Source organism: Phocoena sinus, chromosome 3, assembly GCF_008692025.1.
Source record: "Phocoena sinus isolate mPhoSin1 chromosome 3, mPhoSin1.pri, whole genome shotgun sequence".
NCBI lineage: Eukaryota > Metazoa > Chordata > Mammalia > Artiodactyla > Phocoenidae > Phocoena > Phocoena sinus.
The window spans coordinates 139,743,879-139,815,967 of record NC_045765.1 but is presented as its reverse complement, the minus strand read 5'-3'; the positions used below and the strand labels follow the sequence as shown (position 1 = coordinate 139,815,967).

Sequence of the window (72,089 nt, the reverse complement as noted above, 5' to 3'; positions counted from 1 at the left end):
GAATGTTAAAAAGGAAAGAGCACCAAGGCTTAACTTTATAATAGCCTATCCAAGTGCCCGACTGAAGTGTAGTTTGCCTAAAAGTGTTCATTGTATCACTATTTTCTGTGGGGTTGGTGAGTTTGGGGCTGATCCTGCTGTCTCTTCCCAACCCCTTTGCTCTTTCTTCCCTGTTTTTTTCTCCTGGGCTCTAAGTCCTTACTGAATCACTTGCTGTCAGTGAAGTTGCCTGTGTTGCAGTTTTACTTTGTCTTCAGTGTTTTCCTTCGTATCCAGTTCTGGAGTATCTGCACATTTCCTGGCCAGTGCACAGACTCCTATGTGGTGCCTACTGGGACTGCTGAGGAGGGTCTACATGTTGTCCCCCTCGTCAGATTCTTTGGCCAGCCCTTCTTTCGTGGCCTGGGCCTGCACACACTTCAGAGTTGTAGTTGAGAGCCTGAAGGAGACAGTTGGCACCACAAAAGTAGGTCAGTACCATGCAAGGAATTGTGAATCCCCAAGTCCTTAATAAATATCATCAAGCTGTCTGTATTCTGTATTTTCACTTATTATGTCTTGGGGCTCTATATTGATATGTGTGGATCTGGTCACTTGTAAACACTGTATTCTACAGAATAAATATAGCACATTGTGTTTCTTTTTAAAAAAAATGTTCCCTACAATGCTCGCTCACCCCTGGATGAATGGAGGTTGTGTCACTGGTTCTAAAACAAAACAGCACCTTGGAAATCAGGATGCATGTCGCAATGGGTAGTGCGTTGCAGTTGTTGGCCAGACAGTAGTTGTGATGCAGTTGCTATTGCCTGTGTATACAGTGCGTGTACATGCATGGATTTAGGTATGGCTCTTTGAGCTGTGGGCATTTTAGTAAAGTTACATGTACTATTGGAACTACATGTGCTGAGCCTAACTGCTATTTAAAATGTCTTTAAAAAGGTTGATTTGGGGGCTCCCCTGGTGGCGCAGTGGTTGAGAGTCCGCCTGCCGATGCAGGGGACACGGGTTCGTGCCCTGGTCCGGGAAGATCCCACATGCCGTGGAGCGGCTGGGCCCGTGAGCCATGGCCGCTGAGCCTGCGCGTCCGGAGCCTGTGCTCCGCTATGCGAGAGGCCACAACAGTGAGAGGCCCGTGTACCGCAAAAAAAAAAAGGTTGATTTGACATCGGAACAAAAAGTTAATGCAAAAAAAACAGGAAAGCAGAGCAGTGTGATAAAGGATAACTATACCTACTAATCCTCAAAGAGCTTTTTGGATCAATATAAAATGCAAATTTAATAGTATAAGAAAGCACTGATTCATGACTTAATTGGGACTCTTTTTTTTTTCCTTTCTCAATGTTACACGAAATAATGTTGCTTCCTTCAATTGGAGAAGTCTTAGATTTGAGGAAATGTGGTATTTATTTTTATTTTATATTCTTTCCTTGGTGGCCTTGAAAATCACAGAATTCCATCTTTCCTTGAAAGGTCTCAATGAAAGAAAACAGAGGAAGTGGATTGGGCCCTCTAGGGAAGAGGACATAACTGCTTATTCATTGTATGACCGTTCTGGGCAACTATGCCGGGTACCCAGGGAAGAAGAGCTGCGAGGCTCAAGGATGGAGGCGTCTTGTTTCTTCACGGGTAGTTGAGGCCATGCCAGCCCCTTCTGGAGTCGGGTCAGGACTGCTCTGGAAGTCCCTCTCCGCCTGGCTGTTGACCTGCAGGGGTCTGCGATCTGCTGCCGCTCCCCTTGCTGCATCACCCGCTGGCGGCGGTTTAGGGTCGACGTGGGCGTCTTCTGGCCCAGTGTGCAGCTGACCAGCTTCAGGAAACGGGCGAACAGCTTTGGGTGCAGGCCTGCGACAGGGGTGCCTGTCGACACCCCTTCATGAATTGCACAGGCCACCTGAGGGGAGAAAGGACCCTGTGGTCAGACAGGGCTGATCTTCCAGTTTGTTTTCTCTACAAAGGATTGCTTTCCAGGTTGACCACATTTGTGGTGAAAGCACATAGAAAAGGGAGGGTTTATTTGTCTGGAAAGTTGTTAACTCCTGCTGTGTTTCTCTCTCAGGGCTGCCATGTGGGGCGACTCCAAACTCCAGGGGGCACCAGTATTGGGGTCTTTCAATAACAAGTGGTTATCTCGAAGACTAATTTGGAAATACAGAGACACAGATTTTCTTTGGGCTGATGAGAAATTTCCTTCTGAAGGTGATCAGCTGCAGACAAAATCACTGCCATATTTGTCCAATATAAACTGGAATTGATTTAAAACCGGGGTATGAGAGGGGAAGAAGTGCGATTAATGCTACATCACCCAGTGCCAGGTGGGATGGAGTGGGGCAGCATCCCGGGCGGGTGGCAGGTTGTCCAACTCACGGAGATCGCCTCTGTCCCCGCGAGGTCATCTTCTAACTCATTCTCCAGTTTGTCTATTAAGGCTCGCAAGAGTTTACCACTGGAGGCTGGGTTCTCAGCCAGAGCCTTCCACAGTGTCTTTGTGTCCCTAGGGAAGCACGGCAGGAAGCCGATAAGGCTCTACTCCTTGGGATGTGAGCTTTTTCATCTGATCCACTCTAAAACCACATTATGACTAATCACAGTTGCAAGGACGGATGGACATGCCAACATGCCTGGGGATAATAAGGATGTTTTATTTAACAATCTAGCATTCTGGCCTTGGGTTGCTGAGGTTTGTTAATGTCCATCAAGACAGAAACCTCTCATATAGATTCGTTTTAGGCAAGCAGAAAGGGAAGAAATACTCACTTTCTAATACTTACTCCTATTAAATAAACACACACACACACACACACACACACACACACACACACACACTCCTAAAACTCTCATCATCCAATGAGGACATATATTTGAAAAATACTTGGAAAACCATTACCTGTGATTCAAACACCATTTTTGAAATTATTCAGGTGAGGTGTTTTCAACTTTTGTTTGCTGTCTTTCTCTCAAACCACAGATTCTTCCCCAATACCTTACAGAGTGGCCTTCCCTAGGAAAAGGGACCAACTCAGTTAGAATCTCCCTGTCAAAGGGCAGAGGCTTCTGTAAAAGGTTGGCAACAACTGTATCCATGCGAAAGCTGGCTATTTGGGAGATGGCTTCTAGCATAAACTGAAAACTTTCCTCCTTTTGTCTGAGGACCGGCATGTGATGGTAAATTATGCCCAAGATCTCCAACGGCTAAAAAGAAAAAGCCAAATCAAACGCTGAGTTGCCATTTTTCCTCTACATGGATGGCTTAGGTCACGTACGGTCAGCATATTGTAGGCAGTGGTTGATGAATTAGAAATAAAGAAAGAACAAAGGTGATAAAAGGAAGATAACTTGATAGGAAAGATGAAGCCAGGTGCTAAAGAGCATTGAGGGCCACCTTTCTGAGTTTGGGTGTTAATCTGTGCACAGTAGGGAATGATATTACACACCTGGCTTTTGACATGGGTAAGGGCATGTCTCCATGCTAAAGAACGTTGGCTTCTAGTGGAAATTTTTCCCGCCTACTTTGGATAGACACTTTTAGGTAAATACAGTATTTTCTTAGAATTATAATTCCTTAATCATAAATATCCTGCAAACATGAATACCACACGGTCCCACTTCAATCATTCTTGGAGAGGATTTAGGTCCCTATTGTAAGCCTTTACTTAGTGTGTGAGCAACTTCCCCTTTTATGCTAAACACACAAATACATGGACGTTCCAAAGTTATTAACCTTTGATTCTCTCATGACTGGCACATAGTATGTACTCAATGAATGATTTTGAAAAAAGCTGATTGGACAGTAATTAGCACAGAGGTCACTTCTAAAAGTCCTGCTTTGGAAAAATTTTAAATTTAGGGTGGATGATTCTGGGCTATGGGGACCGTAAGTTCCTCCTCCTGTTCCCCTTGGAAAGCCTTTATTGAGTTAAAGAGTCTTTTTCTCCTCAATCTCTGAATTGCTGGTGTTCTGTTTCTGACTTTAAGAGAGAGAATAGAGTATCTCCATTTGGAGCTCTTAACCAGGCTTCCTGAATTTAAATCCTGTTCTCTCTGCTTAACTTTCCAGTTGGGAGGAGGGACTGAGACTTTTCTTTTAGTCAATTCCCCAATGACAGCCTTCTTTACCAGAAAATACCTAAGGGGTGTTCAAGAGCAGCTCTCAGAGTGGCAGTGGGATTAGAAAATTCTCTTGGCCCTCAGTGGCCATCTTAAAGGCATTCGTTCACAAGGTCCCGCTCATCCTTGCAGACCTCACAACCCAGTTTTCCATGATCCACATGCCTCTGACCAGAGAGTGGCAGTCTGTAAAGTTCTTATCATCACAGACTAGAGAAGCAATTGAGTCAGGCTAGACAGGCACTCAGTGTGAGCCTGGCTCTTCACACGCAACCTGGGTCTCCGTTGAGGCCTCTTGAGGCCGTGCGCACTCCCGCCTGTGGCCCATCAGAGGACCAACTGAGAAGTGGCGACCTACTTCTGGTATTGGCATTTCAGAAGTGTTAGAATTCTGCTCAGTTGTCAGATTGGCTCTTGGTTCACCTGATCTTCTAAAGCAGCTCCCTGCTCCTTCAGGGCGGCGATCATGCAGATGCCACATGCCTTTGTACACGTGGGGTTGAGGCTCTCCAGACCATCCAGGGTTTCCTCCAGGAACATGAGCATCTCTTCACTTGGGATGAGTCTACTGACGATCTGAGAATGAACCAGGAAGACTCCTGTCATCAGCCACCTCACTTCATATCTGGACACCTGTTCTTGGTTTTAGGATGTTAGAAACCACTGGGCTTTCCACAAAGTTAGCATGTGACTGGGGCCATAGAAACCAGAGAGAATACTAAAATAAGACACAGACACGACCTTTCAACTTCAAGTAAACTTTCCTTGAAGTTGTCTCTTGATCATTTCATTATTTATTAAATTTCAGGCCTGCCAAGGCAATTTGCTCTCCAAACCTGAAGTTACATCATACCCCATAAAGGAAAAATAATGCATAATGTTTGTATGCCATTTTATATGTTGTAAAGTACTTTCACATACATTTCATGAATCATAGAAATAAGTCTTGTGTCTGCTAAAGAATAGCTAGGCTTGAAAATTCAGGAAATCGATCACTGTGTACTAAGTGCTGTGCTAAATACTCGGTGCCTCACAGTATCCATACAGAGGGTGAGTTATTATTATTATTTTTAACATCTTTATTGGAGTATAATTGCTTTACAGTGCTTAGTTTCTGCTGTATAACATAGTGAATCAGCAGCTGTACATATACATATATCCTCATATCTCCTTCCTCTCGCGTCTCCCTCCCACCCTCCCTATCCCACCCCTCTAGGTGGTCACAAAGCACCGAGCTGATCTCCCTGTGCTATGCGGCTGCTTCCACTACCTATTTTACATTTGGTAGTGTATATATGTCCATGCCACTCTCTTACTTCATCCCAGCTTACCCTTCCCCCTCCCCGTGTCCTTAAGTCCATTCTCTACGTCTGCATCTTTATTCCTGTCCTGCCCCTAGGTTCTTCAGAACCATTTTTTCTTTTTTAGATTCCATATATATGTGTTAGCACATGATATTTGTTTTTCTCTTTCTGACGTACTTCACACAGAGGGTGAATTATTATGAACGCTGTCTTTTGCTTTTGCATGTTTCAATATCAAGAGTAGTCAATAAAAAGTGAAGAAAAGAAAAACTTTGCAATTTTGGTCTCTAAACAAGAACTATACACAATGTTTGGTTGTATATGTCTCTCCGTGTGTATGAATGAAAAGGCAGGCAGGGGAGGTGAAAAGTTAGAAGTTTGAATAAAGTCCAGGAGCATTATCTGGGGCTTTAGCCAAGCAAGATGGTCATGATTATGAGTTTGTGGGTATGAAAACATTCCTATTCACAACCGACTTCCTCCAGTATTAAATGGCCCGATGATGTTTGGTAGAACCATCTTTGAGAGGAAATGAGTTCCTTTTCATGAGTAGTTGCATATCCCAGCCGGTTTCTGAGTTACCGTGGCTCCAAGATCAAGGCCTAGACTCGTGCCTCTGTTCTGTGTAACACGAAATGCTTGCCTGGGTCCAAGCTCAACAGTTATGGTTTTTTTTTTTTTTTTTTCATATTGGGATGGATATTGGTTTAGGAAGAAAGGAAGAAAGGGGATTCATGTTTTTGAGCACCTCTCATGCATCAGACACTTTCTTAGGCATTTGACATATGTTCCCTCCCTGTCCCCCACGGGCTTGTCTCCTATGTCCTCATCACCTTCTCATCCCCGCTGCTGCCTCCTTAGTCCAGCCCACCTAATCTCATATGTAGATTCTTACAGTTTCCCTCAAACTAACCTCACTAGTTTCACTCTTGCCAGCCTATAGTCTAGTCTCAACATGGCAGCCCGATGACCCTTCAGAAAATATAAGTCCAATCACATTCCTCCTCGCAGAACCACCACTAGCTCATAAGGAGCTTTTGCAAATTAGGAAAAGTGCCCTGTTCTCAAGAGAGTTCTCTGTTATTGTCACAGTGACTGAGTTTGTTGGACCCTTTACTGCCCTCTGTGGATAACTGCTGTAATACACATATAAACCTATAATGTCCACGTTAGGAATGATGCTGCCTCACACAAGGGTGCCCTTGTACATTTCACAACTGCCACTGTGTACCCAGTGGTCTTGACTCTTCTGTTCAAAACCCTCTGCTGGCTTTTGATTCCAATTGGAATAAAAGCCAAGATCCTTAACGAGTCCTGGAAGGCACTTCAATCAGCTCTGGGCTGTCTCTTGGATCTCATGACCCACTTCTTTCTCCACCTCAGGGCCTTTGCACATGCTGTTTGCACTCTGCCTGGAATGTTCTTTTCTAGATGTCTTCATGGTTCTCCCTTTCAGAGAGGTCTTCCTAGGGGATCACCCCTCCCGTACTCTTTATTCCCTTCCTTGATTTTATTTTTCTCAGTTGTCACTACCTGACATCATATTTATCTGGCTGCTCCATCTACTAGGATGCAAGCTCAATGAGGGCAGGCGTTTCTATCCTTAGAGCCTAGGAAAAAGTGTGGCATGTGGTAGGTGCACAGGGCATATTAGGCGAATGAATAAATGAATGACTTGATCGACCAGTCCTCACAACAGCTCTGAGAGGAAGGTTATGCATTTTTTTTTTTTAAGATGAGACTGATCACCCAGTGCACACACTTCAAGCAGTGCACACAGAGTGCGTCTGATCGACCCCAAAGTCCTGTTCCTTCCATTTCACCCCACTGCCTCCCTCACCCTGGAGAGGGCCACTTGGTTCCCCAGGTTTCCCAGAGTATGAAATGATGAGTAGCAGGTGTTGCCTGTGCACATGGACCCAGAGTTAATAAATGAGTGGACAAAGGTCTTTCATTCAGGTAGAATGGCTAGGCTGTTGCCCTCCTGGGTAACGGGGTGTACACAGCTGACTCATTTGGAAATCAACCCGGAATCATCCTTACATCCCTTGGCCAGTCCTCCATATCTTTTACCTTTGCTATTTTGGAGGAAATCTTGATCTGGACCTGCACATCATCACATTGCAGCCCTTCCTGCAAATCCTGTAGTCTTTCCACTTCCAGGCGAATGCCTACAATCAACAAAGGGTGACATAGGAGTTCAAAGAGCTGATAGGGGTTGAAGAAGCTGTCTGTATTTTGATGTGACACGAATTCAGCTGCTGGATGCCTTTAACAAACCCACTAAAGCCTGTCTGATTAGATGGTGAGCATAAGATCAAGCACTGATTGAGTAGTTTCTGCATGCCAGCAGCGTGCTAAATACTCTGCACGTAATGATCTCATTGCTCCTAAAATGATCTGAGGTTATCTGCAGTTGAGAAAGCTGAGGCAGAGAGGGGTAAAGCCATTTGGCTGGATCACGCAGTTAGTAAAGATAGGAGAGCTGGAACCTGAACCCTGGTCTGACACCAATGCCCAGGCTCTTACTCCTCTGCTATACTGCTGTCTCTGTTGGAGCTCCATTCTGCACTGAGCCACTTTGGAGGAAATGGTAAGGCAACCATTGTAATAGGAACATCAGCAGCTGTGTTAAGTGACTGTTGATACCAATTTGTAAATGCAGGCCTAAAAGGTAACGATATTCTGTTTGTTGTTTGAATGGAGTATAGTAATTGTGGAAACTCACACCTGAACCACTCTGGAAGGCAGCCTAGCCAATGGGCAGACGACCTGGGCTCTAAGTCCAGCTCCACTGCTTTCAGTTGTCCAAGCAACTGGTAAATTTCTTAACCTCAGATCCCTCATCTGCTTTAACAACTGACTGAACAACACCCATGAGTATTAAATGGGTATTTAATTTAGTGTCGCACTAGTTACTTGTATCTAGTAAAAAAAATAATCATCGTTTTTCTCTCTCTCTACCATATTTATTTGGTCAACCAAGAAAAAGAGTTAACGTGAATAATGAAGTATGGGATTTCTTGTTAACAAAGAATATTTAAGGACCTGAACTTTGCATGTTTCAGGAAAATAAAGGACACTAAAGGGAGAATGGGTAAAACAATAATGGAATTCTAATTCCTTTCTTCCTGTGAGGTCCCCCTCTGGCACATTTCTTCTCTTATTAAAATGGTCCTTTAGTTATCACTTCCTTAATTCTTTTTTTTTTTTTCCTGGCTTTGGTAAAAGCATATACCCTTCATGAATTATCTTCCCATATCCCAAGGGACTGTCCCTTGATTGTCCCATAGCCCAAGAGACCTATTCGGGCTCTGTTGAATAGTTTGGCCTTTTTGACTGACTCTACCCTCTGCCCCCAACCAAATTCCACCTTTTGGCTCAAAAGCTTTTGCACAGCAAACCTAACATACTTTTCTTATGCGAATCTTAGAATTATATCTCTGTGCTTCAAGCATCATAACAGTGCCTGACACATGAAAAGTCACTCAAGAAATGTTTACCGAGTACCTAAGAGAATGAAGAGCCGAGGGTGGGCATATGAGCTGCAGTCAACCTGGCTGAGTGTTCCTGGCTGCACCTGGTCTGCAGAGAACTGTGCATACGATGCAGGACCCAGCTCAGCGAAACACCTGCTTATTTAACCTGGATTTAATCAGGAAGCCCTGAGTGTTGGTTTCAGCCTGAGACTGATGTTTTAAAATTCCTTATGTTTCCTGACATTGACAGTTACTCACATGTCCTGGCAGAGCAGACAGAGGTCCAGCTATGCAAGCTGGAAAAACCTCCACAAAGTTATCTCTCTTAGGAAACTCTGAAAGGCACTTTAGCACCATAATAATAGTGCAATTTCCTCTGGAAGAAAGCCGTGTGATAGAGAAAGCTTTGCTAATATGCCCAATTGCTGTGTGATTTAAATCGGACTCTCTCAAAACATTTTACCTGCTTTAATGACTCTTTATCATGCTCTGGTGTTATTATCTTTATTTTAAAAAACCAGAAAGCAGAGCCACTGAGGAAAAAGGATCTAAAAGAGAGACAAATTGTGTGACATAATTAAGGTATCAGAACTCAGAAATGGCTGAACTGGGGGAGGAGAAAGAGAAAGAGAGGAGGAAGGAGAGAGATATAGATGGACGAGGAGAAAAGCTGAGAACAAAAGAAAACAGGTATCTTCTCTGCATCTGTGGGTTTCACATCCTTCCCTCACCTTTTATGCAGAACAGACCAATAGCCGAGCTAGCAGCCGCCTGGCGGATGGAGGGCAGGGTGTCACAGGATTGAGGAACCAGGAGGCCGAGGAGTGAGCCGATTTTAAAGTTCTCTGGTGCCTGCAGGACAAAGGGGGACCCCAAGGTGACGGGGTGGCTTGGCAATGTCCCAGGATAGTCCCAACACTGGATATTAAGTCCCTTGTTCCTTCCGTGCAGGCCCTTAGAATAGAATGGAATCTCGGACTTTAAGGGCGGTGGTCAAGTAAGCGAGCAAGCTAGCAAAGACGCTCTGGGTTAGGACAGACCTCGCTGGTGGTTCTCCGGAAAGACCCCACCCGGGACTGGAGATCCGTCACGCACGAGTTTTGGATTCCAGCGGCCTCAGGGGTCCCTGCGGTTAGCAAGCAATGCCATCCATCCATTTTAGGGGCTTCCTTACCTCAGTATCATTTGTCAGCACTTGCGCGGTGATCTGGAAGGCTCTTTCCCTTTCCCACTCTTTTTGTGAAACAAACCACATTCGGAGAAGCTGTTGGTCAAAAAGTAAAAGTCTTTCCTTAGTATCCTCGTTTTCATTCGCTCTCGTTCTCTCGCTCTCGCTCTGCCTCCTCTGGAACAGGGTGCTGGCCTCTCCACAAACCCTTTTTAAGTGGGCTGGCCCTGCGTGGTGGGCCACGTGGGTTGGGCTGGACGAGTCCCTGTGATGAGGATGAGGCAGAGTTTGGAGGGTGCCTTGGAGCACCGATTAGGGACTATGGGAGTCAGTTTGAGCAGTGGCCCTACTCACGTTGACCATTTCTTGACAGTCCTCTGCTTTCACGTTATCCCACATCATGGTCCTCAGCTTCCCCAGAGCATCCATGGATCGTTCGTAGAGAAACTGAAATCAAAGTGAGTGCGAGGGTCAGACCGAGGGGAGCAAGTTCATTCATTCTGCTCCACTCTGCACTCCCCTCGGGCCTCACCCCCTCATACATGAATGTGCTACGTGTCCTTGTCTGTCTTGCCCTCATTTTTGAGTTTTTCCAGAGGTGGAAGGGGCAGCAGCTTCCGGATGTTCTCCTCAAGACTATTAAGATGGTCATTCAGTGAGAGCTGAGGTTTCAGTTTACTGAAACGAGAACCACAGGGAGGAGTGGATATTATGTTGACAAACAAAACATAACCCAGAAGAATTCCCAAGAACTGCCAGTCTGAAGGGGCTGAAGGGGTCAGGTACATTTCTGATGGGCTGGGATGTTGAGGGAGGTGGTGATGGAAGTAGAGAGAGATTGGGGACATAGAACCAGACTGTAGCAGTGGGCATAGTCCACACGCTTCAGGTCTAATTTATTAGAGTGATAAACAAACCATCACTTGCTTTGCATTACTTTACCCTTTACTATATGATCTAACATTAATCTACTTGTTTTCTTCAGCACTTGACTGTGTGTGCGTGTGTGTGTGTGTGTGTGTGTGTGTGATAGAGAGAGAGAGAGAGATTGATTCTAAGTTTGGAGCAGTGAGTTTTATAAATTTCATATGTCCTCTCATGTTATATGTAATGTCACACATGCTATAGGTTCTTATAAATGCACAAGTGAATAAATGATAATGGAATCTTCCTTCTTTTGTTCCTTTCTTTCCTTCCTCTCTCTTTCTTTCTTTCTGACATATACTATAGACATTACGAGGATATAAACAAACCTGGACATAACTTGGAAAAATGTAAATGTTCAATAAACATGAAAAACTCCATTTGTTATTAAATAAGTGTAAATTAAGACAATGCAATACTACTTGTCAGCAACCAAATTAACAGAGAAGTTAAAAATGATGACACTGTCAGAGAAAGGTGAAATTGGTTCTCTCACTGGAGAGTAAAAGTCAGTAACAGCTGGGACAACACTATTGAAAGTGTTAAATGTGTTGATAGATGCTGAACAATCTTCTCATCCTTACCGTCTGGCTGGCTGTTTAAAAAACTCAACTTATTGAGCTATAATTTATGCACAACCAGCTGCATCCATTAAAGTGTGCAATCAAATGAGTTTCATACTCATGGAACCACCACTATAATCAATATAGAACATTGCTATCATCCCCCAATTTTTCCTCATGCTTCTTTGCAGCCTGTCTCTTCCGCTACCCTGGCCCAAGGCAACCACTGATTTGCTTTCTGCCATTAGATTAGTTTGCAAGTTCTACAGGTGTCCTGTCCATGTGAGGATAGCCATTAGCAACATGTGGCTATTGAACACTTGAGTTGTGGCTCGTTTGATTTAAGATAGGCTGTAATTGTAAAACACACTGGATTTTGAAGATTTAGTATGAAAATCATGTAAATTATCTTATTACTTCTTTATTTTAAATACTTGAAATAATATACTGAATATATTAGATTAAAATTAGTTATTAAAATTAATTTAACTTGTTTCTTTTTACATGTTTAAAAGTGGCTACTAGAAAATTTTAACTGACATATGTAACTTGTATTATACTTTATTTCTACTTGACAGTACTGTTCTGGAGCCTGGTTAATTCTTAATTGATCTTCAAGATTTATTTGCACTTTCTTTAAACCTCCCTCATCTTTGTAAACGTGGCAACTTGTGCCTTCCCTTATTTTGCTTCTTATCGAGTTTTAGAGAAATTATGTGAATGTGTTTTGCATTTATTTCCCCTAGTTGACTAAAACTCCTTCAGAGCAAGGCCGTATTTTGTTCAACATTGTCCTTTTAGAACCTAGCTCAGTGTCTGATACATGGATGCAACTCAATAATATTTATTGAAACGAATTGTCAACTTCTATAATTAGAAGTTCAGAGAACACTTTTTGCACAAGGGTGTTCACCAAAGTATTACTTATAGTTTTTAAATACAAGAAATAATTAAACGTAGCAATAGGAAGTTGATTAATAATTAAATGTAACAATATGAGGCATATCTATGTATCAAGATATTAGGTCACCATTAAAAATGATGTTTTTTACCTTAACATAATAAATGCCACATATGAAAAGCCTACAGCTAACATCATGCACAATGGTGAAAGACTGAAAACTTTCCCTCTAAGATCAGGAACAAGACAAAGATGCCACTTCTATTTAACATAATACTGGAAGTTCCAGCTAGAGCAATTAGATAAGAAAAATAAATAAGGGCATCCAGATTGGAAAGGTGAAGTAAATTATCTCTGTTTGCAGATGACATGATCTTATACATAGACAATCCTAAAGAATCTACAAAAAATATTAAAACTAATAAGCAAATTCATCAAAGTTGCAGAATACAGGGACTTTCCTGGTGGCTCAGTGGTTAAGAATCCTCCTGCTAATGCAGGGGACATGGGTTCAAGCCCTGGTCCGGGAAGATCCCACATGCCGTGGAGCAACTAAGCCTGTGTGCCACAACTACTGAGCCTGTGCTTTAGGGCCTGAGTGCCACAACTACTGAGCACATGTGCTGCAACTATTGAAGCCTACGTGCCTAGTGCCCGTTCTCTGCAACAAGAGAAGCCACCGCAGTGAGAAACCTGTACACCGCAACAAAGAATAGCCGCCGCTTGCCGCAACTAGAGAAAGCCCATGCACAGCAACAAAAACCCAACGCAGCCACACACACACAAAAACGTTGCAGAATACAAAATCAACACACAAAAGTCAGTTGCATTTTTATACACTTAAACAATGAACCATCAGAAAAAGAAATTAACAATTCCATTTACAATAGCATCAGAAAGAATAAAATACTTAGGAATAACCAAGAAGGTGAAAGACTTGTACACTGAAAACCACAAAATGTTGCTGAAGGAAATTAAAGAAGACACAAATAAAGAGAAAGACATTCCATGTCCTTGGATTTGAGTATTTATTATTGTTAAGATGTCCATACACAGCAGTCTACAGATTTAATGGAATTCCTATCAGAATCCCAATGACACTTTTTGAAGAAATAAAAAATCCATCCTAAAACTCACATGGAATCTCAAGTGACCCCAAGTAGCCAAAACAATCTTGAAAAAGAACAAAGTTGGAGATCTCACACTTCCTGGTTTCAAAACTTATTACACAACCACAGCAATCAAACCAGTATAGTACTGGCATAAATAAACAGACATACAGACCAATGGAATACAATAGACAGCCCAGAAACAAACTCTAGTATATATGGTCAGATGATTTCCAAGAAGGGTTCCAAGACCATTCAGAGGGGGATGATATTGGATTTGGCAATGATTTCTTGGATATGACACTAAAAGCACAGATGATGAAAGTACAAATACACAAATGGGCCTCCATCAAAATTAAAAACTTCTGTGCATCAAGAACACAATTTAGAGTAAAAGACAACCTATGGAATGAGAGAAGATATTTGTAAATCATATATCTAATAAGGAGTTAATAACCTTATAGAGAATAGAAAGAATATAAAATATATAAATAACTCCTACAACTCAACAACAACAAAAAGAAAGAACCAAAAAAAAAAAAGGACAAAGGATTGAACAGACATTTTTCCAAAGAAGATATACAAATAGGCAATAAGGCTATGAAAAGAGGCTTGAAGTCATTAATCATTAGGGAAGGGCAACTCAAAGCCACAATGAGATACCATCTCACACCCATTAGGATGGCTACTGTAAAAACAAACAAACAGAAAATAACAAAGTGATGGCAAGGATACAGAAAAATTAGAACCCTTGTGCACTGCTGGTGGGAATGTAAAATAGTGTCACTGCCAGAGAAAACAGTATGGTGGTTACTCTAAAGATAAAAATAGGCTTGACATATGATCCAACAGGCCTACTTATGGATATATACCCCAAATAAATAAAAGCAGGGTCTGGAAGAAATATCTGTGCACCCATGTTCATAGCAGCATTATTTACAATAGCCAAAATGTGAAAAACATCCATCAGATGAACGTCCAACAGATGAATGGATTAACAAAATATGGTATACACATAGAATGGAATATTGTTCAGCCTTAAAAAAGGAATGATATTCTGATTCATGCTACAACATGGATGGACCTTGAAGACATTGTTCTAAGGGAAATAAGCCAGGTGTCAAAAGATAAATACTGTATGATGCCACTTACATGAGTTACCTAAAGTATAAAATTCACAGAGACAGAAAGTAGAATGGTAGCTGCCAGGGCTGGTGGAAGGGGGGAATGAAGAGTTGTTTAACGGGTACAGAGCTTCAGTTTTGCAAGATGAAAAGAGTTCTGGAGATTGCTTTGCACAACAATGTAAAAGTACTTAACACACTGAACTGTACACTTAAAAATAGCTCAGATGATAAACATGTATACTTTACCACAATCAAAAATAAAAAAAATTAATAAAAAACGACTGATGTCTGTGGGTGGTAATAACATGGGAATATGTAAGATGAGGTGAGAAAAAAAAACAGGATAAAAAATCATATGTGGAGTAGAATCTCAACTCTGTAACCAACATGGAAGACTAGAAATAAAGACCTGGAAATATACCAAAATGTTGATAATAAGGGGGGGAGGATTGGGATGATTTTTATTACTTTTAAAAACTTTCTATAGTTTCCAGGTTTTAACAGTGAACATCTATTTCTTTTACTGCAGGGGAAAAATATTATTTTAAAAACGTGCTTAAAATTATTATCTTCTTCAGGCTTATTGCTGCTAACCAAACTAGGATGTGATTAAGGGTTTCATATATTTCTAATGGGACGATTAAAATTTGCCTACAGGCCAAGATAAATTATTTTTGCACAGAAGTTTCAGTCCTCATATATCAATAAGTCTGACTCTTGTAAGCAGCTCTGCTAGTCCCTGTGAGTCAACAAATGATCAGGCTCTCAAGTCAATTCTGTCACTCTGGAAAGAGAAAAAGCCCCCATTTGAAATAACCTGTTGATGAACTGTGTTCATGTTTGATCGGTGCACTAGAGTCTGCACCGATCGATAAGTCAGTTGATCAGAATGAGGATATGGGGGAGGAAATATTTTTTCAATGAGAACAAACAAAAAATTCTCTACCTGAGGTATCTGATGGCGATTAAGACTTTCCACCGAACAGGGCTAGCCAAGGAATCCAGGGGCTCATCCCTGATGAAGTCCTGCAACACAGACGAGGAGATAAACTGTCTCAGGAAGGACCAGGGGAGTTTCTAGACGCAAAGAGGTGGAAACCTCATTGGACCGTTGGGCACCCTCAGGCGGAAATACGCCCAAGGTCTGTTCTTCGGGACTGGTGAGTTTTACCCATTACCTGCACTCTTGGTAATGAACTTCTCAGGGTTTTGCCCATGTCCTCCCTGCACACTCACCAGCATGTAACTCAGCAGCACCTCCTTGTAGGAAAACTTGAACTTCTCATCCTCAGCATCTTGGACAGCAATGCCAGTTTCCGTATACTTCTTATAAAACTCATCTGCAGATCCATGTCCTAAAGCAAAATGACTCACAGTGCAAGCCAGGGTCTTAGGCACCACACCCGGTTCTACAAATAGGGTTGAAATATGTGCCCAGACAGGAGTGACACTCTGCTCCTTTTGCCATCTCCACCTTAGTCTCGGATCCAAGTTGCAGGGAAGTTGAGAAACTAAGGTCAATCTCCAGCCCTTCCAGCTCCCATCATAAACTGAGGTTTCTCTAGAGCAGTGGCTTTCAAACATTTTTGATCAGAAATCAAAATAGGGAACAGTTTACAATTCTACCCAGTACTTACATGCACAATATAGTGAATATATATATGTAAAATACATAACTGAAATAAAAGTTTTATGATATTTATTATTGCTATGTGCAATGTACTCTTCTATTTCTCTTTTATTTCTTTACAAACATTTTGCTGGTTTTGATCTATTAGATATATTAAATTGATTTCATGATCTACTGGTGGTGTACAACCCACAGTTGTAAGAACACTGTTCTAGTTTACAGTCTAACTTCCAAACCACCTAGAACCAAATACAGCTCCTTGTTCTGTCTTAAATTAGGTTCAGGGTTCCTGGCTTTAGAACTGGATTAATTAGTTATATTTTGGGATCTTTTCCTGTGGAATCAAATCAAGAGAACATTTATGCTTACTGTACTTCCAGGGAGCATAATTTGTATTCAAATATATTTATACTCAAACACAGGTATTCAAATATATCACATATGCTGCATACCTTGTTCATCACAGCCATGCCCAGAACCTGAAAAAAATCAAAGGCAGAAGCAGACACTAGAGCAGCAGTTAGAGTTCCCTCATTCCAACAAAAAGACTGACCCATCAACCTGAAGGACAACAGTGCCGAGTCCTTCCAACTGGTGGGAGCTGTTGCCTCCCTCCCCCAGTTTCAAAGGGAGACCCTGTACACTGGTAGATTCTTTGCCCTGGGTGAATCATGACTAAACTACAGAAAGCAGCATAAAGATGTCAAGCCTTTGGGCTTCAGCCTTCTCATTTTAAAGAGGCTCTATCAGACTTTGGTAAGAAAAAGGGTATTAAAGCTCTTGGCAGAAAAAGCAGTGAAAAGTTACAAAATGAAAGTTAATAGGGCAGCTGCCTTTGGAATTGAGATATAGTTAGTTCTGCGACAACGCCTGTGTTGAAAATGCAAATTTGTTTCAACGAAATTGATACATGAGGGAATACTTTTAGCATATTCTGAATTTTGAGTTTGCTTATGAACAGTTTTGTCCGTGAGAGCAAAAAGGTGCAGCAGTTGAACTGAGCCGCATAGGAAGACTTGTGCACATACCTCGAATATCCGTCAGCTGCCTTCGTTTACTGTGTGTGATGCGCTGCTCTCATTCAAATCTGGCATTACAGCTGTTTGTCAGATTTCAGATAACCCTCTTTCCCACCACCGTTTCATAGTAGCTCATAAACTGCACAGCTGACTTCAGGTGTTTTTCAAGGAAACGTGCCATCATTTTTGGGTAGTATTTATATATTTCCTAAATGTTTTTTAAATTACTTTTGAAAATTTAATTCCGTTTTTTTCTTAATGTGTCATTGATGGGGTTTTTTTGAATGTTGTTCCCCTCACCCCATTTCCCCCATAATCCCTGTGGTTTTTCTGGTACTATCTTGTGCAAATGTTGCCTTATAGCAGAACTGACCTCAAAGTGTCCAGTGATCTTTATCTGAAACATCTTTGTCTCTTGCCTTTTTTATTTTTATAATAATTTTCCTCAGTGATGGACTAAATATTAATGTAACATAAAACGTCTTTGAAAATTTTGTTTTCAGTTCTCATCATCACTTATCAAATTTTGGGTATGTCAGAATCACTTTTTGAGGAAGGTGTTAAAATTACAGATTCAGTGATCCATCCCTGAAGACTGATTCATTAGGGATCCTCATTTTTAACAGGCTTTCCAGGTAATTCTCATGCAGCTGAGGTGTGAGGATCACTGCCCTACATCCTTCCACTAGCATGTACCTATATCTACAATACCGTGAGCTCCCTATGAGTCCATTCTTCTCACCTACACACGTGAATAAATGTCAAGAGCACAGATTTATCAAATAGGTGGTTTGCGGAGGACACAGAAGAGGAGATAAAGGAACATAGTGTACAATCCCTAACATCAAGGTGCTGTCAATATAATGGAGAAGCAGATGTGCAGGTAATCAACGAAAACCCCTAAACCTGGCTGTGAATAAGAATCATTCATAAACCTTTAAAAAATACAAATGGCCGACTCCACCCCAGACTTACTGAGGCAACCTCCCTGGATAATGACTCTGGGAAGCCATATTTTAAACTTGATTGCTAGGTGGGTCTTAGGTGGCTGACTTGGTACTAATCAGCAAAATGGCTGAACTGACAACCTGTAGAAAGCATTTTATTAAAGATACAAAAAGTGCTATGGGGGACAGAAATGATTGGATGAATTCCAACTCGGTTTTGTGGTTCCGAGGCAGAAGCATCCTTGGCATGTTGAGGAGTGTCAAGGATGGTCAGCGTGGCTGGGATGATGGTGGAGTGGGAAATTAGTACAACTTGAGGTGGATTGAGTAGATTGACAAGTGATGCATTTTATTCACTTAAAAATACATAAATGGCTCTTACTATTTGTGAGACACTCTTTTAGATGGCTTATAAGTATTATCCTATAAAAGGTTAAACAGCTACCATTAGCAACTCATCAGAGACTATTACAGGGAAGTAATAAGCCAGCTGCCCTAAAGTAGTACAGGAGTCATTGCTTTAAGTTTAAGTGAGGGTGAGATCATGGTGGGTACAACTGGTCTAGGAAGGCAATGCGGGAGTGGTGGTATGTGAACTGCCCAAGGTCTTAAGAAAGAAACAAATCACTCAACTCTGTTTCATAATAAAATGTTCTCTTTCCGTAAGTTCTCATCCTCCAAACATACTATACCATACCCTATCTTTCCTTTGGTCTGTGTCCTTTGAGCATGAAGATTTCCAAGAGCTGAGTCCCTCCAAGTTTTGGGAACCCCAGCCTTGGAAATCAAGGTGGCCCTGTGTTGGTTGTTACCTGAGAGCACTGGCCATAAAGAAACGACTTGGGATACAATGTCTTGATCAAGCCTGGGGAGGAGCTGCCTCTTGGGAGCATGGAGGGCCATGGCTCCATAGATTACCATGACGGCAGTCTTGGTCAGGCTCTTTTTCCCAGAGAAAATACCCTGAAGAGGAGGAAAGAGAGACATAAAAAATATGACTGAAGGAGTTTCTTTTTCTCTCATATTTTTTCTTAATTCTATGGGCCACTAGGGAGTTAAGAAATGGGACTGAGATTATTACAATTAGTCTAGAGCTGACACTCTTGCCTATATAAATTTAAACAGGACGGTGTTGTGGATCTATCAGGCGTTAAGAGAGGTACCTGTGAGAAGGTTTGCATTAATTTTTACTCATTAAATTCTTCTCCTTTAGGGGAAGCAGAGTGTACACAATGGAAACTCTCCATGAGGCCTGAGCAGCTGGGACAAACCTAGGCACACACGGAGCTCCTTAGGACCTCCCAGGTCAGCATTAGTGACAGAAAGTGGAGGAGACTTGTTACCTAGCTGGTCATTCTTCAGGGCCTGGGTTCAGACAGTTCTGACCTGGAATAAAGACCTGGGGCCGGGAGCAAGTATAATACGGAGAAAGGATATTCACTGAAGCAGTCAGTGTCATTTGCCTTTGCAATGACCAAGGGCTTTGGAGGAGAAAATTCTTCTTTTTACCTTGCATCGATTCATGAAAAACTTTTCCCGATCTCGGAATGTTTTAAGAACTTTTAAAACAATTTCAAAGTGGTTCTTGGCACAGTATCCTAAGATAGATGTTATTCCCTAAAATCAGAAGAGATAGGACATTTTGAGTTTATTCATCTATTCAACAAATATATACTGAGCACCCATTATGTGTCAGGAACTCTTCTAGGTGCAGGGGATACAGGATTGAACAAAACACATCAAACTCCCCAACCTTTTGAGTGTGCAGCCAGGGGAAGTGACTGAGAAGTGACATAAAGTGAACACATAAATTTGGTAAGCATGTAAATGTAAATGTATAGTATGTCAGAAGGTGATAAGTGCTACGGAGATAAGAAAAGCAAAAAAAAAAAAAAAAAAGAGTAGAAGCTGCACACTGGGGGGAGTTGGCAATATAAATAGGGTGCCCAGAGAAGGCCTCAATACAAGGGTGACATGGAGAAGAGTCCTGAGATAAGCAAGAGACTGAGCCATTGGACTACCTGGGAAGCAGAATTCTAAACAGATGGAGTAAGTGCAAAGGCCCTGAGGTCCATCGAGGAGGGCAGAAGGAACAATCAAGGGGAAGTGCAGGATGAGGTGAGAGAGGAAGTGGGGGTTGGTCTGAGTAGGGCCTTTCAGGCCACAGCCAGTAATTTGGATTTCTAGTCTTAGACTAGTGGGAAGCCAGTGGAGGTTTTTTTGAGCTAGAGTTGACTGTCATTTCTATAGGATCCCTCTCCTGCTGAACGCTTACTATATCTCAAGTGGCTAAAATGTTGAAAGCTGGTAGCTCCTGTTTCATGCTCTGTGGTCATGTTCCCCCCTTGCCCACATTCTTCCCACCTCTCTTGCTCGAGGCTCACTTCACCACTGTACCTTCATGGCAGTTTGTTTATGAGTCCTGTTACATTTCATCCGATTGTATAACCTGGCTAGAACCACCATGACCACTGTCACCAAGGTCTCAACCAGCACTGTTCTTAGTCCTCAGATACCAGGCCACATACTCTCCATTATCAGAAGATGCTTGGAAGAGATCTTTAAAGGCTGTGCCTGATGTCTCTGTGTTCCTTGGTCATGGCCTAAGATATAAACCTGTGTCTTTCAGCCTCTGGGTCCTGTCACGCCACAGTGCTCTGTGTTTCTCCTCTCCCAACCCATCTTCCTAATGTCTTCACTCCTTCCCCTACTTTTCCACCTATGTCCCACTGTCTTTCTATCACGTAAGTCTGGCAAAGCCCTGGATAAATCTGACTCCCCATTTGCCGATCACCTATCCCTACACCTCATCTACAGGAGGCTACTGGAAAAAGAAGTGACCCCACGGAGAAAATAGGTGCCAGTAGAAGATGATTTCAACCCCCAGTGGGGCCCTCAAATCTGCACAGATGTCCTACATCTTTCCCTGAGTCCATTTTCTCTCTCCAATTCCTCACAGTTGCAACCTCAGCTGTCTTCTCCTGAAACTGTTCACTAAGCACTCTCCATGAATAAGAACTTTGAGAAGGGTTCTATTTTCCCTTATTTTACTTGGAAGAACCTGAGGGATGTAGGTAGCATGTTGTAGAGGCAAGATTTGAATCCAGCTAGTCTGACATCAGAATCAGAGCTCAGGTGTCACCTGAGGGAGAGAGTCATGCTCGGGAGATGGAAGGCCAGCAGGCTCAGTGAGACTAAGAAAGTTACGCGTTAAACACCTTACCCATCCAGAGTTCATTCACTAAGTGACTTGAGTGTGTGGGACACACTCAAGAACTTGAAGTAAAGTTAAGTAAGAGAGGAATTTGAGAAGCTCAAATGGATGTCACAGAGTTCATCTTTTAAAGTTCGTGAACCCCTCAGACGTTGAATGACGGCCATATTGTATGCTTATATCTGAAATAAACTGACATTGTTTCCTAGCCCAGAGCAGAACTAAAAGGGCAATTAGGATGGGAAAAATGGTGCTAGGAATAATGCCAATGAGAAATGTGATGACTGAATATCTGAGAAGGAACAGTTTCAAAAGTTTGGTAAGTCTAGTGGTTTCTAGCCATTTACGATGGGGAAAGGACCCTAAACATCTGAGAATTTCTGGGAAGAGTATATAACAAGACAGACTATGAAAATGTATTTTTTACTAGCTGGTCTTTATTAGCCTTGCAGAGTTTTGGTTTTTGTTTTTGTATTTTTTTTTAACAGACATCCTCCTTTTTCTTCCACATTCACATATGCTCTCCAGCTTAGGCTATGGTAGGGAAGAGGCAAAAACACTTTGCAAAAGCTCTCCAGGTTATACTTATATTTTCTCTAGGTGGAAAACCAATCATATATAAGCTTACTTTCAGCTTACAAGTTTAATGATTTTGATACTTACAATCATACTCTTAAGTTATAAAGCCAAGGTCAAAATATATTTAAAATACTCTTGTTAAGTGAGTGATTAAAATTCATTTTTCAATATTTTCACAAACCTGGTTAGATAATGAAGCATTGATATTTAAATAAGGAAGTTTCATTTTTCTGAATAATTCTGTTGGACTCTCTTGAATGCATGGATAATTCTGAATAAGTAAGACATTAACATAAGAACTGTCAAGAGGTTTTCCAGAGGGAATTCATTATCATTATCATGAGAGGAAATTGAAAGAAAGGGGTCCCACCTGGCGTTGATCCCCCAGGTTGTTGGGAGCAGCCAGAGCTTCCTTAATCTGTGAGCTTACAAAGTCTGTGTCTTGGCAGGATGCTAAGGTGGTTCCCAAGGCTTTCCAAAGAAATTTCTGGAAAACAAAGGACAAGCAACACAGTTAAAGGTTGGAAAGCAAGACTGATGAAAAATGGAAAGAGTTAAAACAGTCATTTGAAGAAAAGACATTGAGGTAACTTATGACTGCTTACTAACCATGTACTTTCCTATACTGTCTCTTCAAAGCGTTCCCCCACCCCCACCCCGCCAAGGCTCTGTCCTCTACCTGTGTTCTTCTGCTCTCCTCTATGCCATGTGCTCCACCATCATAATACCTTTCACTCTCTACTGTAATTTTTAATTTTCTTATTTGTCTCTATGCTCAGAATTTCCGTTCTTGGTTGCAGAGGGTCTTATTGATTATTTCCAGTGGACAGTCACTGGTAGCTAATAAGTGCTCATTGCATTAAAATGCTCAATAAAATTGGGTAATTTTGAAGATAATGTCATCAGATATTCTCAAACTCCACAGTATATTGACTTAGTTTATAGTTTAGGAGATTTAGAGTATAGTAATTTTGAGAATAATACTTTGTATGCTCTACTATTATCTCTCTCCCAGGAGTAGAGTGAGTTGTCCAGAAGTGCTGCCAGAATGGTATTAGGAGTGAAAAAGAAAATTCACATAGGAACTTTTACACATGCATTGTGTCTTTAGTACGGAACTCTAAACTGGGGTGGGAAAGCACCCCATGGAGGAACACTGGAGGCAGAGCATGTGGGGAATCATTCCGTGGCTTCCACCTCCCTTACAGGTGGTGAGAATGTTGGATTCATTATGTATGCCAGCCCTACCCTGGTTACTTCTGCAGTGTCGGGATGGAGAAAAGGCAAGTAGGAAAGTTGTGTCTTCCTGTCATCTTTCGTTAGAGGCCATGTATGATGTAGAGCTATGCCTGGAGGTGTGGGGCAGCCCCTCAGTGGCTTGTGTTTGAACAGTATAGCACACTCCTGGATGTAAATAGGTATATGAACATGTGTGTATATATAGCTATATAATACCAGATTGGCATCTCTTTAGACTCTCCATCTTGTTACACACAGGAGAGTAAAGTGGCCAGTTGGAAGTCCACTCTAAGGACCCTGCAGAGCTCCGAGGATTGTAGCTATGGAGCGGTCATTATTGATCAGAAAGGATGTATGGCACAGGAGGAAAGGAAAATCTAGTAGTCACAAATGAAGTTAAATTAGTACATTCAGGAGAAATTGTACGCATTAGTCTGACTTGGGATGAGAGGAGGACCTAAGGTGATAAAACAGGTGGAAGAACTACCAGAGTAAAACCAGAGTAAGAATCTGACAAGGTAGCAGCCACTTCACTCTTGGTTGTCCAGGCAAAAGACCCCCATGATCATGGAATCATAATGAGGAAAACTGTTTACAGAACTGGAGTAAATGTTAATTGGGGTCAAAGCTGCTAGAGTCTATTTAACTCCATCTTGGGAGAAGGACAGGAAAGAGTCTGGAAAAGTCTTGTGCTGAGAAAAAATTGATTTGATCAGGGGGAAATATGACTTACGTGTGAAGGGCTAGCTAGCCTCAGTGGCCCCCAGTACTGCTGATCTGTTGCTTCTCTGCTGAATTTGGTCAGATTCAATGTATAGTGCATTCTTACTTCGGGACTTGGCTAGGAATCCCAGAAATCAGAAACCCAGAATTGGGGAAAAAAATGTCATTGATTGCAAAAATAGCCATAACCTTTCTATCCCACCTCTATCCACGCCTCCCTGCTTTGGGAGTTTGCAGCTCCTATCAAGATGACTATTTCTCCATTCCTTGCATCTGGGCTGGTCTTGTGACTTGCTTTTGTCAATGGAATTGGTAGAAGCAATAGTATGCCCCTTCTGAGCTTAGACCTCAGGAGACATTGCATACTTCATTGCCCCCACCATGAGAGCAAGCCTGGGCTAGCCTGCTGGAGGATGAGGGACTGCAAGTAGCAGAAAAAAGCTGTCCTAGTTAAGATCATCCCAGACCAGCCAATCCCCAGTGCACTGCAGTGAGGCTAGTTGAGATCAGAAGACTGCCCAGTTGAGCTCAACTCAAACTGTCAACTTGCAAAATTGTAAGCTAACTAGGTGCCTGTTATTTTAAGCCACCAGGGGTAGTTTGTTATGCTTCTAAAGCTAGTTGGTACACTTACTTTTCTGGTGGTAAGTGTAAAGGTTTAGAGCCATCTAAGCAGCTCATTGCTTGAATTGCTCTGCCTACTCATACAACCATTATCTTGGACTAATCTTGTGGGTTTGGAAGCTGTTGGATGAATGGTACTACATGAGATGCACAAGGCTAGTTCGTGTATAAGATGAGTCATTGCTCACCAAATTTTTCTGATGGGTGTGTCTGCAGGCTGGATAGACCAATTTGGAGAATCAGTACTCTACCAAATTAGAGAGTCAATCAGTGAGAGGAAGTTTGAAAATTACATGGAAGAGTTAGAGGTTGCTAATAAAGAATTTGGGGGAAGAGACACTTAATACTGGGAATACTCAATGACTTAGGAAATGTTTTTTCGGAAAAAAAAATTAGGAATAATATAACCACAATGATAACCACCATCTACTTTTTATTAAACACATGCCATGTGCCAGGCACTTCACTTGGGACTTTATATACTTTATCTCATTGAGCCCTCATAACACTACAATCCTCAGAGGTAAATAAAATTTCCATTTTGTTGGTGAGTATACTGAGGCTCCAGAGAGGTTAAAAAATTTACCTAAAGCTACATAAGCAGTAAGTAGCAGAAGCTGGATTCAAACCCCATTTGGAATGGATGGTTACAATGTGGAGGGTTTGGTAGAGGTCATGTGGAAAGAGAGGAATGAAAGAAGTGGCCTTTGAGCATTCTTTTTTTTCAAGTTTTTAAAAAATTGTAGTAGATTATTTCTCGTAGCCAGCCTCACAAGACTGGCCCAATGTAAACCAAGGCATAAGCTGCGTTAAACTAGTGCTATGGTAGGGGCTGCTATTTGCCTTCCAGTATCCATTTTTCTTCCTTCTCTAGAATAGAACCCCTGAATTTTAGTTAGGCATGTATTTATCTTGAAGGCACTATACTTGGCAGTTTTCCTTGCAGATAGGTGTGGCCCTATAACTTTTGGTCAAATGTAAGGTGAAGAGAAGGGAGCATTTTTCTAACCATTTCTCCCTCCTTTTGGTCATAAAGTAGAAGCTAAGGTCTCTGAGCTAAAAAACCAACCTTCTCAACAGAGGTGTTGCTGTAACTGTCCATTTGCTGGTTGAAATCCCGACTCAGTTGAATGGTCCAGGCTACGTCATTGATCTTCCATAACGACTCTTTGAGCAACTGTTGTAGGAGGTGAAAGTCAGATACTAATGTGACGGTTTAATGTGCTTTCTTGGTGCTTTTTTGTTACAATGTATTCTAAAAGCATAAAGTATATATTACATGGGATTATTCCTTTTCTCATAACAACCTGTTCCGAATTCCCATTAAGAATTAGATGCACAGGAAGGGCAAGTAACTCCGTGTAAGTGCCTTCCTTTTTCCTTTTAAATAAAAATTGCCAAAAAACGTAAAATAGAAACTCATCCAATCTGAAACTTAAAATTGAAGTTAACATCTTTCAAGGTTTGGGTAGATTTGGAAAAAAACTCCATTTGTCAAAGTTAGTTTGCTTTACACCATACTAAGAAAAAGGGACATTTTTGGAATAGTGAATTAAATGCCTTGAAGAACCAATTAGATATACAAGCACAAGTTGCCAACTTCAACTCGAGTAGTGAAATATTCCTCATTTCATCAATTATTTTGAGCCAGAGCCACAATCAGTTGTCTGAACCCATGTCCCTCTTCATTGAACAATACATAAAAAGGTGTTTTTGTCTTTTTGGAGGACAAAATCCATTTGCAATTTCTAAAATCTACAATTTCTCCTGTGTTTTTTCTACCTTAAGCTTGGAAAGAACACAATGTCAAAACCAATGAAAAGATTTGTATTCATTTTCTTAATAGAAACTCATTGAGTGGATCCTTTGAAGAGAAAAAAATTGTACAACCTTGGCAGTATAAGGGAAGAAAGCAAATGCAGACAGTTTGGAAAAAGAAGCCAAGAAGTATACTCAAGATTGGAGGAAGGAAAAGAACTGTTCTCAAGGCTTCTCAAGAAAGAACCTTCCTTCCTAGTAGGAACAGTTATTTTAAGATGGTAGCAGGGGGGCTTCCCTGGTGGCTCAGTGGTTAAAAATCCGCCTGCCAATGCAGGAGACACGGGTTCAAGCCCTGGTCAGGGAAGATCCCACATGCTGCGGAGCAACTAAGCCCGTGTGCCATGACTACTGAGCCTGTGCTCTGGAGCCTGTGGGCCACAACTACTGAGGCCATGTGCCACAATTACTGAAACCCGTGCGCCTAGAGCTGGTGCTCTGTAACAAGAGAAGCCACTGCAATGAGAAGCCTGCGCACCACAACAAAGAGTAGCCCCCGCTCGCCGCAACTAGAGAAAGCCCGCGCGCAGCAACAAAGACCCAATGCAGCTAAAAATAAAAAAAATTAAAAAAGAAAAGAAAAGAAAAAAAATGGTAGCAGGGGAAAATAAGATAAAAATTTTGAGAGAGGGAGGGGAAGATAAAAGGAGCCTGAATATAGGAGGAGAGGTGGATCCAAGAGTTAAGGACCAGGAAGCATAGAGCCGTTGCTTTCAAACTGCATATGGGATAAGATTCACTGTGGGTATCATTAAGACCTGTCAGCTCGCAGGTACCCCACCTAGAGATTCTGATTCTGGAAGGGGGGTGTTGGGGGTGGGGTGCTGTGGAGAGGTCACTGAAATCTGACATTTTAAAGAAGCCATAGTTCACATGAAAAGATGCTCAACACTGCTAATTATTAGAGCAATACAAATCAACCCTAAATGTCCATCAACAGAGAAATGGATCAAGAAGATGTGGTACATATATACAATGGAATATTACTTAGCCATACAAAACAATGAAATAATGCCATTGGCAGCAACATGGATGGACCCAGAGATGATCAAACTAAGTGAAGTAAGAGAAAGACAAATATCATACGATATCACTCATAGGTGGAATCTAATTTTAAAAAAAGGTACAAATGAACTTATTTACAAAAGCAGACTTATATATATCAAAAACAAACTTATGGTTACCAAAGGATTTGGGGGGGAGGGGGAGGGATAAATCAGGAGATTGGGATGAACACACGCACACTACTATATTTAAGATCGATGACCAACACGGACCTACTGCACAGCACAGGGAACTCTTCCCAATATTCTGTGATAACCTATATGAGAAAAGAATCTAAAAAAAGAATGAATATATGTATACCTATAATTGAATCACTTTGCTGTACACCTGAAACTAACACAACATTGTAAATCAGCTATAATCCAATAAAATTAAAATATTTTAAAAATCTAGCAAATTTTATAATCAAATTCTTCAAAAACATTTGACAGGTATTTTTTTAAATATAAATTTAAAAACCATTAAAAATACCCTGAGCTTTCTCTAAATAAAAGAGTTACCTATTCTATAATAAATAGTAATAAATACAGAAAACCCCCACAAAAAAACAGAAACAAACTACAGTGAGGTACCACCTCACGCTGGTCAGAATGGCCATCATTCAAAAGTCTACAAATAACAAATGCCAGAGAGTGTGTGGAGAAAAGGGACCCTTCCTACACTGTTGGTGGGAATGTAAGTTGGTGCAGCCCCTATGGAAAACAGTATGGAGGTTCCTCAGAAAACAAAAAATAGAGTTACTGTATGATCCAGCAATCCCACTCCTGGGCATATATCCAGACAAAACTATAATTCAAAAAAATACATGTACCCCTATGTTCATAGCAGCACCATTTACAATAGGGAGGTCATGGAAGCGACCTAAACGTCCATCGACAGAGGAATGGATAAAGGAGATGCGGTACATATATACAATGGAATATTACTCAGCCATAAAAAGGAACAAAATAATGCCATTTGCAGCAACATGGATGCAACTAGAGATGATCATACTAAGTGAAGTAAGTCAGAAAGAGAAAGACAAATATCATATGATATCACTTATGTATGGAATCTAAAATAGGACACGAGTGAACCTATCTATGAAACAAACAGAATCACAGACATAGAGGACAGACTGGCTGTTGCCAAGCAGGTGGCGCTTGGGGGAGGGATGGAGTGGGAGGTCGGGGTGAGCAGATGGAAGCTTTTATATACAGAATGGATGAACAACGAGGCCCTACTGTACAGCACAGGGAACTATATTCAATATCCTATGATAAACTGTAACAGAAAAGAATGTTAAAGAATGTATATATATGTGTAACTGAATCACTTTGCTGTGCAGCAGTAATTAACATAACATTGTAAACCAACTGTACTTCAATTAAAAAAAAAATAAAGAAGCCATAGTTAATTCCTATATAGGTGGCTTATGAACCAAAACTCTGCTGGATTAAAAGCTCCCTGCCCATGGGTTCCTTGATCTCCTGTGGGCTCCTGAAATCAAAATGTTCTCTGTAAAGCCACTGTCCAACTCCTGTCTGCAATTTACTCTTTTGGGGATTTGACATTGTCTGTGGCACTGTTTGGTTGTCAAGGTCCAAAAAGTTATGGATGAGAGAAAGATTCTTTTCTGGAGAAGGGGTACAACATGGCCTTTTGGTGTTTAGACATCAGGAAAAAGATAGTGAGAAGCAGATAGAGGAGGAAATGGAGTTGTATTTAGGACCAAAGAAGTGGAAATTATGTTAATCTCTGTTTCTTTTTATGAATGGTGAAATAATGCAATTGCAAGGAGAGGAAAAAACTGAAAATTACAGAAGATTTAAGAAAGACGGAAAAAAATATTAGTAAGAAAAATATTAGTAAGTGATATCTTCAGAACTGTCTTAAATTCTGAATCAAATTGAAGACTAAAGATTATTGTTCAAATTGTGATTTAAAGAGCGTAAAATTCTTATGTGATCATGTCTAACAGTCCAGTGATTTTCTCAAGAAAAGGAAATGTTGTTTCCTGTCCTTTGGAATTTAATTCTTTTTCGTAAAGATGGGTAACTTTCGGTGATTTCATCACCCCATCATCAACAATTAGTCTAGGAGCCAGCTTTACCTGAAGCAGCATGGTCTCCCACAGCACGATACTAGTGTTCTTTCCTAGAAATAGAAATTGATGCAATAAGTGCTAAAAAAAAAAAAAAACACCCAGCCCAGTATCCAGGTCAGCACTGACTGCTACTGTTCCATTTCAGGCTTTCTCCCTATGCAGGATGGTTATTTCAGATTAAATTTACTATGTTGGCAATTCTAAATTGCTAGTCAGCTGGACAGAGGGTCTTCAATCCATGATAAAAATCCAGGCTTTTTGCCAATTTCAACAGTAACTACTGAATTACCATATCTTAATATTCTAGCATGGATGAATAATAACTTTTTAGAACAATACCAAAAGAGAACTTCTCTAAATACAAAAAAAAGACCAGAGCAAAAGTAAAAGTTCCTGCTAAATATGTAACACACCTGGTCCTCTTAAAATATCAATATAAGTATTTGGTAGAGAAATAGAAATAAGGAGTCCAGGACAAAATAGAGCTGTCTACCTTGCATGTCAAGTTCATTGTTTTTATTGCCTAATGTGAACATTAATGGCTTAAGACATAGAAGTGGTGCCTCATTTCCTTGTGTTCTTGCCTCCTTGGATAAAGACCTGATCCCACTCCCTTGTATCTTCCAGAGGCTGCAGGAGCTCAGGTATGCGTGTTTTCCATAGCTCTACCAAATTTGGGTGCATTATCTCAGGCAATATCTTCAAAAGTCCTATTGCACCAACCCCATGTAATTTCCCTAAACTGGCGAGCATAGATATTACCTGGAGGAAGGAAGAAAAATTTTTAATCAACTCAGGGATACTTAGAAGGCTCACCTACCTTTTCCTTTTTATCACTGTTCTGGATTCTCTTGAATCCTTCATTAGATAATCTTTTAACAAACCATCACAGTCTATTCTTACTTATTCTAGATCAAAGCTAATACTTAGACAATCCATCTGCCCAATTTTATTCTGAGGATAAAGGTGTAAAAATATATGGAAACCATCAACCAAAAATAAATGAAACATACCAACACTTAGATATATCTATTAATTAAATAAGGGCATGTGGAAATAGTGCTCAAGCACATATGTGGCCAAAAAGAGAGAGAGAGAAATCTAAACAACAGATGTGGAATTTGTTTGAATGGTTCTTATGGATCAGATCCAGTCTATGTTTATTTAAAAAATCATAAAGTTTAACAAACATTTCAGAGTGAGAACATAATCTTGTGAATAATAAACCTTCATCAGAGTCATTAGTATAGCAGAACATTTATTATGCCATTTTAGTGTTTCTTTTGTTTTGGAATATCTATGTAATTTTTATTATCATTTATTTGGAGCTGAATTGTCTATATTGGTTTAAATTCATACCACATTGGTTTTTCATAACTCACTCACCAGAAGTCTGGCCAGTAGCTGTTGTGGTGAAGGAAGTTTCACTAGAAAGAGAAAGCAATTTTCATTACTGCTATGGGGCCTAGAAAAAAATCAGATGGGGCTTGGGTTTACAAGCAAAGCCCTGTAGCCTTTCCGGAAACTAGTCTCTCATAAGAGAAATGTTTTGCTTTGTTTTTGAATGTACACACCAGCTCCTGTAGAGATGACAAGTGCTGTTGACTCCTTGGCATTCTTCTTCTTCCTCTCTGCCATAAACAGAATTCTGATGATATTAAACAGGTATTTCAGCGTTCCCGTATATTCTGCAGGCACCACAAAAGTCAGGATTCTTGGCCATAGCACCTGTGGAAAACATAAGGCAAGGTGCAAGGATTGCTTATTCTTTTTCATTATTCCTCTTTGGTCCTCTCTGTGTGTTCCCCTCTAATTTAGAAAACTTTCTCTCCCGTGTTATTATTTTGCTCTTCAGGCCAAATCAAAATGAAATCATGAAACACAGTCTCTGCACAGCACATTCACTTTCAGGTGCCACTTGCAGTGAGTGTTGGTCAGTGTTTCTCCGTGAGGTTGCTGCTGGAATTTGGGACAGGACAAGTCGTCATTGTGGGTCACTGCAGGGAGGGCTGGGCCCCACTCACCAAGTGCCGTTAAACTCCTTGTCAATATGACAACCAAAAATGCCCCCAAATATTTCTCCAAACTCCAAGACTCGAGTGGAACTGTCTAGAGTGAGAATGATGGGGAATGGATGGCGACTGTGCTGCTGCTGCTGGCTGTGCTCCAGGTGCTGATCTTCTCCTTCTTCTTTTTCAATTAATTAATTTATTTATTTTTGGCCATACCACATGGCTTGCGGAGTCTTAGTTCCTTTACCAGGGATTGAACACAGGGCCCCCGCAGTTAAAGCGCCAAGTCCTAACCACTGGATCACCAGGGAAGTCCCCAGGTGCTGATCTTCTGCTGATCACCTAATGGAAACTTAGGTGTCCACTTGGACTCCTCCCTTTGTCTTGGCATCTGTATTTAATCACCAAGCCTAAGCCTAATCCTTTTCTTTTTTAAAAAAAACAATTGTAGTTTTTTACTTATTTATTTTTTGGCTGTGTTGGGTCTTCGTTGCGGTGCGGGGGCTTCTCACTGCAATGGCTTCTCTTGTTGCGGAGCATGGGTTCTAGAACTCAGGCTCAGTAGTTGTGGCGCATGGGCTTAGTTGGTCTGAGGCATGTGGGATCTTCCCAGACCAGGGCTCGAACCCGTGTCCCCTGCATTGGCAGGCAGATTCTCAACCACTGTGCCACCAGGGAAGTCCCAAGCCTAATCTTCCTTTTTTTTTGTGGTACGCGGGCCTCTCACTGTTGTGGCCTCTCCCATTGCGGAGCACAGGCTCCGGACGCGCAGGCTCAGCGGCCATGGCTTACGGGCCCAGCCGCTCTGCGGCATGTGGGATCTTCCCAGACCGGGGCACGAACCCGTGTCCCCTGCATCGGCAGGCGGACTCTCAACCACTGCGCCACCAGGGAAGCCCCCTAGTCTTTCTTAAATTGTAAGATTTCTCACGCCCTTCCTACCATTATGACCCAGTTCCAGTCCCTATGAATCTCATCTCATCTCATATATAGACTCTTCGTGCTTAGTCTACTCTAAAATCAGTGTCTACTCTTAAATCAGTGTCAACACACTGATTTCCTACAGTTATCATTTAAAATGTTTAGCCTTTGCTTAAAATTTTCATTGGCTCATCAAGGACAAGGAAGGAATTTGGCATTTCAGACCCTTCAGAGTCTGGCCTTAGACTACTCTTTCATCATTTACTACTAGATCAGAATTCCCCAAACTTCAGTATGCATCAGAAATGTTGGAATTTATTGCATGCAGATTTATGGGCCCCATGCCCAGATACGCTGATTCATTTAGGTCTGGCACGTGGCCTGAAAATGTGCATTTTAAATAAATAGCCCCGGTAATCCAAAACCCACACCTTAAAAAACCATCCTAAATAAAGCCTGTGATCCCCTTAAACTGGCCTTCTGATTGTCTCCTGGCTGTGCCATGTATTTCTGGCCATTAAATCCTTTTCCAGGTTGTTTTGCTTAAGCAAAATGCAGATTCTAAGGCTCCTCCCCTTGAGGTTCAGGTTATATTAGGCCTCAAGTGAAGTCTGAGAATGTGTGCTTTTAACACCTTCCCAGATAAATGGGGAAAGTTTAGCATTCACTGTGTTAGAATCACCACTTACAGTATGTGTCTAAGTGTGTCAGGGGAAGAAGAAAAATAATATATTAAGATGCTTATAAACTGCCATTTGCCATCCAGATATAAAGGATTATTTAGCTAATTTTACACCTGTTTTTGAGGAACTATTATGTGCTGGCACTGAGCATCCCAACGTACTTCCTCTAGTCAGAGCATCAAAAAGCTGATGACACATGGAGTACCAACTCGTATCTTTACTCCTAAGTGTTCAGAGCTTTAGAAAGGTGATCAAATTAACTATGAGTGGTGACAAAAGACCCCTTACCTGACGCATTCCAATGATCAGTGGGTCCAGGGTTTTTAAGACCTCCAGGCTTGTTTCTTGGATACATTTCTCTGCCTTTTCGGTCTCCTGGGAGTTAGGTTTTATTGGTTTCTCTTTAAGAAAGATGAAATAGGTGACTTGTTCATAATCCCTGCTGTTGGTCGCCTCTGACCTTACTTGGACGTGTTCTTAGCCTCGGGGGTGGAGGATGCAGTCACTCAACTTAAAGGGCTTGTGGAATCCAGCAATCTTGGTCTCCAGTATCTAATCCTGTTATAAAGTGCTCTTTGGAGAAATGGGTTAGAAAAAAACACCCCTGGCTGAAGCAGAAAAACAAACATTGTGAGGATCCTTGGACTGCAGTTACTCCTTTTCTCCCTCAGGCCTTTCCCCTTTTTATCTCTGGGGCAAAAATTTCCAATGACACTGCTTCCTAGTGGAGTGGACTGTAGTGTCAGCTGCAATGAATTTGCTGAGATTACTGAGATCTTAAGCACATGTTTTTCAGGCTCTTCATCCAAAGGAACCGGTGTAACAAGTATGGATGTTTCTTGTTTTCTAGAAACAATTCACTTTCTCTGCCTGTCTCCAAACCACCCCCAAGCTTTTGAGGCCAGGTTACCTCCTTTTTAGGAAAAACTGATTTAACCTACCTTGGGTTTATTATAAGTTAAAAAGGATATCACTGAAAGAAAACCGAGAACACTAGAAGCTGAAAAATTTATTAGTGAAAGTGATAAGGCTGAAATATAACCTCTAAGTCAGTTTCTAACTTGGACCACAGATATTTTTTTAAAATCCAGTTGAGTCAACTGAACTTGCTACAGGGCAGCACTCAAAATGGTACCCTCTACGTACCAGATTCTTGTTGGACATTGCAAACTGCGAGAAGATGTAGTCAATCAGTGGCCAGCCTTCCTGGGCTTCAATGTAGCATTTTTCACACATGGTTTGGATGAGGAGAAGGGCGGAATTCCTCACCTAGAGTAAGGAAAATGCATTCACAACATTTTACTCTGAATAGAAATTTAGATTCTCCTATTCTGTAACCTTCATGGATCATTCAGTGGAATCTTTCCAAAAAAGTATAAATTGAATGATCTTACTGTAATATATGGAGCAGGAAGTAATCTACAGGTTATGATTTAAGTGTCACTGGCAAAGCTCTCTTTAACCAAAATCTTTCTTCCTAGTTCCCAAGACATATTCTCTATTACTATATATTATGAAACATTAGTAACTTTGGGCTAAAACATGGCCTCGCTTTAAAAATCCTCAGTGAAAGATACCACACTGAAATAAAGTTCCACAATTCCTTATCCACAAATTCAAACTAAATGACTCTGAAAACTGGAATTTTGTTTCTTAAATTTGGTGCCAACTAATTGGTAGCAAAACCCAAACTGAACTGTTTTAAAGCTATTTGTAGTCTTTACCTCTTATTTATTTATTTTTTAGACTTATTATTATTATTATTTGCGGTACGCGGGCCTCTCACTGTTGTGGCCTCTCCCGTTGCGGAGCACAGGCTCCGGACGCGCAGGCTCAGTGGCCATGGCTCACGGGCCCAGCCGCTCCGCAGCATGTGGGATCTTCCCGGATCCCTGTCCCCTGCATCGGCAGGCGGACTCTCAACCACTGCCACCACCAGGGAAGCCCTACCTCTTTTATGTAGTGTGATATGCCTACATGTTCTTGAAAAAATATTAATAGGTTTGATTGTGGGCTACTGTCACAGTAATGTTTTTCCGAAATCTGGAAAGTTGTGAATTCTGAAATAAGTCTGGCTCTACGGATTCGAATAAAGAATTATGAACCTGTGTCACAGGTTTTTAATAATTTGGCTTCAATTAATTTATTGGATTGCTTCCCTGGAGGATAGAAATCTCAGATCTAATTCCTTAGTGAACGGGTCTTTTAATGGAGGGTGGGAAGAAAATAATTTTGCACAGGGAGGAAGGGCCACAAGGTGGCAATTAACAATTAGCATACAGGGACTCAGTAATCTCCCTAATTAAGGAGAAAGAGGTATATTTTCTCTTTATTTTTGCCTGATTAACTGGCCTTCCTTAAAGTTTCTGTGCTCTTTTATTCTACCCTAAATCCTAGCAGTTCTTTGATTGGCTTGGTCAGTTACTGTGTCAGGTTTTTATATATAATCACTCCATTGTTACTTATTGCATAGCTTTGGTTATTTTAAACATAGTTATTGGTGACCAAAGCCTCTTAGGGGAATTTTTTCCTCTTCATTGGCTTCTGTGTAGGGCTTTGATCCAAACAAAATATGGTTTTCATACAAATAATACTACAATTGCTAATTTTAAAAATTGTTCCCATTTAAGTTCTATGTCTTTTCCAACGTGGAATACTTTAATCAAATAATCAGGAAATAATGACAAATCTATTGTGTGCAAGACTTGCTCTAGGTGCTCCCTGATTGGAAAATAGGATGTCTCTGCTCAGAACAGGGTTCAGGGGTTATTATTTTTTGGAGGAAGAAGTATTATCTTTATAATTAACAATTAAGTTTTCAACTAATTAAATTTAAAACTTTTTGAAGAGCATGGCAGAGTGATGCTCTGGGCAAAAATCTTTTTTTTTTCTACTGAGAAGCCGTTGAACTGAATGTGCTTTAGAACTTTACTTCGATAGAGTTTATCTTTTGGGGAAAGATGGAGTTCTTTTAAAAGTAGGATTGATCACTGAATTCTTTATAAAGCAGTCTCATAAGCAGATTCTTAAACAGTCAAAACCATTTCATTTACTCCAAAACTGTCATTATCCAAATAAAAGTCCCCATTAATTCTCTTACTTTAATACTGAGGTTGCCCATGACGACTTTGGCTGTTTTTTCAATTGAAGTGATGTGATCCCTCAACTTGGGCTCTGAAAGATAGAGGGAGAAATTGAGAGACCCGCTTCAGAAGGACTACAGTATGTTGTAGAATTGATGAAAACCCATTAGAGTTATGGTACATAGTTGCAAAGTCTCTGGTCCTTAACATTTTATGTTATTCAGTTCCATTCTTCCCACCCACTCCCTGTTTATCAGGCTACTTAACCAGTTTACTAGCTCTTTTAAATTCTAGATTCAATTCTCAAATATTCTACTCATGTAGTGGGTGCATCCATAAATATCATGAAAGAAGAGAGGTAACTAGAAATGCCTGTTTAGAAGGAGTAGGTTGTAGACAACTAAGAAATCCAAGCTTCACCTGAATGTGATGCTCTATAAATTTCCCAAAGACATGGGATAGAATTAGAGACAATGCACAAGTTTCAGTTTGCTTTTTGGTACAAAATAAACCACTCTGCTGTCATTTTTACTGCTTACCTTCAGCACTGATAGCCAATCTTAACAAAGTCAAGATTCCCATTCGAGTGGCTTCATTATTACTTCTCATTTGTTCATCAAAAAATTCTATCAGGTCTGCAGGGCTGGAATGGGCTGTGGGTTTAAGAAATACTGGAGTCATAAGAACTCATTTTCACCTTAGGTAAAATACTTGTGAATGGGAAGAGGATCATTCCATTGAGGATTGTCAAAGTCACTCTTTGGTCGGTAACCAGATTTTATTATGTCCATACTTCTTTAGTATCACAGAATTAATTAAACAGTTTGGTCACTAAGAGAGCTAGACCCATTTCTGTTCATACCTGTGAAAGTAACCTTATTTGGAAATTAGATTCTTTGTAGATGAAATCAAGTTAAGATGAGGTTGTCTTAAATCAATATGACTGGTGTCTTTATAATAAATGGGTAGAAGATACAGACACAGAGGGAAGCCTTGTGAACATGGAGGCAGAGATCAAAGTGATGCTTCACCAGCTGTGCAGCTGGAGACTTGCAAGGGTAAGAAGGAAGCAGGGAAGAGTGAAGAAAGACCTGGATGGGGTAGAGAGGTTTGGGTTGGAAATGTTAGAGATAAAGTGAAGAACTTTATTAGGCTGAGGCATAGAGAAGTGGAAACTATAGAAACAGAGGTGGTCAGTTAGGAGAGAACTAGACCATACTAGAAAGGTATGCAGTGATGTAGAGGAAATGACATATTTTGGGAGGGTGCAGGTGTGGGAGGTCTAGGATTGCTCTTGTCTCTTGCCCTGAGGGACTATATTAGAGTATAGTTTTGTATCCTGACTCTGGGAACTTGGTGCTTCCTTGACAGCCTGTGTCCGGTATTCTAACCAGGTGATGGGCAGGATTGTGACGTGAAAGCAAGAACAAAAGGGAGAGAGTGAAGGAGGGAGAGAGAGACAAGGGATAGATACAAAGAAATGACAAGGAGGAAAAAAGATGACTGGGGTTTGATAGAGTTTCAAATAATCTCAAATGCCAAGAAAAAAGCATTTCCTAGCCTTAGGGTTGCCAACTCTTACAGGTTTGCCTGGAAATAAACCCATGCATATATAGTCAATTAATTTTCAACAAAGGAGCCAAGAATAAACAATGGGGAAAGAATAGTCTCTTCAATAAATGGTGCTGGGAAAACTGGACAGCCGCATGCCAAAGAATGAAATCGAATTCCTACCTTATACCAAACATGCAAATTAAAGCAAAATGGATTTAAGACTTGAACATAAGACCTGAAACTGTAAAACTCCTAGAACAAGACATAGGAAGAAGCTCTTTGGCATTGGTCTTGGCAATGAATTTTTTTGAATTTGATACCCAAAGCAGAGGCAACAAAAGCAAAAATAAACAAATGGGACTACATCAAAACAAAAGGCTTCTTCTCAGACAAGGAAACCACCAACAAAATGAAAGGACAACATATGGAATGGGGAAAAATATTTGCCAACCTTACATCCAGTAAGGAGTTAATTTCCAAAATATGTCTGAGACTTTTCTGGTTTTAGAACTGAAAGTTCTATTTTCCTGGAAATCCTTTAGTCCCGGGCAGATCAGAATGATTGGTCACCCTACCAGCTGCACTCTTCTTGGGAGCAGGGAGGATAGGGAAAGGCACAGAATACTTTGAGTGGAAGAAACATTTTGTGTGTAGGTGTGAAAGTAACAGATGTGACAGTCTGCACGCACTTCATCCTTGTCGTCATCATCAGTTGGAGACATTTTAATTAAAAACCCTCTGGATGCTGGGTCCTACCTAGAATGAGGAAACAGTCTGAAGCTTCGATTTCATTTTCCTTTACTGGAGGATCTAGAACTCTGCACACCTGAATGAGAAGAAAAAACTCAGGTGTTAGATGTTAAGAAGAGAAACCTGTTGAAAATGAAACAATCAGATCTGACAACATGGTCTTCTTACCTGGTGGAGTAAATTGATAAAGATGGTCTTCCTCAAGGCCTTTGGAAGGCTAACGTCATAAAGGACTGCCGCGGTCAATATCTGTCTTAGACTCTGGAATGGAAGCTCTCTAAGGTTAGCTGGAGGCTTCCTATGGAGCAACAGCACAGGATGTGGAAAGCAAATCATTACTCATTACCTTTTGTGAGGAGAACAAACCCATAACCTTTCTGTGGTTACCAGTTGTCTTTAGTGAGTCTGCTCCTCTACCTTGTTTAGTTCCCCAGCAGCTTGAACAGAAATTCCTTTCTGGAGTTTCCACCATCCAGCTATGCCACCGACCGCTTCTCTACCTCATATTTCCCAAGAGGTATTTAAGTTCGGCTGCCCAAACACGTGTTTGAGTTCCTTGACACCCCTCTTGAAAATTAACATCCTCCAGGATGATTGCTGGTCAGCTATCAGAATCGGTTTCTTTAGGGTGTGGCTCTCACCTGAGTGATGTGGAAATCAATCTCTTTGTCTTTATACTGCTTCAGGAGCCAAGGGACCTGGCCCAGGGCATATTCACAGAGGTCTTCCCGATGCAGCAGCAGGCTCACTGTGGGGCCGTGAGCCTTAATGATGGCCGAAATCTGCAGAGGCAGCAAACAAATACTGTTTCTCACACTTCGTTATGCTTTTTGTACATTTCTCAGTATACCAGAAGCTTTAGATACCCCCCAAAAACCTTTCCTCACTGCTTTCAACCGAGCAAGCTTCCTTCAAACAATGTTTAGGTTAAGATCATTGTATGAAGGAGAGTTATATTTGTATCTACATCTATATCTATATTGATGCTCATTTCAATATTTGTCCCGCTCTTCTATTTCTTTAACCTCTCTCTAATGGTCACTTTCTTTTACTATATTAACAAATTTAAAATTTCCCTTATATTAAAAAAAAATTCTTTGATTCCATATCATTTTAGCCCCACTGTTATCCTCATCCAATTCTGTTTCTCTTTCCTTTCTCGCAGAGCAAAGCTTTTGGAAGGAGTGGTCTACCGTTTTTACCTCCACTCCCCACCTCCCCTTTATTTCTCAATCCACTGTCATCTGGCTTCCACATGACATGAAAAATGAACCAGTACAAAATATAAATGCAATATATTGATGATAAAAATGTAGAAATCATGGGCTTCCCTGGTAGCACAGTGGTTAAGAATCCGCCTGCCAATGCAGGGAACACGGGTTTGATCCCTGGACGGGGAAGATCCCACATGCTGTGGAGCAACTAAGCCTGTGCGCCACAACTACTGAGCCTGCGCTCTAGAGCCCATGTGCCACAACTACTGAAGCCTGCGTGACTAGAGCCCGTGCTCTGCAACAAGAGAAGCCACCGCAATGAGAAGCCCGCGCACCGCAACAAGAGAAGCCCCCACTCGTCGCAACTAGAGAAAGCCCGTGCGCAGCAGTGAAGACCCAACGCAGCCGAAAATAAATAAATAAATAAATTTATTTAAAAACATGTAGAAATCACAAAAATTAGGAGGAAGCAGAAAACACAGTACCCACAGTACTCATAGATAAGCACTGTCTGGTGTATATTTAATAAGTTATTTCTTTATTTGACCTGTTCTTTCCTATCTTTTTCTTATGTATTTTAATTTCTTAAAAATTGACACCATTCTTTATAGTTCTATATTCTACTTTTTCTACCTAATAAATGCTTTTTTTCCTATTAGCTAAATTTTGCTATACAGCAAACCACGTCAAAACTTAGTGGCTAATAACAATAACCATTTATTTCACTCAACACTGTGTCAGCTGGAAGGTTCTTCTACCACATTTCCATGCAGTAGACATGTTTCAAGATTTTTCTTTCTTGAGCACCATAGCAATGTCCTCTGTAGATCTGTCTCTACTTCTTGAAAATCTCTCCTTTCTTAGTTTCTAAGATCTCGTTCTTCTTGCTTAAGCCCTTCCGAGGTTTCTTTTCTTTTGGTTTTTTAAAGATTTTTTTGATGTGGACCATTTTTAAAGTCTTTATGGAACTTGTTACAATATTACTTCTGTTTTATGTTTTGGTTTTTTGGCCGCGAGGCATGTGGGATCTTAGCTCCCCAACCAGGGATCGAACTCGCACCCCCTGCATTGGAAAGTGAAGTCTTAATCACTGGACCACCAGGGAAGTCCCCCAAGGTTTCTTATTTCTTAAAAAAAGTACTGTGTAGCATTCTTTATTATGTGGCCAAGACCACCTTCTGGGTTTCTTTTATTCCTGCCTCTTTATATCCCCTTTCCTCTCCCCACTTCCCCTTCTCCCACTGGACTCACTCAAGTATCACGTTATCCCATCCCTAACCTATACTTCAGTGGGTTTTATCCCCTCTTTAGGGACTGCATGTCTCCTGTAGTGATGACTTCTTGGGTTGCAAGCTCAGTTCCAATGTCATGGCCTTTCCAGAGCTCACCAGGGCTTACGTGCTTCTCTCCCTGTGCTCCCTTATTACTTTGTGCACCTTCTTGTTACTTGCCTAACTTCCTGTGGGAGGCTAGGAAAGTAGTCAGCAAATTTGCATTGAATTTTGTTTTTCAAGTGGCTTGAAGAAAAGACTTCCTCAGAATATTTTAAAAATTTCGTGTTTGCTAATGATTTAACTATCCCAGCATGTTAAAAAATGACTGCTTTAAAAGTTCAAAATATAGAAAAGAAACTGAACTAGAGAAGGTAACTAAGTGTTAAATCTTTTATAATATAGCAATAAAGAGATTGAAATAGAATATAATTTCGCCTACTTTAAAAAATCATAGCGGGGGCTTCCCTGATGGCGCCATGGTTGAGAGTCCGCCTGCCGATGCAGGGGACATGGGTTCGTGCCCTGGTCCAGGAGGATCCCACATGCTGCGGAGCAGCTGGGCCCGTGAGCCATGGCCACTGAGCCTGCACGTTCGGAGCCTATACTCCGCAACGGGAGAGGCCACAACGGTGAGAGGCCTGCGTACCGCAAAAAAAAATCATAGCAATTAAGCAAGATAATGATGGGATTATATATGTGAATGCACTTTGTAATCTATTCTTTATAAGTCATTACAGTATTTTGAAGCAGACACGCTCCTTCTTTAGATATCATTTTAATTCATTGCGATATTCACAGACACAGGAAATTTCTCTGGACTGGTGCTTTTCCTGATCAGGGACAGCCCAAATATGGGTTATGATATAGCTAAAATTCCATATATTTTGCTCATTTTAGTTAGTTATTGTTCTCTGCACACTTTGGCATGTCCATTCCATGAGAGTGGGGATTTGGGTCTGTTTAATCTCTGCTGTATCCCCAGTATGGGAATGATGTCTGGCATGTTATGGGGACTCAATAAATATTAGTTGAAATAATGAGTAAATAGTGATTTGAAACAGGAAAAACAAAAGATTTTATAAACCTGATAAGGTACAACCCACAGATTTCCAAGAGAACTAAGATGAATTATCATGTCAAAAAGAGAAGAGGAAGTTCAACCATTATGCCAGGAGAGCTAGCTGGAGGCATGCTGAACCCCACTCACTTGTGTGGGCAAGGTCGTGGCAGCCCACTTGTCCATGATATACCGGAACAGCCTGAAGATTTTGTCAGAGAGGCGATTGGCATCCAATCTGGGGTAGGGGAAGTCTCTCCAGTGGTTGACGTACTTGTAAATGGCTCTGCTGAACTTCTCAAGGGCTGCATTTAAAAAACAACCACAGACTGAGAAAAATATCAAGGTAGGTAGGACCATAATGTAATTTGAGAAAAATGTACTGATGGTTAGCAAATGTGTAATAGTTTCCATAAAATCTTTTGACTGCACCAAGTAAATATATAAAAAGTGTTCAAGCCACTTTAGTGAACTGTAAATAAAACCATAATGAAATACTACAACATACTGTCTGGAATTGCTAAAATTTCAGATAGTCAATGTCAAGTGTTGACAGGACTAAGGGGCAGCTGATATCTTTACATTGTGCTGGTGAGAGTGTGAATTGATTACAAACACTTTAGAAAACTGTTTGGCATTATCAACCAAAGTTGAATATGCTTTGTCTATGACCCAGAAATTCCACTCCAAGGTATATATATGGGCACTAGATATGCATACATATGGGCACTAAAAGTCTTGTACAAGAATGTTCCTATTCAATTATTTTTGTAATAGCCTCAAACAAAAGAAAATGATCCAAATATTTGCCAACAGGTAGAATGGAAAAATTGTAGCATAGACATGTAATAGTATACAGAAATGAAAATGGACTGCAGGTACACAAAACATGTATGAATCTCACAAATAGGCAAAGCTAATCTACGGTGTTAGAATTCAGGATTGTGGTTACCCTTGGAAAGGATGGAGAGGTGATGACTGGGAGAAAAGATGGGGGCTTCTAGGGAGTTAGTAATATCCAAATTTTTTCCTGAGTTGTGGCCAAATGGATGAGCTACTTCGTGACAATTCATCAACCTGTATATTTTTGATTTTTATGTTTTTCTCCATGTATGTTTTACTTTAATAAAATTAAAAAATCTTGGGCCTGCAAAATATCATATATATCACATATATATTTGCATCAAATGCATTAAATAATATTTTTTCCTTCAGCCCCTCATGTTATCCCTTTCATTAGATAGTATAAAAAACTGTAGTTTACTCTCTCAAGGATACCTCATCTACAAATAACTCTATGGAAAATATCCCAAGTATCTTAGCTTTAGAGCTGGTCAGTTTTGGTTTATTCCTATCCCCTCCAAACTCTCTCTGATAATCTCATGTTACATTTTGTCAAATCCATTTTGCGTGCGTGCGCGCGCGCTTGTGTGTGTGTGTGTGTGTGTGTGTGTGTGTGTGTGTATGTGTGTGTGTCTTGCACTGCCCTATAATGAGAAGGGATGGTGCCTGGTTCGTTGATGATACCTGAAACAACAAGCACAATGTCTGTTTATTTGCTGATTCATTGAACACACAGCTAGATGGATGGCTATTAAATTTTATACCTTTTCTTTACTGGCAGTCAGGCAAAGTTGCTTTAAGACTAAAGCACACTTAGATAAATTTATAACATACAAATGAGAATTCCCTTATTCATTGCCACGATGATTTCTGATTTTATTTTCTTTTACCTTCTTGGTTATTAATATTGGAGGTAGAAATGCACTTAGTGGCACCAACATTTTTTTGCTGGGACACAGTGTTAGCTGTGATAGTAAGTAGGGAAAGTAAAAAATATTGAAAAGTGGGCTAATCTAGTATAGTAGTTTGAGTCCTTGAGTCTGACTGTACGTGTCTCTGCCACATACCAGCTGTGTGATTGCAGGCAAGCTGTTTCACCTTTCTAAGCCTCAATTTCTCATCTGTAAAATGAACAGAAAATGTTAGCCACCTAATGGGGTCGCTATGAGGGTTAAATGAAATAATAATCTTAAAATACCCAAGTCAGTGCCTAGGCACATGGTAAATTCTCAATATTTATCAGATACAAATATTACCTTTATTGAGGACAGACAAGAGGAAATGGGTAAAATAGAATAGAAAAGACTTGGTTGATAGATAAAGAAGATATTCCTAACAGTATAGGCTTTAGAACATTATAAAAGAGTAGTGCTGGGGATGTCAGAGGTGGAAGGGGTCTTAGCAGTCACTTCATTTGTTGTTTTTAGAGGTGAAATTGAGGTTGAGAGAAGGGCAGACACCTGATGTCTCAGTAACTGATCAGAGAAAAGAGTCCTGGTCTTCAGACTCATCCAAGAAGTCTCTCACTGTGCTGAAAACGCTTTTTCCAGGAACTCAAGGGCGTGTTTTTCTCTGTAGATTGTTGATTACCGTAGATGTATTTCAGTTTTGGGGTAGAGGGATTTGTGACCATAGCTTGTTTACCCATTTTCCTTGATTGTATAATTGCTTGTATTTTGATTAGATTGTTTACTTATCACTTTCACAATATTGCATTACAAAGAGATGCCAAAATTTAGCCTATGGCTAAGAGCTCATAAGCTCTCATCATCATTGTTGAAAAGTGTGATCCAGTTGAAGAAGGAGGCTAGTATAAATGGACCTGGTGTAAGACAGTGGGAAGAATATGGACTGGGTGGTCATCTAGACCAGGATGCCACCTCTCCATCTTACTGTCACCACCCTGATAAAATTGCTTAATCTCCATGACCCTCAGTTTCTCATCTGTAAAATGGGCTAATAGTACTTTGCAGAACTGCTGTGAGGATTGACAGAGATAACTCCTGAAGAAGACCTTCCATGTGGTAGGCACTCAGTAACTGGTAGCTACTGTTACTAGAAAGGACTGCTAAGACCCCTTCCACCTCTGACATCCCCAGCACCATTCATAGTCTGGTCCATTCATAGTCTGGTCTTAACAAAGAGGAAACCACAGGGATACTCACTGATACAGAAAGCTCCCTTCATCCTTTCCTCCTCGGCTAGCCTGAGCATGGTTTGCATGGTGAGCAGGGTCATCATCATGAAGGGAATGCTCTGGGACACTGCAGTGAGGAACCGATAAGCATTTCAAGGCTTCGTAGGGGAGGCAGATGAGGTGCAGCGGGAAGTTGTTCTCTATCCCTCCCCTACTGTAATGCCAGGCTGTAGTTAGAGAATCAATCTGTAGTTAGAGTACCTTAAAATAAGGTACTGGCTATATGGCCATCTGTACCTGTTGCTTAGTAGCAATTACTTACTTGAATAATTATTTTATTTATGTTCATCCCTCCCACCAGAACTTGCCTGTATCCCCAGTGCCTAGCACAGGTGATAGGTGCTCAATAAATATCTGTTAAATAAAGTGGTTTAGAAAAGAACATCCTAGGAAACCTTACTTCATGTAGGAGTTGAGTGGTTTGCAGAATACGGCTTGTGGAAAATGTGCTTCTGCAAACACAAAGCCAGACGAAAGGGAAAATGAGGGTGGGAGAGAGTCCAGACAAATTCAGAGCAGTGTGGACCCGTGACTGGCCAACAGGCTCATCTATGCTCATAAACAACAGCCCAAATGCTGCTATCAATATTCTTTAGTATAAAAGAAGGGAGAGATCCTCCCCTTCTGCTGTTTGCTCCCATTTGGGTTTACACAATTAGAATGATTGTTTCCCAGGGAAAATGTGGACGCTATTCCCTCCGTACCGTAGCTCGTTGCCAGTTCAGCCAGGGCAAGCACAACGAATTCATTTGGTAGCTCCAGGATCCTGAAGTTACTTTGTACTTCATACATCATACAGTTGAAATCATGTGCAGCGAGAGACACCAACACCTCCCCAGCTAGCATTCTGATTTCTCTAAGGATCTGAGGAAGAAAAGGAAAATAACAATAACAGCTAGGAAGAGCAGAACGAGTCAGCAGAGGGGAAATATTGATAGTTTACATAATATTTATAAGTTCCTTACCTTTTCAATAGAGGGAGAACAGGCTGTTACAAACCCAGCGTGTAAGACTCTAGGGTAGGTGTCAGTAGCTGGGAAAGCAGAGGTAATTCAAAAGCACCCCAAAGGCAGGTTTTAATAGGATTCTTGTAAACTTGGGGCAATACATGTTTTCTTGTTAATTAATCAGGTACCATGAACATAAGATTTACGTTTTATGTTGAAGTGATATGAATTATTGAAGGGAATGGAGAACGAAAAATGGGCTAGGATTTGGGCTAGAAAAACCCAAAGCTAGCTAGAGATTTGGGTTTTAGTACTGTCCTGATCTAATTATCCTTGATGTTGGAGATATTTAGAGGGACTTCTGCTTTTGGTAATAGTGAACAAGGTCAATTTGATCAACTTTCCTGCTCAGGAAAATAAAAAGTGCTGGGCAAGATATTAAAAAATATACTCATAGGAACATCAAAGAGATCACAATATAAGGTGGAATGAATTACTCAATTGAGAGCTGGACAAGACTGGAAATCCAGAGAGATAAGCCCTGCTTTTGAGGCTGCTTTGTAGCCAACCAATGGTGAGATCCTGGTTATCTCACCTCTTATCTTTTTGGCTAAGACCTCAAAGGGCTGCATTGATATGAAAGGTTAAATAGGCTCTCCATAGACTGTAGTACAACGTTGAGTCACAGAAATTGCCCGGAAAAATCTCAAGCCCTGAAATTAATCATAGATTGTGCCCTTGGCGGGTAAACAAGTAAAAATTCTTTCTGGAAGGAAATAACATTATTTTAAGACTCAAATTATTTCTACAAATAATTTTTCAGATACAATGTCTAGTAGATATAGACAAGTAGGCATGAGAAGAGATAAGAATTCATACGGGAGCCAAGAAACTTTGGTTCTAGTTATTTGTTCTGTCAATAGATAGCTGTATTACTTTGCAAACAATCTCTCTAAGCACCAACTTCCTCATCTACAAGTGGATGGAATATTACTCCTAAAGACTTTCTTAACTCTACCTCGGTTTCCTCATCTGTGTTGGGGTAAATAATATGTGCTGTAACTGTATCCAGGTTACCATGAAGAACTAATAAAAGTGACCTGTGGTCCTGGCAGTGATGTAGAAAAGTTTATGGGTGTCTGCATGGGTGCAGTTGGGTTAGGTAAAGATCTGTTGCTGGTCCTGACACTGACTCATCATCAAGGATCAAACTTACATTGTCGTCTCTCATGTCCTTAGAAGCGTAATAAATCAGCCTTTGGACAATTGCATCATCCAAGATGTCAGTATTCTGAATAACGGAAGTGAGATGACCATAAATGTCTTCCTGTGAACATACAAGGTTACACACAGAAATTTGAGTTGCAAAACTAAAGGAGTCAGATAAAATCCAAATGAATAACACCGTTAAACTAAGCAACATATCTCTACTACACAATGGATTTTATATATCCTAAGTGGGACTTCCTTAACATAATATTTAACTTTAGGAATCAAAGGCTTACAGGTAAAGCAAAGTTCATTCTAAAACCTATTTTAATTTGACTACATTTCTATGGCAAAATCTAACTGAAGGTAGGGGTGGGCTACCCAACATACTAAAGTCTCTTGAAATTCACTGTTGTAGGGCACTCAGGGCAATGGAAAACCCAATTGTTGCTCTTACTACCAAAGAGTGACTATGGCATTAAGGAATGCAATGCGATTCCCAAAGAGGCTGCTAAGTTATGAAACTTGTTCCTAAAGGGGATTTATAGGCCCTTCCTTCGTTCATGCCTTTGTGGAGAAGAAGTTGTAAATCCTTTTCCACAGAGCTGCAGCCTCTGGCAATTATATGGCTTGGCAGATGCTGGTGTGTGAGGGCTCTTCTCAGTCTCTCAGGTGGCCACATGGCGTTTGGAAGATGAGAGACTGGTGTTCTGAAATCTCCAAGAGCCTCAGGCATGCTACCTTGAGGTACTAGTCCTATGTTTAACGTGTGAAATAACTCACTTTGCATAAGGGATTCTAATACGGAGTCAGGGTTGAGAACCACTGGATTAAGGGATAAAGGTGTAGGCACTGCCCTTCACAGGGAAGCTATGTTGAATAATGATTAGGAGCATTATTTTGGAGTCAGACAGGCTTGTGTTTGGATTTAATCCTGCTGTTCTTAGGCATGTAACTTCTCTGGGCCTCACTTTTCTTAGTTGTCAAATGGAAATAACAATACCTACATCATAAGGTTGTGAGGAGTGAACATAATACAGCGCACTCTTGTTTAGGAAGCATCTAGCTCTCTCCAGCCTTAGGTAAGTGTTCAATGAACAGTAACTGTTGTTATTTTACAAAAGGTTTTTGAAGCCGGAAAAGCCTTCAAATTCAGAGAAATAAATCTCTAATTGTGAAACAGCATTACAGATGAGTAGGGGGAGATATTTGGGGATTTTCATAGGAGCCTTCAAATTCCTTACAGGACATTTGGTCCTGTCCAAAACGTTCATAAGACATTTGGTCCACACCAAAAAGTCCTTGACATGTTTTGGACAGGACCAAATGTCTGCTAACCCTTTGGAAATTTGCAATTTCACACCACATGGCAAGTTGGTAGAAGAGATATTTCTCGATGTAGTGATTTTCCACAAGCCTCCACAGGAGGAGGCTCTAATCCACATGGTTGTAAGTCTGACATCTCCCTTTTTCCACATCTATCTGTGTAAGGTTACGTAAGGGGGCATTCCTTTGCTAGCTTCTACAGTTGGATACTCTGAATCCTCAAATGCCAAATATCATTGTTTAAACATTACAATGACTTCCATTAAAACTGCATTTTCTGAAAAACTGAATGCCACTTAAGTGGGAGAGAAAAGGCGAAGTTGAAGCAAAGAACGATGTAGATGAAATGTTGCATTAACTGGATTAGAAAAAGTGAATGGGGAAGAGACTTTTCTCTATTTTCCTTAACTTGCTAATATTATCTTCCTTGTTCAGCATGCTGAGAGTGAGGTTAATCTCTCCAAAAATCTCTAAAATGGGCAGGAAAAGAAGAATTAAGAACATGCTGAAATGCCCTCCTGTGAATTACTATGCTATGGTTACCTCTCTCTCCTTCTCATTCTCTCCTTCTCTCTCTCTCCTCTCTTCTTTCCTTCTCTCTCCTTCTTTCCTCTCTCCCCTTCTCCCTTTCTCCTACTCTTCTCTTCCTCTTGACTGCCACCTCTTTGATGGCAGGAACTGTTCTTATTCATATTTCTTATAATTGACATACTTGAAAATAGAAGATGCTTAGTATGTTTCAAAACCTGAATTAAATGTGGAGGGGAAGATAAAAGATGCTAGATCCCTGTTTATCTCTCCAGTCATGTAGGCATCACCCTATATCTTCTTGAGACAGGCTCAGCTCTCAGATTCCATGAACTGAATTCCTTACACCTGACTTGAGTAGGGGAGGGCAAGAGTGTAATAGAGCTTGTTATTTTCCACCTCCTTCCTCATTGCCCCCACCCCCCAACTTATTTACTCACATCCTCTTTCTCTCTGACTTCCCTTCTGGCCCTCTCAGGTCCCTCTTCTGGTATCATGCTCATGCAACCTTGTTCTTTTCTGATAATGATCTAAATATTTTTGACTTGTACCTTCCAGGAATTATTTGAATAAAGCTTGTTGGAAATTGAGCAATTTCACACCACATGGCAAGTTGGTAGAAGAGATATTTCTCGATGTAGTGATTTTCCACAAGCCTCCAAATCAAACAACATAACCCTTTAGAACAGTCATTTTTGGCAAAGCAGAATATTTCCAAAGGACTCTGCCAGTATTGAAGATTAAATAAGAAACTGCCTTTCTTTGTGTTGTAGCCCCACTTTCTCCTCGAGTAGACTATACATTTTTAAAGAAGGTAGGACACAGTCATCATTGGTCCTTTACAATCCATGTGATTTTATTATTTTGGAATAAAGGGAGAGTAGAGAGAAACAATCTTACTGTAGCATAGCTTTTCATAAAACCTTTTAAGGTGTACAGATCTCCCTCAATGATGTACACCATTCCTCACCTCACATATGCATATCGTCACACAGACACAAAACACCTAATTCCTCAGGATCCGTCGATGCTCACCTACAGATTCCTCTGTGTCCTTGGCCATGTCTTGGCTGTTTCAGGCTAAGAGACAGCACCTAAGTATCAGAAATAATAAGGCTAACAAATCGAAGAAGCAGGTTGGCAAGTTTCTCACATAAGGTTCACATAAGGGTCTTTAAATGAAAGTCCCTCCGCCACTTGATTGGCACAGTGATCTGGAAGCTTCCAGTGATGGGCTGCTGCTGAGAAGATGATGCTGTATTCTACCACTAGGACATTTTCTTGCTTCTGAGCTCCTGCTGACGAACAAAATGGCTTCATCTCACTGAATAGTGTCCCTTTGGTGGAGACCAGAGTATCTGAGAAGGAAGAAATTAGAGACTGAAACTCAAACAATTTTGGTAGACCGAAGGAGTTCTTCTCCCTAAGCCTGGGTCCGTTGATCACACACAGATTTGGGAATGGCTTTCAGTGGTCACTTTACTGGGCTGGTGTTGGTCAAGCCTTTATGGTGATCTTGTTGATTGTTCTACTTGGTGAAAGTCAGTCCGCAAACTGGGTATGCTCAGTGGACCGGAATGCCCGGCAGGGGCAGTTGAATGGAACCTCCACCTGACAGCAGCAAAGCAAGACCTTCTCAGCCTCCCCCGCCTTCTCAGCCTCCCCCGCCTTCTCAGCCCCCCCCCGCCTTCTCAGCCTCCCCCGCCTTCTCAGCCCCCCTCGCCTTCTCAGCACCCCCCGCCTTCTCAGCCTCCCCCGCCTTCTCAGCCTCCCCCGCCTTCTCAGCCCCCCTCGCCTTCTCAGCCTCCCCCGCCTTCTCAGCCTCCCCCGCCTTCTCAGCCTCCCCCGCCTTCTCAGCCCCCCTCGCCTTCTCAGCCTCCCCTGCCTTCTCAGCCTCCCCCGCCTGCTCAGCCCCCCTCGCCTTCTCAGCCTCCCCCGCCTTCTCAGCCTCCCTCGCCTTCTCAGCCTCCCTCGCTTTCTCAGCCTCCCTCACTTTCTCAGCCTCCCTCACTATGTCCCCTATCACTGATTTGCTCTAGATGCTGCCCTCACTCCAGGCTCAGGCTTTTTTCTCTGACTCCATTCTCTCTTCTTGTTTTCAAATCATTCTTTATCTAGACCTCTTGGCTATAATGCTTTCAACTTTACTAGTACTTCAATCTGTTCTCAACTCCCCACCCCACCCCAATCCTAAATCTATATACAATTTCCAATGTATGTCCAGATTGTATGTTAAGGTGGCAGATGTCAGAGAGAGTAGGAACTGGGTACCAGCAATCTATAGGTCTGGGTGTGAAAGGTGCCAAGGAGAGGGGCTCATGACTGTTCTTAGCTGCTGCTGCTTCTCCAGCTGTCATCTTCCCTTCATTAAGGATATTTGCGATTCAAAGGTTAACTGCTTCCAACTAAACCTTTGGACTCATCTTCCTTTTCATAGATACTTTGCTCTGGATCTATTACAGAGGTCTTCAGTAGGCTGGTGGTTAAAAACATTTTCAGCTTCCCAAGTCAGCATCACTGTTTCTCAGAGTGTGACCCACAAGTGTCTTGTAACAGTTGTCCTTATTTAATCTGGTGTCCGTATTTAAAATATCCATTCCCAGGGATACCTCACCTGGTAAATTACAGCGGGGTTTGGAATTTGTATTTTTAATGAGTACCCCTAGTGATCCTTAGGTTCACTAAAGTCTGAGAGGCACTGGCCAAGATCCTTGTGCAATCACCCACTAGTGGATAATTGAAAATTTAACACTTACTTGAAGGGTGTTCATTGTGTTTGGGCAAGAACAGCAGCTGCTCATCTCCAGAACCGTGACTCACTCACCCACTGGAGAATAGACCACGAATTAGTGGGTCAGAGAGGTAACAAGGTGATGAGAGGCAACCCTAATCTCTTAATGTCTTATAGGGAAATAAAAATGTTGGAAATGATGTACCCTTAGAATCTTAAACAATGTACAGTAGAATCAATACTAAGAAAGCCAGCCATGTAGGTGATTGTTATAATCAATTTCTTACTCTTTTCGTGAATTGTGACAAACGATTTTTTCGAGTGTCTGTACATAAAGATTTTCTCAATTTCATAGAGATTTGGGAAGCTAGGAGTTGATTGATTTATACTGACTTTGTAATTTCTTCATCAGGGCAATCAAAACATCTTTTTTGCTAAATATTCTTTCAGATAAAGCAATTTACCCATCAACCTCTATTTTCATAAGGTAATATTGCAGATAGATTTTTTAAAAGTCATTTTCCCATTATTTCCTACTCTTTATGCTAAGCTAGCACAATATGGGTTTGATTTCTCTGAAGCCCTAGAAGCGTGCTAAACCCTAATTCTCAAAGCTAACAGGATGGCAGGTGCTAACTAATGAAGTATTGTTTCTAGATATATGATTGCAGGGGAGTTGATATTCAACTTGCTAAAGAACTGAGGTGTCTCCCTGGGTATAGTGTAACCACTTGCTTTCAGTGTGACTTGTCAAACGATACTACCCAACCCTAGGAGTACTATGTTCCCAAATGCAGTGTTACCGGAAAAGAACATTAATAAGGCAGTAAAGGAAAAATATAAAGCTATGGGGGAATAGATATATGAAAATATTATCAAAATATAGAAATTTAAATTTTGTGAAAATAAAATTAAAAATTTTTGCGGTTTTAATGGTTTCATCATAGAGTACAATTCACTTAAACCTTAACATGAATCTTTTTATTCTTTAGAAGAAGTGCTGGATTTTATAAAAGATATTAAAAATGAAATTAGGCTCTGATTTTTTGGGTTTGTTTCATGATATAAGCCTACTTCCTCGTACTCTAGCACATAAACAGGCAGTAAATATGAGATGGCAGTTTCATACAGAAGTAGATTAAATATGTCTCTGTTGTAAGTGGGCGCCCATTTTCCTCTTTTTATTTTCCCTTCCTCTTTCCTTCCTCCCTCCTCCCTCTCCTCTCTCTCCTGTCTTCTCTTTGCTTCTCTTCTCCTCTCTGGTCTCTCTTCCTCTCTTCCTGTTTCTCTTCCTCTTTCTTTGCTTTTTCTTCTTGTCGTAAACAATAACAACAAAAGAATGATGTCCAGTATAGGTAAGTGTGGTTCAATTCAACACACATTTACTGACTACTTGTTGGGCAAGAAGCCGCGTGATGGAGGTGCATGGATGTACCGTCATGAGAGGTCACGTCCTAACCTCAAGGAATTTGCAATCTATGGGGAGAAGCCAGTCCACTGACACAACTAACTGAGAAATGATCCAGAGTAGTGATAATTATGCTAAGGCATAAACAAAGCGCATAACGAATTGTGAATTCTGTCCACAGAACACAAGGGTAGTGCTTGAGATGGTCTTTGAAAGTAGAGATGAGGCCTCTGGACAACATACAGAGAAACTCATCTTCTTTCTCTAAGTAGAAGACAGCAGACCCTCTAATTAACCTATTTCTTCATCAGTATGAATAGTGAACATAAATAATAACATTTTCTTGATTTTTCTATTTATTTACCAAAATTTAGACTGCTATTCAAAGCAAATGTACAGTGTTCAGCCATGATACTATGATAAAATATATATTCAAAATACTTTTTTTTTCTTCAGAGCAGAATTCATATAGGAAACAAAAATAAAATGAAGAAACAGTATGAGATTTGGAGTTCAGAAACTTGGATTGTGTATAAATTCTGCTACGAACTAGTTGTATTACTCTGGGAAAAATCAGTCTCTCTGGACGGAGTTTGAATTTTCAGTGGCAAAGATGAAACAATCAGGTTAGTTAACATAAAAATCATTCCCTGCATGAAGCAACTTTGTTTTCACTTTCTCAGTGATACCAAAACCAGGTATACTGTTGTTTTTAATCCCTAAACAACAAACTTATAAATGAATTGTATGGACTGTGCCCTTCTGTGGATAGGGAATTTCTGATACTCTTCCCCACATAAACCCAGCACGGAGACTTCCTTCTTCCTTGCACTGATAGCAGCAGCCAGTGATGTAGGGAGAGGAAGTTGGAGGAGCATCTAGGGATTGAATACAAGGCAGCCAGCACTGTGGACAGCAAAGGAAGACACATGAATGTACTTTCACAAAGCCTCATAAAATGACTTGAGCCTCAGTTAACGATTCTTGATTAACAATCCTCAAGAGACATGAGCTATGAATTGCTAATCTGAAACATGTATAAACAGCAGTTACTCTCCTGTATATTATTAAGCATGCTGCATTTTAAAATTGAGGCTATGGTTTTAAAGTCATCCCTCAGGAATTCAGAAGAAGCTTAAGAATTTAGTCTTGACAAGGGAACTTGCTGATGGATTTATAAAGTGGTTTCACTCTCAAGTGATAAATAATTCAAGCCTCTGCAGATGAGTAAGTAATTTTCTAGCAAATTGTTTCCCCAAAGCCTCTCATATTAGGCATTTCTAGCTTCATTACTAACAGGTGTCAGGGGAAGAACACAGCCTGACTTTGTAATTTGGAGTAGTGAGAGAAGCGACAGGAGACCTTTGTACCTCTGAACACCATGCCTGGTGGCCTGGCATCATGAGAGTTGGTTTTCTGCTTTCTGAAGCTTATTCAACCCTAGTCAGAGATTTTAGAAGGACTAGGTCTTAACTGTCTCAGTGACCTCTTGGACCCTCAGGTTGCATTAGTGAGAAATGAAACATCTTTTTGGCTGAGGAGTTCACCTTTAATGGTTTCTAGATAGTTCAAAGTAAGATTCTTTCATTACCACAGCATTTCAGAATGAATTACTTGGGTCCTTGTAACTGCATACAAATCTTAGAAGGAACAATCATCAGTATATTTTTAAGGAATAGAAAAATAGTTCTAGAAATACAATATTCTTTTCAGCTGTTTCATTCATTGTGCTCTTATATCTCCAACAAATATTTCTAAGTTTTGCTGTATTAATTTTTGTAATGATTAATTTTTACTTCAGAGAAAATAAATTACAAATACTATAAAAAAGAGACAATTCCATTGCCTATGGGTGATTATCTTATATTTAGAAAGAAAAATCTTTTGTTTTTGAAGAAACAATCACGTTTCTGTTGTTTTTTGTAATAAGTAATCTTATTATTTTTATAAGATTAAAAACACATTTCTGATTCATGATTTTGATGTTTTCAGTGGCTTCTAGGTATGCTGTAAAAATGTGGATATCTTTTTTTTATATCTTTATTGCAGTATAATTGCTTTACAATGTATTAGCTTCTGCTGTACAACAAAGTGAATCAGCTATACGTATACATATATCCCCATATCTCCTCCCTCCCACCCTCCCTATCCCACCCCTCTAGGTGGTCACAAAGCATTGAGCTAATCTCCCTGTGCTATGCAGCAGCTTCCCACTAGCCATCCATTTTACATTTGGTAGCGTATATATGTCAATGCTACTCTCTCAAAAATGTGGATATCTTCACATTAGACTAAGAAACTTAAAATTCTACAGTTGGACTTCCCTGGTGACGCAGTGGTTGAGTCCAGCTGCCGATGCAGGGGACGCGGGTTCGTGCCCCAGTGCGGGAGGATCCCACATGCCTCGGAGTGGCTAGGCCCGTGAGCCATGGCCGCTGAGCCTGTGCATCCGGAGCCTGTGCTCTGCAACGGGAGAGGCCACAACAGTGAGAGGCCCGCGTACCGCAAAAAAAAAAAAAAAAAAAAAAAAAAAAATTCTACAGTTCAATTATAATTTTTTAAAAACAACTTATTAAATAAAACTGTTCAAAACATTTTAATCAAGTGATAGCAAACTGTTAGGTAAAATTTCAAATAATAAAATTTCTGGTTACAAGTCACACTCAAATATGAGTAGGAATTTTTGCTGGAAAGATGGCAAATCACAAGACCATACTCTGGATCCAGGATTGAGAAACAAACATAACTTTCATGGCTGGTCCTTGTGTTGATGTATGTAATTCTTCCTCTGCTTGCACAGAGATGAACACACAGTTCAAGTAGAGGAAACTGGAGCCCATGACAGCATTTTGTGCTGACTAAAATAGAAAAGTAGATATATTCATTAATAAATATTGGAGATGTTTAGCAATAAAGTTACTTGATCTACCCAAGGTTCACTTTTATCTTCTATAAAATGGTTAAGTGAGAAGATTAAATGGGTAATGCAAGGGAAAGGCATGGCACCAAGTTTTCATTAAGTTATTGTTATTTTGTTTGTGTTGTTCTTGTTCTTGTTGAATTTATAACGTAAACAGAAAACAGACTAATCAGGCCACGTTATTCCAGCAGCATTATGCTTATTGAAGTTTTAAGAGTATGGTTTCTGATTTTAAGAAAATGTGTTTTTCCAGGACTCTTTATGAAATAATCATACTCATGATTTTGTCAAATAATATTTGACAAATAATATTCCTTAAATCCTCACTGCTTCCTGATAGGTTATTAATTCAACAAAAGCAAATACACAGATCATTTTACAACCTAAACTATGTGATTTCTAAGTCTGTTTCTCTTTATTGATTATTTTTATTTCTCTTATCGCTCATATTTTCTTGCTTCTTTGAATGTCTTTTTTTTCCCATTAGATGATGGGTATTATTAATTTCTTTCTTGTCAAGTGTTGAATATTTTTGAACTTTGTTCTGTGACACAGCTAAGTCACTTGGAAACAATTTGATCCTTTCTGAGCTTGCTTTTAAGTTTTATAAGGTGTGGGGACCAGGCAACCTTAATATAGGCCTAATTTGGCCCCATTACCGAGGTGATGCCTTTCTGAGTACTGAGTCCCATGAATTATGAAGTTTTCCACTTTGGCTGGGTTCTCTGTTCAAGATTCAATCCACCTCTAACAATACCTACCCAAGGATAGCATCAGATTCCACAGGTAAAGGGTTCAGTTCCAAAAGACTGCCCCACACCCCACTCCCCACTTTACATGCCAGTCACAAGCCCAGGTTATCACCTGTGCTTCTGACCTACCAACTACAGATTGGAGGTTCCCATGAACCCCTCCTCGGGTTCCGCTAATTTACTAGAGCAGCTCACGGAAACTTAGTGAAACATTTTATTACTGGATCACCAGTTTATTACAAAAAGCTATAACTCAGGAACAGCCATATGAAAGAGATGCATAGGGCAAGGTATGGGGAAAGGGCACAGAACTCCCATGCCCTCCCCAAGTGCATCATTCTGCCCACATCTCCCAGTGTTCACCCACCCGGAAACTTACTGAACTCTGTCCTCTTGGGTTTTTATGGAGGCTTTATTGCTTGCGCTTCATTGATTAAATTGTTGACCAATGGTGATTGAATTCAATCTCCAACCCCTCTCCCATCTGCAGAGGTCATGGACTGAAAGTTCCAGTCGTCTTAAGCTGGCTCCATTGGCAACTAGTCCCATCCTTTGGTGCGTTCCAAAAGTCACCTTATTAACATAACAAAAACTTCTTTATCACTCTTAATACTTAGGAAATTCCAAGGGTTTTAGAAGCCCTGAGCCAGGAACCTGGGTGGAAAACAGATATATACGACAAATATGTTTTGGTCATCTGAATGATAAAAATATATATTTTTATATGTAACAATATTGCATATGATTTTAAGGCCAACATAAATCAAAATCTGCTACTGCCTACTGTAACTTAACAACATGTGGGCTATATCAGGATAATTGTTTTTCCCAATTTACAAAACATTAGTGCAGTAGAAAAGACAATACTAAGGGAAAGAAGAGAAAATAAGCTTAAAGACAGCAACTGTAAACTGTACAATTTAAACTATAAACATTTGCTTTATAAAGATAAACTATACAATACAAGAAGGCATACTTTTAAAAGCATGTGTGTATGTCTACATGTTTGTGTCTGTGTCTGTATGTTTATACCTTATTTGCATTAAAAATTGGCAAAGTATCTCATTCACAAGTTAGAGTATTTAGACAGATTTGTAGCTCTGAAGTTGGAACTTAAATATTTCCCTTGCTTGTCAAGAAATGTCACTTATAAGATTTATTAAATGAGTACCATATGCACATCTAAATTTAGACAGTTTAAGCGACTGAACTAGAAATTCTCACAAGGGCCATTTTGCCTCAATTTGTGCTGACTACATTGTTGTTAGATTTAGCTTTCTCCACTGCAGGAGGATCATCAGGCTTCGCTGAGTATTTTGCTAATATCTGGGAATATCTCTCCTTCCTTTGGCATATGGTGGAATAGCATGTATGTATGAGAGGACCTTATAATTGGAAGGGATGTTAGGTGGTTTTACAGGCTCACCTATGTCTACTGCAGGACTCCTACTCTCCTCCTCACTCTTTCAGTTCTTATCAGGTGGCAACTTGGCCTCTGCTGGAAAATGTGCAGGGACAGGAACTTTACTGCTTCCACACAGCTAGACTATACCATTTTGACACAACTCCAAATCATTAGAAAGCCCATCTGATGAGTCCATTTCTTTGGTTTTGGAAAGCCTATGTTTGCTGCAGATCTGTCCTTTGTAGTAGGAAAATTCTGTTCTTGCTTCCATATGATAGTACATCAAATATTTGGAAAGGTTTCCAGAACCATTCTACACCTCACAGGTTTTCTGTTTTCTAGGAAATTCTCTAAATGTTCTCTTAAATAGTTCTTCCAATAACATGGTTTCCACCTTTCTTACCATCCTTCTCATTTTCTTCTGAATACTTTCTAGTGTTTAAAAGCCCCTCTTTACTGTCTGTAACTGATAACAATATTTCATATTGATGTGGACATTGAATTTCTCTTACTTCAGCATAAGATTTAAGGATTTTTTGTTTTGTTTTGTTTTTTGGTAGTTGTTAGCAGCTCCATTACATTGGGTTTCTACGCTGTAATTAACTCACAGAAGCTTTTTCACTTGAACTGCCAGCATACCAGATCTTCCCCAACTTACGTTTGTGCAAAGGAGTTTTAAAAGCCAATCCCCAAATGTATTACTTTGTTAAATATAGTCTTATTTATTTTGGTTTATCATTATAATTTACTTTGATCATTTTGTCTCCTAACTTACTGAATATACCTCCTAGTTTTTAGAAAAAAATTAAATTAAATATATCTACCTTAAATGAGGGCAAGGAATTCTACTTGCTTATTCATTTCTCTGTTTCTAGTTCCTAAAATGGTGCTAGGCATATAATAAATGCTCAATAAATATTTGTTGAATGAATAAATTAAAATAAACATATAAAAATATTTTAGAGCCTATAAATTGGGTATCTCCCCCACAGGAATATTTAGGAATTGATAACACTGGCCAGCCAGTAGGGAGAGAATATTAAGGGACCAGAGACATATTTATTGAGATGAAGGATAAATATTTTTAGAGAACTAAGAAAATAAGCTTACACTTACTCAGGTAGGTGAGCCGACTTCTGGATCCTGGGATTTCAGGTGGCATACAAATATAGCACAAATCATAGCTACATGTGATACGAGGAGAGACATACTTGTCAGCAGGAAGGAGAATTGAGTTTGTGAGGACCAGGGACTGTCCCAGAGAGGAGCACAGCAGGAGCCTGAAGGCCTCAACAACCCCAACCCAATGGACAAAACTCAGCTACTAGAAGGAAGAGAGCAGAATAATAATTAATGGAAAACAGGATCATATAGGTTTACAGATGGACTGCATGGGGAAGGGAGTGGGGCTAGCACTGCATTTTGATGACTGCTACCCTGGTGCCCAAGATTTACTTCTAGTTCTTGAGATCTGGGTCTAATTGGAAGAAGACCTTGAGGGATAAGAGTGTCAGTGTTATGGACTGAATATTTGTGTTCCTTCAAAATTCATATGTTGAGGATGGACCTAGAGATTATCTTACTAAGTGAAGTAAGTCAGAAAGGGAAAGAAAAATACTGTATGATATCACTTATATGTGGAATCTAGAATATGACACAAATGAACTTATTTACAAAGCAGAAATAGAAAACAGACTTGTGGTTGCCAAGGGGAAGGGGGATGGGAGGAAGATGGATTGGGAGTTTGGGATTAAGATGCAAACTATTATATATAGAATGGATACACAACAAGGTCTTACTGTATAGCACAGGGAACTATATTCAGTATCGTGTGGTAAACCATAATGGAAAAGAATATGAAAAAGAATATATATATATATATATATATATATATATATATATATATCTGAATCACTTTGCTGTACAGCAGAAATTAACACATTGTAAATCAACTATACTTCAGTAAAATAAATTTTAAAAATTCATATGTTGAAATTCTAACCCCCAATATGGTAGTATTAGGTAGTGGAGCCTTTGGGAGGTAATTAGGTCATGAGGGTGGAGCTCTCATAAATGGTATAAGGGCCCTTATAAAAGAGACCCAAGAGAGGTCTCTAGCCCTCTTTCTGCCATGTGAGGTTACAACAAGAAGCTGGTGTATATTCTGCTGTCACGATTGGCTTGGGAAAGGGGTCTGGTTCTGGACTGCCTATAGGGAGAATTTGGAGAGTCACTTTCTAGAAATGGGACAGATGGAGCAAGGAAAATCACGCAGGAATTGAAATTTGAGGCTGGACCCTAGATTATTCTGTCTTTATTGACATTAATGAACCACCTATTTGAGGATTGATTCTCAATAATTCTGTGAATTTTTCTCCCTGTATGTATCCATTACATAGTTTTCTCTCTTGACTATATGGTTGTGAGAGTTTTTGTTAATTGCTCAGTTGAAATAAAACTATGCTGTTTAAGGCACTCCTAATGCTTTTGTTTTGTTTTATAAAGATTGTACATTTATTTATGACTGTCCATATCTATCAAAGTGATTCTCTATGAGCCTAGTTCTTACTTTCACTTTTTCTTTTCCCCTTTATGCTCATTCTTCCTTCTGCACCCCTGATCAGAACATCAGACAGTAAAATTTCACAGAGCATACAAGGGGAGGAAAGTAGGTTTATTGAGCACATACTAGATGCTAGATACAATATCTTGGTGCATTTAATTATTTTAATGTCTAATCCTCCAACAAAACTATAAAGTGGGCATTACTGTTCTTATTTCACAAATGAGGAAACCAAGGCTGACAGAGGATATAATGAAAGGGACTTGGAAAGAAAGATAATTAAATTTCAAAGGCAAACTTGGTCTTTATGATCTAGAATTGAGTCAAGTGGTTAAGTAGGGAAGTTTCTCTATAGTACTGCCTTCACATTTTCCTTTTGGGACCAATTCTAATGTCTGTCCTCCTTGTGTCTTACCCAAGCACATAAGTAGTTCAAGCTTGAATTCAGTCCAAATTTACTTATGTCATATCCCATTCTCTAAGGTATGTCTTCCACTTGGCAAGATCAGAATGGAATAATCCAATAAATTTCTCTCTGCATCTACCCTCGAGGTTCAGATGTTACCAATATGGGGTAGATCTGTGTATTTTCATGGGGACTTCTTGAGACCCCTGAAAATGACAAGTGTGCGAATTTCAGGTATCATGATAAGCTGGATTATTCTGAGATTTGAGGCAGGAGTGAAGTCATGAAGACAGCAAGATTTTCAGAGTCTTTAAAACATCCCGCGCCCAATGTGTTCAGGGGATACCTTGCTTCTCATGTCTTTGGCTTATATAGTGTACGCTGTCATCTTTACAATGCTTACACATACCTCATCTCATCAAAGCCCCACAAGGTAAAGAAGGGCATCTGTTTTTAACTACATTTTACTGTTGAGGAGACCAAGGCTTCCACTGACATGGCAACTTTCTCACATCTCCTGACTTCAGGAAAAATTCCCTTCCTTAATTTCTTTAGTGAAACCAGCAGGTGCTCAACATGAGTTGGAAAATGGATTGACTGAGTGTTTAAAAATTTTGTTGACTGGGCGCCTTCAAGATGGCGGAGGAGTAAGACGTGGAGATCACCTTCCTCCACCCAAATACATCAAAACTACATCTACATGTGGAACAACTCTTACAGAACACCTACTGAATGCTGGCAGAAGACCTCAGACTTCCCAAAAGGCAAGAAACTCCCCAAGTACCTGGGTAGGGTAAAGGAAAAACAGAGACAAAAGAATATAGATGGGACCTGCACCTCTGGGAGGGAGCTTTGAAGGAGGAAGAGTTTCCACACACTAGGAAGCCCCTTCGTGGGTGGAGACTGCAGGTGGTGGAGGGGGGAAGCTTCGGAGCTGCGGAGGAGAGCACAGCAACAGGGATGCACAGGGCAAAACAGATTCCCTCAGAGAGGATGGGTGCCGACCAGCATTCACCAGCCTGAGAGGCCTGTATGCTCATCCGCTGGTGCAGGTGGGGGCTGGGAGCTGAGGCTTCAGCTTTGGAGGTCAGATCCCAGGGAGAGGACTGGGGTTGGCTGTGTGAACACAGCTTGAAGGGGGCTAGTGTGCCAGAGCTAGCCAGGAGGGAGTCTGGGAAAAAGTCTGGAAATGCCTAAGAGGCAAGAGACCATTATTTTGGGGTGTGCAAGGAGAGAGGATTCAGAGCACTGCCTAAACGAGCTCCAGAGACGAATGCAAGCTGCAGCTATCAGTGCAGACCCCAGAGACTGCATGAGATGCTAAGGCTGCTGCTGCAGCCACCAAGAAGCCTATGTGCAAGCAAAGGTCACTATCCACACCTCCCCTCCCGAGAATCTATGCAGCCTGCCACTGCCCGTGTCCCATAATCCAGGGACAACTTCCCTAGGAGAAAACATGACGCGCCTCAGGCTATTGCAACGTCACGCTGGACTCTGCCGCCGGCTTGCCCCACATTCCATACCTCTCCCTCCCCCCGGCCTGAGTGAGCCAGAGCCCCCAATCAGCTGCTACTTTAACCCTGTCCCATCTCAATGAAGAACAGACACCCTCAGGCGAGCTACACACAGAGGCGGGGCAAAATCTAAAGCTGAACCCCAGGAGCTGTGCGAACAAAGAAGAGAAAGGGAAATTTCTCCCAGCAGTCTCAGGAGCAGAGGATTAAATCTTTGCAATCAACTTGATGTACCTACATCTCTGGAATACATGACTAGACAACGAATCATCCCAAAACTGAGGTGGTGGACTTCGGGAGCAACTGTAGACTTGGGGTTTCTTTCTGCATCTAATTTGTTTCTGGTTTTATGTTTATCTGAGTTTAGAATTTAGAGCTTATTATCATTGGTAGATTTGTTTATTGATTTGGTTGCTCTCTTCCTTTTTATATATATTTTTCCTTTTTCTCTTTTTGTGAGTGTGTATTCTTCTTTGTGTGATTTTGTGTGTGTAGCTTTGCTTTTGCCATTCGTCCTAGGGTCCTGTCCTTTTTTTTTTTTAGTATAGTTTTTAGTGCTTGTTATCATTGGTGGATTTGTTTTATGGTTTGGTTGCTCTCTTCTTTCTTTCTGTCTTTCTTTCTTTAATTACTTTTAAAAATTTTTATAATTTTTTCCATTTTAATAACTTTATTTTATTCTTTCTTTCTTTCTTTTTTTTTCTCCCCTTTCTTCTGAGCTGTGTGGCTGACAGGGTCTTGGTGCTCCGGCCAGGTGTCAGGCCTGAGCCTCTGAGGTGGGAGAGTGGAGTTTGGGACATTGGTCCACCAGAGACCACACAGCCCCATGTACTATCAAATGGTGAAAGCCCTCCCAGAGATCTCATCTCAATGCTAAGACCCAACTCCACTCAATGACCAGCAAGCTACAGTGCTGGACCCCCATGCCAAACAACTAGCAAGACAGGAACACAATCCCACCCATTAGCAGAGAGGCTGCCTAAAATCATAATAAGTTCACAGACACCCCAAAACACATCACCAGACATAGTTCTGCGCACGAGAAAGACAAGATCCAGCCTCATCTACAGGAAAACAGGCACCAGTCCCCTCCAAAAGGAAGCCTACACAAGCCACTGAACCAATCTTACCCACTAGGAGCAGACACCAAAAACAACGGGAACTATGAACCTGCAGCCTGTGAAAAGGAGACCCCAAACACAGTAAGTTAAGCAAAATGAGAAGACAGAGAAGTATGCAGCAGATGAAGGAGCAAGGTAAAAACCCACCAGACCAAACAAATGAAGAAGAAATAGGCAGTCTACCTGAAAAAGAATTCAGAGTAATGATAGTAAAGATGATCCAAAATTTTGGATATAGAATGGAGAAAATACAAGAAACATATAACAAAGACCTAGAAGAACTAAAGAGAAAACAAACAATGATCAGCAACACAATAAGTGAAATTAAAAATTCTCTAGAAGGAATCAATAGCAGAATAACTGAGACAGAAGAACGGATAAATGACCTGGAAGATAAAATAGTGGAAATAACTACCACAGAGCAGAATAAAGAAAAGAATGAATAAAACTGAGGGGAATCTCAGAGACCTCTGGGACAACATTAAACGCACTGACATCTGAATTATAGGGGTCCCAGAAGAAGAAGAGAAAAAAAGGGGACTGAGAAAATATTTGAAGAGATTATAGTTGAAAACTTCCCTAATATGGGTAAGGAAATAGTCAATCAAGTCTAGGAAGCACAGAGAGTCCCATACAGGATAAATTCAAGGAGAAAAATGCCAAGACACACATTAATCAAACTCAAAAATTAAGTACAAAGAAAAAAATATTAAAAGCAAGGGAAAAGCAACAAATAACATACAAGGGAATCCCCGTAAGGTTAACAACTGACCTTTCAGCAGAAACTTTGCAAGCCAGGAGGGAGTGGCAGGACATATTTAAAGTGATGGAAGGGAAAAACCTACAAAGAAGATTACTCTACCCAGAAAAGATCTCATTCAGATTCGATGGAGAAATTAAAAACTTTACAGAGAAGCAAGAGTTAAGAGAATTCAACATCACCAAACCAGCTCTACAACAAATGCTAAAGGAATTTCTCTAGGCAGGAAACATAAGAGAAGGGAAGACTTACAATAACAAACGTAAAACAATTAAGAAAATGGTAATAGGAACATAGATATTGATAATTGCCTTAAATGTAAATGGATTAAATGTTCCCACCAAAAGACATAGACTGGCTGAATGGACACAAAAACAAGACCCATATGTATGCTGTCTACAAGAGAACCATTCAGACCTAGAGACACATACAGATTGAAAGTGAGGGGATGGAAAAAGATATTCCATGCAAATGGAAATAAGAAGAAAGGTGGATGGCTTCACTGGTGGCGCAGTTGTTGAGAATCTACCTGCTAATGCAGGGGACACGGGTTTGAGCCCTGGTCTGGGAAGATCCCACATGCCATGGAGCAACAGGGCCTGTGAGCCACAATTACTGAGCCTGCGCGTCTGGAGCCTGTGCTCTGCAACAACAGAGGCCGCGATAGTGAGAGGCCACACACCGCGATGAAGAGTGGCCCCCGCTTGCCACAACTAGAGAAAGCCCTCACACAGAAATGAAGACCCAATACAGCCATAAATAAATAAATTTAAATCGTATGGGCTTCTAAGAAGACCTCTGCTTAAAAAAAAAAAGAAAAAAAGAAATGTGGAGTAGCAATTCTCATATCAGAAAAAACAGACTTTAAAATAAAGACTATTGCAAAAGACAAAGAAGGACACTACATAATGATCAAGGGATCAATCCAAGAAGAAGATATAACAATTGTAAATATTAATGCACCCAACAGAGAAGCACCTCAATATATAAGGCAAATGCTAACAGCCATAAAAGGGGAAATCGACAGTAACACACTCATAGTAGGGGACTTTAACATCCCACTTTCACCAATGGAGAGATCATCCAAAATTAAAATAAAATAAAAAGGAAACACAAGTTTTAAATGATACATTAAACAAGATGGACTTAATTGATATTTATGGGTGTCATGGAGGAGGCAGCAGTGTAGAAAGGGAGCAACTAGCCCAGGAGGCAGGGGACTGAGTGAGGTTTTGTGAGAGCAATAGCCATAAGATATTAATAATATAATAATAAAATAAGAAAAAAATTAGGGTTCAGAATGGAAACCCTAAAAATAGAAACCATAGTTCACTAAAATATCCTGGATCATGTATAATCCAGAAATGCTACTTTATTTTGGACCTTACTCTCCTTCAGGAAAAACCTGCTGCTTTTAATTTACACCCAGCATCTTGGCACAGCAGTGGTAATTTCCCAGCATCCTCCTGTTCAATTTCTGCTGAGCACTGACTGTTGGGATGCTCTTGATGAGGTCTATTATCATTTTGGCAGCTCGACAAGACTTCCATGAAAGAAGCAGAGAGTATGGCTTGGGACAAACACATCCCTGAGCTATTTTCTATTCATATGGACTACACAGCTTTTTGGTAGAGAGCTAGACTGGTGTAAAGATTAATTGGTATATTAATAGAGCAGGCCTAAAAATCATAACTGTGGTGCCAGGAAGCTAATAAGCTACATTTCCGAGTGCATATTCTTCGGAAATCCCTTAGTGTTTTCCCTCAAAACAAAAGATACACAAAGAGAGCTAGGGTTGGTGCTTGAGTATTAAATGAGAAGCTTTTTGTCTTCTTTAAATTTATGGCCAAATGTTTTAGTGATATTTCAGGTACAATAATGTTGGGTAGAATACAACCTGGAAATCTCATGGACACGCAACCACAAACATCTATGTTTCCTGCTCCTGAGTCTGCAGGTCAGCTGGGGTGGTTCTGCTTTAGGTTGCAGGTCAGGGGTTTCTTCCATGTGTCTTTCATTTTAAGATCAGGGGCTACAGTGGCATGTTTACAGCTCTGGTTAGACATGGAATACAATGATCACTAATTGGAGCAAGCCACATAGCCAAGCCCTTCCTCAGTGGGGATAGGAATTACACTACACCACAAGGCAGTTGGTGTGTAATTTAGATCCATAATGAAATCTCTACCACACATTTAAAGTCGGTGATTTTCACATAAAAGTGGACAAATTTATAGAAAAATCTGGATTCTCAGATCTTAAATTTGATAGATTTTTCTTCTGAGCCTATATTTCCCTATTGGCAAAAATTAAGTGGACCCGAGTATAGCTTCCACCCTTCAGAAGAGATGTGCTCTTTCAGATAGCCAGGAACTCCACCACCCAGAATTGCCATTTGTCAACTCTCTTTACTCATCATTACCCTTCTGGTGTTTGGAGGCAATTCAATTTATGACCTGTTGTATTGCAGATGGGTCAAAATGCACAAAAATACCTCAAAATCCAACTGGAAAGTCTCAAAAAACTACTAAAAAAGTGCAAATAAATTACCAGGGGAGAACTCTGGGAAAGATTATTTTGGCTAGTTGGCAAATCATTAGGCTAGAAAGAGAGAACAATCTATGGAACTCTTTATTAAAGAGCAAAAATTGGAGTTGAGTCTCAAATCATGGGTAAAAAGTCTTATCCTAATAAGTGCCTTCAGACACTAAAGAATATGCAAAATAAAAGCATGCCCTGGGTGTTAGTATAAGGGGCAATAATAAGCAAAAAGAGAAAATATAACTAATCTGTTTATCTTCACATAGTCATTTTTCTCTTACATAAAGGAGAATTAAGTAAGTTCTTTGAAGGAAGAGAGACTCTATGAAACTGTAGGAATAAAAGATAAAAATGAGTTAAACTTTCCCTACAGTTATTGTATTTAAAGTGTGATTTTCATAGGTTGAAATTTTTACATAACCCCTGCTTTCAGAGTCATAGCCGGCCAGTGTCTCTTAGAAACACATCACCCTTATCCCTGGAATGTTGATTGCATTCTGTGAAGTCAAACCACTGCTGATCTTGGTACTTATTATTTCATAGTTGCTTAACTGTGTAGTGTGGCTAACATTTTAAGAACTCTTAGGGAATATTTCTAGGAATACTTGTTTGACTGAAGGATTTTCCTTCATTGTGCTTAGAAGCAACATTCACTCTTTTGTAGGTTTTGCAACCTGCAGGATTAAAAAGAAAAATACAACCCAATTCCTGTGCTATGTTGGGACAGGTTTGGGGGGTAGATTAGTCACAGCTATTGCCACAAAAATGCTGTGTAACAAATCACCCCAAAGCTCAGTGGTTTAAAACAATGGGATTTATTTTCACAGGTCTATAGGTTGGCTGAGGGTGGCTGAGTTAGGCAGAATATGACTGGATGGTTCTGCTTGTCTTGGCTACGTTTATTCATGTGTCTGCAGTTTGCTGGGTTCAGCTGATCCAGGCTGGGTGGATTTGTTTCATGTTTTTCTCATCCTCCCTCTGGACCAGTGAGTCTTTCTCATGGTTCTAGCAGAGGTACAAGAAAGCAAACCCTATCCTGCAAATGCTTTAAAGTGCCTGCTTGCATTATGTCTAGTAATATCCCATGGGCCAAAGCAAGTCACATGGCTGAGACCAGACTTGAGATGTAGAGTTTACTCTCCATCTATAGTGAGAGGGCCCTATAAAGTTACCTGGCAGAGGGTGTATATGCAGGAAGTAGTAAAAAACTGGGAGCTACGTGGCAAAGGCTGGTTGTACAGGAAGCAGTGAAAATTTGGGAGCATTAAGGCAATCTATCACTAAGAGATAGATCACACTCATTCTCAAGGCTGAAAAAATAAATGGTTTTGGAATTTAAACAGACTTGGATTCACACATTGGCTCTGCTCTTTATTTGCTCAGTTTTGTTAACTTTAAAATGGGGATGGTAACAATATCTACTTATGCTGTAGAAAGTGCTTGGAACCTGGTAGGCACTTAGAAAGTGCTAGTTCCTCCCTCTTCAAACATGCTTTCTTTCAAATATCTCTTCATCTTGCTTTATGGAACTGTGGTTTATTTATCAGATTCCTTTTATAATCTCTATCTTTAATGAAACCCTCACCTGATATTGTTTGGTGGCATGAATTAACTACCTAAAAGGACTCTTTTAATCTTACAAGAGGGATGTAGGTGAACATATTCTACCATCATCATATCTCCCCAAGAATAATTCCTTCAATTATTTTTCAAAGCCTGCTCACTGAAAACTCTCCTGACAAAGAACATTTTTTTGTCAGAACACAAGTCTAAACTGGGTTAAGATAGATTTGTGATTTCTAATGAAAGCCATATAACTCTAAAAATAAACATGAATTACAGACACACCACAGTGTTCTCTGGTCCTGTGGCAGACTGAAATAACGGAGAGATGCTGCATGCTGGGAGTGCGTGAGGTGGCATGCTTGCAGCCAAACTGACATTACAGAACAGGATGGAATCAAATTTGTTGTCATGGCAGAATTGTCACGGGCCGTATCAAATTCCCATCAAAGAAACAAACAAAAGAATATATTAGTTTCTAGCAGGAATATTTTCAGTGCTAGGAAAATGGGCTTTGGCTATGAAAGGATGCCAGTTTGTACAGTTGAGGCAGAATGGAAGGATGAGCCCAAATGAAAGTTCTGCTCAAAGTGAAAAAATAACTCTGGGGACATACATCCTCTCTACTAGAATCATTAGATCTGTTATCATATTTTCCTTTCCTGGAGCACTGCAGTTTTTATTCCAGTGCTGAGCAGGAGTAATACAAGCATTTTTATTATATCAGAGGTGAAAATTATCCATGACATTTTGTCTAAACTCATCAGTACTTGGAAATTATTTACGTGTATGGAAGAAAGTCATCTGACATTAAGGATGGTAAGGCCATTATCTGGTTAAAGTCAGAACTTGTTCTTAGTGGCTTTTGTTGGTAATATCGAACTTAAGCACAAGCATGAGAGTAAAACTTCAGCAGCATTCATTTAAAAAGGGTTAGTGTTGATCCACATATATATACAATATTATATCAAGTTGAAATCTGTGGAATAAGCGTGCACATGCATTCACAAGGCCTGTTTTAATCTCAGCTATATAGATTATTAACTGATAGGTTTGGAACACATTACCAATGGTAATATCTTCTACAGAATTGTTTTTGAGTATGAAATGAAACAATATATAATGAGAAAGTTCTTTTTAAAGGTTAAAGTGCTGTATCTATGTCAGGAAAACCCTCATTCGGGAGTCTCACGTTTTCAGGATCTTTTAGCCTTTGAGGTTCCTTTGTTATATAAGTTTCTTTTCAAGTCAACCCAGTGCCATATTTAAATAGCATCACCAAGGTTAGAAAGCATATACCAAGGGCTTCAGCATTGTTCATCCTTGTGTGACCTAGTCACAATCTCCCAAAGAAGCAGTGAACAAAGATGCTTACCATGGTAATATTTACAAAATAAAATATTTAAAAATTGTTAAAAAATAAGGGAAAAATTGAATAAATTATGGCATGACCACAGCATGGACATTATAAACATTTTTTAAATTTTAAAATCCTACATGGCATGGTAGAAGTGTAGTATGGCACAAATGCTACTGGTACGGCACAAGTACTAATGTATTTGTGCTGCAGTAGAGTTCTGGAACCCTCTGTCCGTGTCAGACACATTCCTCTAGTTTCTGAAATGTGAGGGAGTCTGAGTAAGTTCTTGGGTGGAGCCACACCAAATTCAAGAGGGGCATATGGAAGCCTCGGGGTAGCAACTATTTCCAACCACTATGGAAATATTTCAATATTTTAGTAACTGAAATGTTTGTACTGTGCATTCCAGCTTAATATCAACTCATATGTGAACTCAGAAGGACAGGACGTAAAACTATGTGTAGTATTATCCCATTAAATTGTATTTATACATGGGAAAAATACTGAAGACAATGTAATTATGATTTTTCTTTCTTTTTGCCCATATTTTCTAAATCTTTTACAATGTTTTTTTTAGCGCCCTGGCTATTTCCAGGGTTTTTTGTGTGTTTTTTTAAAAATTACAACCTAGAAATGATACGAACTTTTTTCATGTCTTTAGGTAAAATGTGCAGGAATTTCTCCTGGTTACAACCCTAGGAGTGGAATTGCTAGATAGTAAGGTATATGGCTGCTCAGCTACCCAATATAATACCAATGTATTTTCCCAAGTGTCACAATTATACCCCATCAGCGGTAGATAAACAATCCCAATGATATAGCTATTCTTTCACATTCAGTATTGTCAGAGTAATTTCCCCAACAATATGAGGTACATTTGTTTATCATTGTGCTCTTGATTTGCATTTTCTCATACATTTAAAAAAATTATTTATTTTTGGCTGCGTTGGGTCTTCGTTGCTGCATGCAGTCTTTCTCTAGTTGCGGCGAGTGGGGGCTACTCTTCGTTGCGGTGCACGGGCTTCTCATTACGGTGGCTTCTCTTGTTGTGGAGCACGGGCTCTAGGTGCGCAGGCTTCAGTAGTTGTGGCATGTGGGCTCACTAGTTTTGGCTCGCGGGCTCTAGAGCGCAGGCTTGGTAGTTGTGGCGCACAGGGCTTAGTTGCCCCAAGGCATAGTTGCCCCAAGGCATGTGGGATCTTCCCGAACTAGGGCTTGAACCCATGTCCCCTGCATTGGCAGGCGGATTCTTAACCACTGCACCACCAGGGAAGTCCCTCTCATACATTTTTTGAAATGCCCCTTTCTGTAACCTTACATAGGCATGTGTGGAAAGAGGAGGATGTCAGACTTAGAACCATGGGGGTTAACGCCGCCTCCTGTGTAATTTGAGGGTTCCTATGAAAACCCCTCAAAGGACTTCCCTGCTGGCGCGGTGGTTAAGAATCTGCCTGCCAATGCGGGGGACATGGATTCGAGCCCTGGTCTGAGAAGATCCCAGATGCCACGGAGCAACTAAGCCGGTGTGCCACAACTACTGAGCCTGTGCTCTAGAGCCTGTGAGCCACAACTACTGAAGCCCACGCACCTAGAGCTCATGATCCACAACAAGAGAAGCCACTGCAATGAGAAGCCCTTGCACAGCATCGAGGAGTAACCCCCGCTCGCCACAACTAGAGAAAACCCGCGTGCAGCAATGAAGACCCAACTCAGCCAAAAATAAATAGATTTATTTAAAAAAAAAAAACAACAACCCAAATCTCCCCTACTCATCTGTAATGCTGTTTCATAATTAGAGACTTTTTCCTCTGGAAATCTGAAGGA

The 72,089-nt window shown here is 40.5% G+C and overlaps 1 protein-coding gene across 1 annotated transcript; it reads left to right on the top strand.

Annotated features, from left to right (window-relative positions):
- Positions 1 to 50,819: 50,819 nt before the first annotated feature.
- Positions 50,820 to 51,260, top strand: LOC116751110 (nuclear pore complex protein Nup58-like). The gene has a single exon (XM_032626567.1). The coding sequence runs from the start codon at positions 50,820 to 50,822 to the stop codon at positions 51,258 to 51,260; it is 441 nt and encodes a 146-aa protein (XP_032482458.1).
- The last annotated feature ends 20,829 nt before the right edge of the window (positions 51,261 to 72,089 follow it).

Bases quoted from the DNA above. Each gene is read 5' to 3' on its own strand.
- LOC116751110 (XM_032626567.1), top strand. From the start codon at position 50,820: ATGGAACCTCCACCTGACAGCAGCAAAGCAAGACCTTCTCAGCCTCCC.